This window comes from Hirundo rustica, chromosome 2 (assembly GCF_015227805.2).
Source record: "Hirundo rustica isolate bHirRus1 chromosome 2, bHirRus1.pri.v3, whole genome shotgun sequence".
In the NCBI taxonomy this organism is placed as follows: domain Eukaryota; kingdom Metazoa; phylum Chordata; class Aves; order Passeriformes; family Hirundinidae; genus Hirundo; species Hirundo rustica.
In genome coordinates this window covers 30,218,904-30,288,862 of record NC_053451.1, presented here as the reverse complement: position 1 = coordinate 30,288,862, position 69,959 = coordinate 30,218,904, and the positions used below count along the sequence as shown (strand labels likewise).

At 45.7% G+C, this 69,959-nt stretch overlaps 3 protein-coding genes across 12 annotated transcripts; 2 read left to right on the top strand and 1 right to left on the bottom strand.

Annotated features, from left to right (window-relative positions):
* The first annotated feature begins 18,573 nt into the window (after positions 1-18,573).
* Positions 18,574-49,736, top strand: FOXJ2 (forkhead box J2). Of its 8 annotated transcripts, none has more exons than XM_040055195.2 (12): positions 18,575-18,823; positions 23,621-23,745; positions 38,322-38,674; positions 39,195-39,269; positions 41,187-41,255; positions 41,604-41,744; positions 42,158-42,356; positions 44,221-44,541; positions 44,933-45,034; positions 45,505-45,705; positions 46,448-46,546; positions 47,119-49,736. In XM_040055195.2, exons 3-12 carry the CDS (start codon positions 38,342-38,344, stop codon positions 47,205-47,207), a joined length of 1,629 nt encoding a protein of 542 aa, XP_039911129.1. In that variant the 5' UTR covers positions 18,575-18,823; positions 23,621-23,745; positions 38,322-38,341; the 3' UTR covers positions 47,208-49,736. The 8 variants fall into 8 exon arrangements, with proteins under 8 accessions (XP_039911132.1, XP_039911129.1, XP_039911131.1 ...); XM_040055197.2 differs by lacking the exon at positions 18,575-18,823 and adding an exon at positions 22,413-22,431; XM_040055193.2 differs by lacking the exon at positions 18,575-18,823 and adding an exon at positions 22,561-22,932 and having other exon boundaries at positions 23,057-23,745.
* A 1,021-nt stretch (positions 49,737-50,757) lies between these two features.
* C3AR1 (complement C3a receptor 1) lies at positions 50,758-56,727 on the bottom strand. 3 transcript variants are annotated; one of them, XM_040056074.1, is made up of 2 exons: positions 56,672-56,727; positions 50,758-52,148 (listed from the first exon to the last, which is right to left on the bottom strand). In XM_040056074.1, the coding sequence occupies exon 2, from the start codon at positions 52,102-52,104 to the stop codon at positions 51,136-51,138; it is 969 nt and encodes a 322-aa protein (XP_039912008.1). In that variant the 5' UTR covers positions 52,105-52,148; positions 56,672-56,727; the 3' UTR covers positions 50,758-51,135. The 3 variants fall into 3 exon arrangements, with proteins under 3 accessions (XP_039912008.1, XP_039912007.1, XP_039912009.1); XM_040056073.1 differs by having other exon boundaries at positions 50,758-52,261; positions 56,672-56,719; XM_040056075.2 differs by lacking the exon at positions 56,672-56,727 and adding an exon at positions 53,179-53,336.
* Positions 56,728-59,445: 2,718 nt separating this feature from the next.
* Positions 59,446-66,209, top strand: NECAP1 (NECAP endocytosis associated 1). Its single transcript, XM_040056515.2, has 8 exons — positions 59,446-59,634; positions 60,970-61,070; positions 61,217-61,321; positions 61,714-61,795; positions 62,195-62,303; positions 62,396-62,582; positions 63,712-63,805; positions 63,924-66,209. The coding sequence occupies exons 1-8, from the start codon at positions 59,537-59,539 to the stop codon at positions 63,970-63,972; spliced, it is 825 nt and encodes a 274-aa protein (XP_039912449.1). The 5' UTR covers positions 59,446-59,536; the 3' UTR covers positions 63,973-66,209.
* The last annotated feature ends 3,750 nt before the right edge of the window (positions 66,210-69,959 follow it).

Sequence of the window (69,959 nt, the reverse complement as noted above, 5' to 3'; positions counted from 1 at the left end):
TTAGTCCCTTAAATGGAAACCAAGGGCCCAGAAGGAAGAAAACAAAAATACCCTGGGGAGCCATAATACAAAATGACACAGAAGAAGATAGTAAATCCCAGCACTCTCCAGGTTACACTGCAGTAGTCAGAACTGCTGAGAGGTGCCTTCCTTCAGAAGGGCAGCCTGCAGCCTCTGCTTTCCTGAACCTGCACTCACCCCTGTCTTTACTTCTAAAAAAAGATCAGATTCTTTAGTAGTTGTTTTTTCTCCACTGACAGGATAGCTCTATGGCTAGTGCAATACCCCAGAACAAGAGCTCAGAGTTCAGCTTCTCCACTAAGGGACCCATTTTCTACATTCCTGGACACCGTGTTCATGGATCCACAAGTTAATAGGGGAGGACAAACCCACTCACCACCCTGCTCTGAATGCCTGATTAAGTCTCAAAACCACCTGTTGTAGTCCTTAGAATACACATCTGCTCTGCCAAATAAATTTGAACATGCTCATGGTGAAAAAGGACTAGGAGCCAAGATCACCTGCTTTCTGTACCTGTGCCAGCTAAGGTAGGAATCAGGCTGCCTCATACCCAATGCATCCTTAATTGTCCTTTGTATGGGGATGTGTCCCACTGCCTGACCCAGAATCTGCAATCACAAGACTTCTTAGGGTCTCCACCATTCAGCTGCCTCCAGTGGTGAGACAGGCTTCTTCTGGAGGCTTTTTAAAATTAAAACACACTAATAATCACCACTGCATTTCATGTCCTGTCTGATCTCTAGCAGGGATGCAAACAGTATTTTCAGAAATAATGCAATGACAAAAATTTGCCTCCGGGACATGACAGTCACTGGATGTAGATTTTGGAACATGTTGTTTTAGGTGTAGTTTCCTAAACACTGCCTCTATCCCCCTTCAGATCCATAAGCCGCTGTACTGAAGTCTGCCTTAACTAACAAGCCCTGCAGTACCTGTCCAGAGAGCAAGCAGTGGTGGAATGCAGCCTGTTTACACTGAATTTTTACCTCCAGCCAGTGTCCTGGCACTACAGCCTCTGCTGCACGTCTTTCCTGCATCTGTAGCTCATCTGTTTTTCTAGACCTTGTGGCAGCACAGTGACTGAGACAATAAAACAGAAAAAGAGATTAAAAAGAATTGAAGCAAAAAAAGCGGAAGGAAATATCTGTCTTGCAGAAAATAGAAAAAGAAAGAGAAAACCGAGGTGCAGGTTAAGACAATGTAAGAAATAAATAGCTGGGAAAATAAATAAATTAGTGAAAGTACAAGGATGTAATAAAAAATTGAAAAAAAAGGAGAGACAGAAAAAACAAGCTGATATAGAAGCACATCTCTTTCTAGTAGGTGATAGATCTTCTAATTCTCAGAAAGTTGCATGACAGTGTAAGGGAAGTATGTTCTTGCAGCATTTTTGTGTCCAGTGAAGCAATTAGTGCAGCACTGGGTGACAGGGACAGAATGTGTGCAGGATTCCTCCACTGCCCACAGAAGGATTTTCTTTTTGGGTGGGGGACCGCTACTTTATCAAGTCGGTAGTTTTAAGGTCTTCAAAGAGTCTCTTGGTTAAGAAGTATCTCCTGCACTATCCCTGATGTTAAGGGCAGAATGTGCAGCTCTTCACGTCACAAAGGCACAAGGCACCACAGTCATTCAGCTGCCCTATGCCAAGAGTTCAGGTTTCCCTGGGAATTTGGGACCCTGAGCCAAACCACCTTTAACAGGTCCAAAGACTTATCAGATAACACATTCTTTAGCCTTTCAGAAGAACCACTGGATCAGACAGAGAAGACAATGTGCTAGTCACATGAGACCCTAAATCCTGAACTGACCTAAAAATGCAGTGAAGCTCAAAACTCTCTGAATAACATATTTATCTGCAACTGATTCCTGATCAAGCATTGATGCAAGATTTCTGGGAACACCTTAAACTGTGAAGTGAAATGTAGTAGCAAAATAAATGTCTGAGCGCTGTTGCCATTATCTGATGTTCATACAGCAAGCCACCCTGAATTCCATCCCATTCTGTGCCAGGCTCAGTGAAAGATCTGGAATTATTTTCCCATGGCAGCCACTCCTCTGATTCTTCCCGAGTTCACCCCACAGAGCTTAGAATATTGCAGAAACCAACAAATGAAACTACTGATGACACGATCTTCAGAGCTTGGAGCCAGCTAGAGATGCATTATTAATAGGATTAATTAGTCCTCCTAAAGGGTCCAACTTAAATCAGGATGACACTGTAGAAAGCACTGTATGTATAAAAGAGAGTAAGAGAGAGCTATATACTGAAGACTAATCTCAAGGTCTACACATATAAGGCAAAAGAAGTAGTATTAATTCTGTTTTGCTGGTGTGGAAACACGACATGTAGTGACTACATTGTTTGGCCCAAGAGAAGATCTGTGATGGAGACTTAAATCAAACCCCAATACCCAGAGACCCAGACCAGTGCTTCACCAGCTAGGCAATCCACAGTCTCCCTCTGGACTAAAAGCAGAGACCATGACACAGGCAGCTGCTAGGTCTGCTAAACAGAGCCACTACGAGTGCTGTACGTTCAGCGTTGTTTGTTTTCATTCTTGATTTCATGCTCCTTTACTTAGCTGAAGCCTCTGGCACCAACAAACAATTTTCTGGGATGTAAGAAAGTATAGTTATGGATCATAAACCCTCACTTGCCTGCTGGGAATGTGTACAGCTGATGCTATCGGGGGAACATACACATGTCAGATTCTGTCCATCTAGCCCAGACCAGAAACAAGAAAATGACCTTCAGAGTCATGCTCCAAATTTTTGTGGTTAGATGATTGAGAAGCTGATGTTGCAGCAGGACACTCTTCCTAAACTAGGAAGAAAAACAAAGCCACTCACTGGCTGGTGTTATACACCAAAAGAAGTTAGGATACAGCCCTTGGGAAATTGCTGCACAGAGCATGGAAGTATTGTTGAGACAGCCTATGTGAACCTAAGCGCATTCTTTCTTTTTACTGAGAGGAACAAGAGCTGCTGAGTCCTGTGACATTGTTCCTAAACAGATAGATTGCCTCCTCCCAAAAACTAAGAGAGGACCAAGCTAACACTGAAGAAATCTACTCTTGCAGCCCTGTGGCCTGTTCTCCCTCCTGTGATTTTCAAAAGGCTACACCAAGCCTCAGTGGCTTGAAGGGCAGTAAAAGACCTGCCAGTCACAGAGACACAACATGACATGCTTGAATACTGTACAACCTTTTCAGTCTCTAATTTTGGCTCCCTAATCACCTAATATCTAGTCCTGTTGCAAACTGCTGTGGCAAAGCAGGTTTATACGAGTTAAGTGTGCTCTGTGGAGATCAGCTGTATCCTCCTGCCAGGCAGCAGGTGTGGACATTAAACCTTCCCAGACCCTTCCATCCATCAGTTTCCAAGGTGCCCAGAAGACAGCAAGGAGGTCATTTTGGATCCTCTGTTTCCTTACAGAAAGGCTACAGAAATCCAGAGAGATGCAGAAGACTAACACACATGGCTCTCAGGCAATAACCGGTACCCACTAGCCCCAGCAGGTATCAACTTTTCTACTTCCACCCTGCTTTCCCTCTCATCACAGGCTCAGCTGCTGGGCAGTTTTATTTCAACTCCCCCAAAACCAATGAAGGTGTTGGAGATACCTCAGTGGGGTAACTCTACAGGCAGAGTCTCTGACAGGGAACACGAGGCTGATTTCCATTATGTAAGGCAGATAACTCATTCCCTATGCTTTACATAAAGAAAAAGCTTATCCTCCTCTTCTGTTGCCTCTGCACCCCTTTCTCTCATCCTTCAAGCAGGAAGGCACAATGAGAACACAGCAAGTGCTTACGTGCACCAGGCGTGGGGGGCACATTAAGCAGTGGGAGCGGGACACATGGAGCAGATGTGGATTTTATCCATGTCAGGAGGATCTTGCAATGGCCCTGACTTCACCCTGGCTCTTCCCCAGATGGAAAGGTGCTGCCACATCTGGCAGCAATGAAAGGCATTCAAGTAGTGTGTTCCATTCATTTTATGTTCCCTGTAGCCCCGTGTTGCCTGCAGGAGCCCTGCCAGAGCTGCCCCACTCGGTGACCCAACAGCGGGAACCTGCCAGCTTCCACCAGTGTGAAATAAAGGCAGACCCACAGCAGTTTAAGCCAACAATAAATTAAACTCCCTTTCGACAAGAAGAGATGTCACCTATCCCACCCAGTGCACAAATCCTGCAAACAAAAGTTACCACAACCTGAAAAATCGTCTGGAGACTAATCACAGACAGGTCTGCATCTGCTCACCCCGGATACCACTTTTGTCATTCCTACCTTACAACAGATCTCCCACAAGCCTCTTTCCCTTGGGGCCCCCTCTGCCTGCAGCATCCCTCTGTTATGCACTCAGGTAATCCTCATGGAAGAGCTCTGTTACCATTTGAAATCTTTGCCCTCACCACTTGCCCGAAGACATTTTCTTCCTCTGCCTTCCTAACTCCCTCACACACTACCCTCCCATTTTCTAAGCACTTTCCTCAGGGCAACACCTCCCGTTCTGCTCTGGAGACTGTGCTATCTCCCAGGCTTCCAGTCTCAGCTGACCTGGCTTGATCTCCAGCCTCCACACAGCCTGCCATCCTCATCACCTCGCTGAGGAAAAGGTGAAAGGCAGCACGGCAAAAGGGGGAGCTCCATCTGGATCAGCACATCAGCTGTGCCATCTCACCCTGTTTCCATTCTTCTCCCATTGTGAGGAACTGAGGGGCTGATTTCCTTATACCTGTCCCCTGAGAACGCTTCTGTCCCGAATTTGTTGAGGTGTAGGGCACAAACGGGCAGCTTTTGAGAAGGGTAAACAAATTCCTCTTGTAGTTTTTCATGTGAGTCACATCCTCTCAGATCTGTTAGAAAAATCTCTTATCAGCCTGTTTCACCGTGATTTTGATAGTTATATGATCTGGTTTTGGTGTGCGTGTTGTTTCAAAGTTCCAAAAATTTTTTCCAGACTAAAAATGGCTTTGAAAGCGTGTGCTTATTACAGATTGAGGTAGTTTTTATTTTGTATAGAAACGGATGTAAGGGTAATCATAGCAGAATAATTATCCCACTGATATATACACCAGTTTATTTTCCTTCATAACTTAGGTATGGCTAGGTTCAATGACAACAAGAGCCATTGTAGCCAACAAGGCCTTAGAACGAGGGGATCTTCTTGGGCATATTAATATCGCTCCAGATAAAGTCAGCCTTGATCTGTCATTAAGTCCTTTACTAAGAACACTGTGTTAAGGATTGAACAGAGAAACTTCCACAGCAGCAGCAACAAATATTCCCAACAAAGGTCAGAGTTATTTAATGCTCCTGCCATATGACATGGATCAGTCATGCCAGACCTGGAAATAGACTTGAAGCCTTCTAATTTTGTAATCCCATTATCCCCTGCTCCCCACTTCCTGGCACTTCTTCTGTTCTCTTGCACCTTAGCATCTTTGCAGAGAAAGTGCCAAGCTGTAAGGCGATGGAAATGTGCAACTGGATCCCCCAGCCTCCCCTTCTTACCTCATGCTCTCACATCTGCCGTGCACTCACTCTCCCGTCCCCTTTCACTCCAAACTTTTGTACTCTGCTCTGTACCCAGCATCGCCCATTACCCACACACGTTCCACATCTCCCTTGCCTCTGCAACAGCTACTTTATGCATCATCTCTTCTCCATCACCCTTCTTCTCTCCAGCCTCATTTCTCTGAATACCTACCTCCTCCTCTCTCTGAGTTAATCTAGACTGAGCTTAAGGTGTGATGTTAACCACAAAGGATAATGTGCTCGTTAACCAGCCTGATATGGACTCAGCGGACTGGCTTTAAGTCATATTAACAATCCTAATTGAGGCAAGAAATGAGGGAAACACTGATTTACCACTTTGCATATTTATTAGGTTTTAATCAGTTTCCGATATCCTTTCCAAGAGTCTCTCCTCGTTTTTGTTCTGGTCATTCTCTTTTGAAAATTATCTCTTTTTCCTCCCTTTCTGATCAAAAAAAGGCTGCATTTCACAACCTGACCATCACCCTAAACAGGATACAAGCTGCTTCCCCTTCACACATGTTCATGTTACCGTGCTTGCTTCTTATTCCACGCTTATTGCTCCTGCCTCAAAGTCAAAGATGATTTTTTTTTTTTTTTTTTTTTTTTTTTTTTTTTTTTTTTTTTTTTGAAGAACAAAGAACTTAGATATGGACAAGGTGAGGCCATGATCCAGGAAGGCTGTGGCTAATCATACAGGGAGGCAAAGAGTGAACAAAAGCCAGACTCAAAAATAAGGCTGAAGTGAAGGCATGAAGGCAAAAGGTTACAGATAGGGCTGAGTAAGAGCTAATATCAAGAACAAGGCGGAGGCCCAAGTCCACCACTGGTGCCTTTGGTACCCAGGAACAGGAAAGTGCTGGCAAAAACCGGACTGCGCAACAGGATCCAGCTCACTCCAGCACTCCCCTCTGCTGGCCAGTGTGCAGAGCCCCAGGCAGGGCACCCGGTGCAGGGGAAAGAGGGCTCTGGATTGCCCCACCTTGTCCTGGGGCAAAAACCGTGTGAGGGAGAGCACCTGAACTGCCTCTGTTTGCTGAACCGCAGCGTTCTTCAGCGACTGAGGATGGCTGAAATATTGGGGAAACTAGCTCAATTCTAGGTGGCTATTTTGTGTTCTCATTCAACTTTAAGGTCAATTAGCAGGCTTTTTATATCTTGAAATGCACACAAATCTACTGCAATACTCCTGCCTCCTTATGGCATCTAACAACTTCCTCCAGTGGTTTAGATTTTCTCACCTCACTGCTGTTGAAAGAGGGTAGAAGTTACAAGGAAATGATAAACAGGAAGCCCCAAAAGGCCAGATCATTTACAAAACAACACGTAGGCACGTGTATCCAGAATGTATTGTGGATAATGCTAAATAGCATGGAAAAGTTATTTGTGTTGCTGTATCCTTTCGTACTTCAATACCGATGTATGATCTTGGCTTAGCAGGCAGCAGGAGCTCCTTGGCCTGCTCCCCAGATGTGCACAGATCTGTAAAATTTCCTAGAGCTTTCCTGTTGACAGTGAAATACAGAAGGCACTATTTGGCGACAGCAGAGCCCTTGTTTTTTTGTTGCAGGGGTTCTGCAATGTATGTTATGTCTATTGTATGTGTATTGAAGAGAGTTTCTAGATTTCCTTCCTACGCTGTAAGAATGCAGGCTTACAGCCAAATATTTTTTTTTTCCTAAGGTTCCCATCTCTAGATCCTTTTGCAACTTCAAAATTCCTTTATCTTGTTTTTAGCTACAGGTTTCAGATGGTTTTTCTGGTGTACTTAAATCTTAATAAGCATTCATTTCAACACGTTCATTCCCCAAACCTCTGGCTGTGCCCCACCCTCTCCTCTCCGGTGCCCATTACAAAGCTTTCCAGCTGCCCTCCCAGCCAATCCACCCTGCTGCCTCTCCTCGCCCCAGTTCTTCCAGACACTCCCTTTTTCCCTGTTTCCCTCACTAGTCTCCCCTCTTTCCCCCTCCTCCTTCCTTCTTCCCTTTCTCTTCCTTTTCTCTTTCTCAGAATGGCTGTAGCGCTGCCAGGACTTGGCAGATGAGCCAGCCCCTGTCTTAGAATTAGCTAAATTAGCTCTATTAGCTCCTTTAGCTGTGTGCGTGACGGGGAAACCCCTCTTTCCTCTTTCGCAAGCTCAGCCCTGCGGATCCTGGACACGAGAGCGCCCTTTTTAGGGATTCTGTTCGCTGCAGCCACTCTTCTGTCTGACGCCGTTTGCTTGAGCCGACGCTCCGAGGTGTGCAGTGATGTACCCCGACAGCATCTATAGGATAAAAAAAAAAAAAAGCGCCTGGCGCCCCGGGAAAGCAGGGTTTGCTGAGCGCTGTGTGCTCCTGCCTGGGGGCAGGGGGAAGCAGAGCCGAGACCTGGCAGCGCTCCCCTCACCTGTTGCAGGGCAGGCAGGACCACCCTCCGCTCAGCGGCACAGGCACGGGGGGATGGATGGCCGACTCACCGTTGCGTTTGACGAGCATCGAGCTGCTTCTCGGAGACAGCGAGCGGAGGGGATGCAGGGAAGAGCAATCCGGTTCCCGTGGCAACCGCGCTCAAGTCATCTGAGGTCAAAAGGATGACCGAGGCTGCCGGAGAAAACCAATTTTGACGTGAGGGTAAATCCCACATCAGTGACCGCATGACTCAGGTGACTCAGTCTGCCAGCTCTGGGTGCCTGAGCAGCCCCGCACCCCCCCTTTATCCCCCCAAACTGTACTGCACTGCTCCTCACTATGATGCTTCTGGGGGCCCTCCCAAAGCCTGAACATCCCTCTCAATGCCTGCCCTGAATTCACCCCCGGCTATTTCTGTTTCTGGGTCACCGAGCTCGCATCTGCACAGGCACCAGAGGCCGACTGCAGCGTGGGCTGGCACATCCTCGCTCCTCTTGAGCCCTGAGCAGCGGCTGCCCACAGCTGTGAGGCTCAGGCCACCAGCCCAGCACCGGCCAGCAGAGCCTCAGCTCGACAGTCACCGCCCCCTCGCTGTCCTCAAGGGTCCGACTTCATCGAAAGCCACCGCGTACGCGCCTGGTGACGACAAAGGCACGTCAGCTTTCATCTTTTCTGGAAAGCAGCCGGAACTGAGCAGTCCCTGCAGGATGCTGCCGCGCCGAAACGGATTTCTGTTGCCATCTGGTGGCAATTGAAGAGGACTTGGAAGTAGAGACGAATTACCAAGATCCACGCCCCACGGTTCTCTGAGAGGGGCAGTTATTCTCCTCCATTGGATTGGGCTGCCCAGGGAGGTGGTGCAGTCACCATCCCTGAAGGTATTCAGGGAACGGCTGGGCTTGGCACTTAGTGCCACGGTCTAGCTGACAAGGTGGTGATCGGTAAAAGGTTGGACCAGATGGTTTTGGAGATCTTTTCCAACCTAAATAAGTCCGTGACTCTTTCTGTTCCACAGGTCTTTACTCGGGCCACATCAAAATTTCCACACTTTAAAAGGGAACAAGGGAGAATGTTAACACGATTAGATTAGATTAGATTAGATTTGATTTGATATCTAGATTCCAGATTATATCTGCCGTTGCAAGTGATCGCCACAGATTTAATTAAACACTGGCAATTTTCTTGACTACTCCACGTGCTGTAATCAAGACTCTCTCCTATCCCCTAAACCCTGCAGTTTAGCTCACCCTAAATCAGAAATCTTCCCTCTGCCTCTGAGAGTTGTTGAATGAATCATCCACAGTTGGTCAGTTAATGAATGTACAATTACCAACCCCATCTGGATGTTGCAGAAATCTCCTTAAAGGATTGCACCCCTGCTAATCGGGGAACATAGGAACCAGAAGCCAGCCTCAGACTCCCTCTCTGTCTAGCCCAGGGCCTCATCCCATCTCTGGCTTAGGGGCAGAGGACTCATGGAAGACAGAGTTCTCTCATCAGATGGTTTGCCCTGACACGTTTCTTTTGTGGGCACTATTGCAGCTTCTGCTGGAGCCTGGCTTACACTGCAGCACCAGCATTTCTGAAAGCAGCCACAGATTCACCCTCTTGTCAATTTGCTGTTTTCTGGTAGAGAATAATTCCCTTCCTGTCTAAGGAGGGCACCCAACCATTGGGCTGCGCTGCAGAAACAGGACATCCTAACGGAGGACTGTAGTCCTCCTTTGGTTTTTGCTCCCACTCATGCTTAGCCTTGCTTTTGTGCCTTCCCTCATGCCAGTCTTGCCCTTGCCCCTGTTCCCTGCTCCAGCCCAGCTGCATCTGCCTGCTGGAACCACCCAACCTCCTTCGTGACCGTGTTGCCTAAACTCCAACAAACCGCCTTTACCAGTCAGGCAGCGAGCCCACAGAGAGTTTCCCACTCTGATGTTCCCACAGGCACGGGTGACTCATGACATCTTGTCACTCCCAAGTAACTTCGCTGATGAAATCCCAGGAGCAGCCAGCCACACTCCAGCTCCATGCTGGTGCTCCAGCACCAGCTCCTGCTGTGTGTGAAATAATCCGAGGAAGTGCAGCAGCTCCTTCACGAGCCCCATCTCAGAGCTGAACCGTCCCTTGCCACACAAAAGTTATGATGGCCACTGGCGTTGTTTTGGTGCCGTTCATCTTTCTCATAGGTTGGTTTTGATCCAGTCTCCTGTGTGTGCTCTTGCTTGCCAGACACAGGATGTGGGTGAGGGCCCAAACAAGCCCTCCCTTGCAGAAGATGAGGCATTGCTTTTAATCATCTGTTTATATCCCAGGAGAGAGCAGTGAGCAGAAGCAGCACTCACAATATTAAACCAAAAGCAGAAGGACTCTTGTGGTATCTGGCAGTACTGTGACCCTCAGCATGGTCCCAGAAAGGAACTGTGCAACGAAGCCGCCCCAATTCCAAGAGGGGCCGGTTGGAAAAGCCCTGGTGCAGCTGTAAACATCCTTCTCTTTCGTTATTTTTTTATTCTCTACATCAGTTCTGACATCCATTTTCAAGACAGGAAGGCTGAGTGTTTGAAGGGCTTGTAACTGGCGGTGATTTTCTCATCCAGTTGTCTACAGCTTCATGTTTCATCTTCATGTTCAGTGCATTCACAACTGCTACCTCGGGCCACAGAGCAGAGGCAGGCACTAGGGAATCACACCACAGACGGAGGCAGCCCAACCGACTCGTCAGTCCACCACTCTGCTCCAAAATGAGGAAACCTCATCCCACCACCATATGGTGGCAGTGAATCACATGGGTCTGAAAGGCACATGAGCCTCTACAAACTTCATAGGCACAGGATTTTATTGAGAATGTGAATGGGTTTTTACAATCTAGACCAGGAACAGATCCTCAGTCACTGTATGCTATTTTGTGAGAGAGATCAGTTGGTTACACAACGGCACTAGTAAATTAAATGGTGGCTGGGAGTGTTCCCCACTAAAATTCGGTGATTAAAGTTAGTTAGCAACTCACTAGAAATTGTCCTTACAGTTCGGTACACAGTTTAGAAGTCAGCACATAGGAAGGAATGTTCCAGAAGGAAGTCTGCCTGCAGCCAGACTGTTACAGAGGGTATGAGTTTAACGCTATGGCCACCCCGTGCCCAGTAGCCTCAAAACCAAAGAAGTGTAATCTGCTGCCAGAGTGAGCCTTACCCTCTGAGTGGGCATTGAGTCAATTTTTTAACACTGTTCACTCTTCATGTGGCCCAATTACTTTAAGCCCTCTGCATGGTACCGAAATAATTTGGGTCAAGAGACTAAAGCAGTTTAGGTTCAAAGTCATCTTTCACTAACATGTCTCTACATGTAATGTTTGATTCACTATGATGACAGAGTCAAGTTTATTTATTCTTTTTTTTATTTTCCTTTAGAAAATTAGAGCTTGTTGCTAGTTTTGAGTTACTGGAAACACTGGTTAATAAATCAAGTGTATTGCTCTACCACATTTGTGCTCTTCCACACAACTCCCACTGCTTTGATCCCAGACATGAAGCCTTTCCTAAAAGAACCATAGCCAAAGCTGATTTGAAACAAAGCCAGGTTACTCTGAATGCTTAATACAGGGTTCCTTGTTGCCAGAGCTTCGTCAACAGATATCCGCATTCTTTCACAGCTGGAAAGGAGAGCTTCCTTAAATCTTGTGCTGCCTACCAAGAAGTGAAGAGGAAATACTGGGAAATAACTCTTGCATTGCATCCCTGACCTATTGGCTTGCATATGGTGAAAATCATTACAAAGCTGCAGTCAGGAAAGCACAGTTGTTCTAAATCCAGTAGGATACAAATAATAAAAAGTCTTCCAGGCCAAAACTGGTCATTTTGGGTATATGGCTACTCATTTTGTCGACAGTAACTTTTCCAGAAACTACAGACTAACTTACCTTTGAATATTTTGCATCGTCCCCAGCTGCATGCCACGAGCTCAGCAACGCCATTTTAAGCAACCCAGAGCAAAACTACGGGCTCATAACAATTTTTAAGAAGAACTAAGAATGATTCACATTAAAATGTCAAAGGAACACAGTTGTCCCAACTACTAATTTCTTGGACAGAAGGTCATCTGATCCTGGCTATTCCTATAAACCAACAACTTTAGAACATAATTAGTAATACTGTCAAAAAAACCTGCAACTAATTAGGATCATGTCTAGCTAGTGGTAAACACCACTTGAAGGAATATGTTATGCTTTCAAATGTGGACTGATCAGAAAGATGGAATAATTCAGACAAGAAACTGAATTAAGTTAGAGTTAAATGGCTGTTTCCTTTTCCTGCTTCCACCTCAGGCTGAGTGAAAGAACAGGACAGCAGATGACTGTCCATGAAAGGAAATATTTATCAGTCCCCTTCTTGAGCTCTGTATCTTCATTTTAAATTCAGTTATGTTTCAGTGTGACTCACACATCCTTGGGACATTCTTTGCTATCATCTCTCCTGGGCATCAGTCACCTAACAAATAATTCAGCAGCTGTAGCCAGGATTTTCCCCCTCAGAACCCCTCAACAGCTGGTGGAGACACAACCCTAACAAATACTCCTGCCCCAATTCTGTTGTCACCGAGATGACAGCACTAGACACTGTATAAATTTCCAGTCCTTTCTGAAAGCTAGTGAAGCATTTGGCTCAACAAATTCCTCCAGCTATGAATTCTCCAGTGTAATCTCATGATATGGAAAAGTGATCCCCAGTTTTCACTTCCCAATTTCACTGAATGGTCCTTTTGTTCTCATGTATAAGACACAGGCAGAACAGAAGCTTTATTTACTTTTCCTACTCTAGCAATTATTTTATAAACTAGCTGTCCAATTTTATATGTCTCCTTTTCAAAATAGCAATCTCAGTTTTTCCAATATCTCAGAGTTTTTACATGCCTTAGTTGCTCATGTCACCATTTGCTGAAGTCTCCTATTTGAGGGCAGACTTCTGCGTTGTCTCCAGAGCATTAATACAACATTGTCCTCAATGGTGATGAAATCTCATGCCTATAATTATTACAGAGCTAATTTAAACCCCACAAGGGTAACATCAGCCCTTGCAATTGCACTGTTGAGACTGAAGTTCAAATACTGTTGTGTTGTCCAGTTACCTTCCCTGTACAGGTAATTTTAGGGAAAGACATTTCAGAAACTCCTTCATTAACACTGGATTTATTCCCTACTGTTCACCCTCATTTTGGGATGTATTTGTTCTTAAATTTGTAGCATCCTCCCAATTAAAAGCTCCTTTCCCTATCTGTTGAGTACCATCAAGATTTCCATCTTGACGGAAAATCATCAGATCCTTTCCCAGCCTTCACTTTACTAGGCAAAGTTTTTAAGCCAAAGTTCTGGGGGTAGGATCTTCATTCTCCAGAAGATCCTAAAAGCCATTCTTACATCTCTTTTCATTTGCATGAATCTTTATTGGGAATAAATTATCAGAATTATTCACAATATTCCCTATGAGAACTTTTTACATAAAATATTCTCTTGATACTTTTCTGTATACCATTTACTTTTCAGCAGTTCATGGGGTGTGACCACCTAATACTCAAAGATCCTTTTTTCTCCTTCTCTTTCATTTCCAGTTGGTGAGTTGTCAGGAACAAAAGTTATTAGTCCCTATATCCATGGTAGTAAATTTTGCATACTCAAATCTCATCCAAAATTTAATTTCATCCATCTTTCAGTATTCATTTATAACATCCTGATCATTCTGTCCTTGTGCCATCAGCAAATTTCATCCAAATGCTCTTTATTTATGCCAAGGCCATGAATTCAAATATGAAACAAGATAAGGCCCCACAGTGACCTCCATTAGTAATCCCTTTTCCCTATCAAGATTCTGCCTTTGTGGAGCAGTCTCAAAGGCCTTTTAAAAATCTAAACATATCAGATTAAATATTTCTCTTTTATTAACTTCTTTGTTGACGCATCCCGAAAACTGAGCAGAGGATTTATGAGATACTCTTTACTTAAGGAATTAATCTCAGTTATCAGGATCTTCCAGGTGTTTTGACATATTTTTAATTACCATTCCAAACAGCTTTCAATAAACAGATAAAAGCTTCACTATTCTACTTCCCTGATTCATCCCCAGCACCTTTTTCAAAATTGTGGGTACAGTCTGTGTTGTGTTCCCTGAAGCTCTGGTACCATGGCAGCTTTCCGTGGCAGACCATATATTTTCCTAACCCAAGAAGCCCCACTATTGCTCACTTGAAGTTCTCCAGAAATCTTGGAGGTATACCATATTATGTTTTAAAATTATCAGTTTGGTCTAACATTTCTCATTATGAACTCTCAGTCTTTGAAAGCTGTTTCATTGTAAAAAACGGAATGCATGCAGGACGGGAATACAAAAGCCTCAAAACTGAAAGTGTATGTGAAAACGCAAGGTTTTTCTTGATTGTTCTTTTTAACCACCCTTGATCCAACGCATCCACTAATTGTTTCACAGGCTTCCCGGTTCTCACACCCAGGAAAATTCTCATTTATCCTTTTCATTCATTTCATTGTTTGCTCTACAACTCCCTGTTCTATCTTCCCTCCTAATTATCAAATGCTGCAAATTCAAGCTTCTCCCTACTATAAATTTTGAAGAACCTCTTGCATGACTCTGAAATTATAAGTTAAGTCACACAGGTATCCTATTTTCCTTTTGATCCATGGGAATGCTTGTCATCCAAGACTATTATTATTGCTGATATCATAGGTATCCGCCAGCACTTCTAAGGATTTTAATCTTTTACTATTAACTCTGATGTCTGCTTCTCAGTCAGAACGCAATGGCATGAGCTGCTCATTAGTTTGAGTTATTGCGATCAAACTTTATATCCTGTCTGCATTTTCACACCACCTGCTTTTGAAGTGGCAGATAGGCTGTTAATCAGACACACTGTGCTTCAGTGCCTGTGAAGTGTACTGGCTCTTTGAACAGTGACTTCAGGTGGGTCTTCATTCACTGTTTCAAGCAACTTCTGTCCACACTTACAGGCAGCCAGAGCTTTCCAAGCTGCCAGTCCTAGGAATGTGTCCACAGCTTTCCTTTCTGGGCAGCACTGCCCAATACGAAGACCCAAACTTTGAAGCACATACCAGGGTCTTCCTTTAAGGACCGCTGCCAATAGAGCTTTCAGTTTGTTCACTATACGCATCCGAAACTTAGAACACAATTTTGTCAATTCAAAAGGAAGGAGCAGTATCCAACTTCTTCTCTCAGAGCTATTTTTATTCTGTAGGGCTGACAAGCAAGAAACCCAGTAAAAATTATTTCAGCCTATCAAGTCGAATCAGCCAAAATGCACCTAAGCATCTTTACTGCTGTGTAAGAGGGTACCTTTTCATGCAGGCATCTCAGAAGAGAATCACTTTATAACTTTGCTGTACTTTGTATTCATTGAGCCTCTGGAAATACAACATATAACAGTACCTCTACGAGCTTTGGGGCCCTAGAATCTGACCTTCAATATCAATTTGTCTGTCCAACAACTGAAATGTTTCCCTTGTGAGCACTTCACAATCCTTATCAAAGTAACACCATGGAAAACTTTTGAGTCAGGAAAGTGCAATTATCATGGAAATATTTTCTTCATGGAAAACTCTTCAGATGTTCTATACTGAAGGAAAAACAGCATGACTTGAAAATGTATGCAAAACAAATTCATTCACTGACACTCCTTTATCTTCCTAAAAAAAGCGCCTTTGTCTCACCCAAGTCTTCTAGAATAGAGCACAGCAGACCTTAAGCTCCTGGAAACACTTGTGAAGAGCTCAACACCCGGGTGGGCCAGACCATGATGGCCAGGAGTCCCCTCCCCAGGGGTCCTCTGCTCTCTTGCCTTACAAGCACCGAGACCACACAGGAGTTTGCATTTAAGTTCTACTTAGAATTGTGCAGGCTCGTGCAGACTCTGACAATTCCAACTTCACCCTCCAGGTTTTTCAGCTTGAATAGAAGCTCCAGAACAAGACTTCTGCATATGACCTTCCTCCACCAACCTTCCCATATGACATTGTTCCCAGAGGTCCATTCACAGCACAACTCGGCCACAGGGAACCCATAGGAAGGGCTGGGGCAGACCAAGAACTTAATGGTTAAAATATTTTCCCCAGTTTGTGTTCGATCTCTATCCTGCCTCCTGCCTCACTGCCCTGCTTTCTGTCAGAGATATCACAATCTGAACACACAGTTAAGCACTGTGCAGCAAGTATTTGTCATTTTGTATCTCCCTGGTACCTCCCATGTACCTCCTGAATGTCCTAAAGATTAGGGTTTATAATCCAGCTATTTTTGTTTCCGTGAATATTTAATCAATCATTCACAGAAAGAGGATAAGCTTCAAGGGGGGGAAAAAAGGCACTAAAAAACAATTACCTCCAATCATCCAAAACCAAATAACAAGAGCATTTGCCTAGGATACTCTGGCAACATCTCTCTTTCAAACAGGGCATTTGACCTCGGGACACAGAAAGCGCAGACGCCCTCTGCTCATGATCCTTGGGAATGAGCCCTACTCTGTTCCCGTGCCTACCTACAGCCAACTGTGCCTGTCTGAAAGATCAAGGGAAAAGCGGGTGAGCCAGGTTTAAACCTCTGCTAAAAAGCCACGAGAAGAATGAAGGTCCCTTGCAGAGATCTAAAAAAACAAGAACTCATGTAGGGTTCATGAAAATAAGAGACCAAATACAGTAGACAAGACTTTATTTTTGTCCTTGCAGAGGGAAAGGTCACAGTACAAGCTAAAGATTTAAAAGGCTTAAGAGAACCAGAATGAAAAGAGACATTACAAATGCACCAATTAGGGGAAAAGCTTCAGTTAGAACTTGTGCCTTGTCACTCATCAAAGAATCCAATTACGAGACCAAAACCTGGCTTTGTTAGTTCTGCAATTCACAGAACTACCTGCTTCAAAGCACATTAAAGTGCTGCTGCAGCCTGAAAAGTGACTATCACAGCTACGTAGGATGGCATGGAGCCTGCACTGAGTCTTGGAGGAAAAAAAGACCCAACCCTCAGTCCCTAAGGAATGAACACAGGGACTTTCCTCGTTTCAACAAAGCCTCCCTGTATTGGAAGCACACCCAATGTCCCCGTCTTGGACTTCTGAGGATTTCAGGGAGAGTCTGTACTGTTGCAGGTCCTATTTGAAAGCAGAGGTGGGCCTGGAAGAGACAGGACAGTCCATGTGGAAACCATTTTTGTTTGGATAGCGGGAGACACAGAGGCTTCTGTCCACCCAAAATATTCCACTGCCTTTCCCAGTGACCAAACCTCTGGAGCATGGCTGGTTTGGGTTTGGCTGGCACTCCTCAGGCAGGGAATGTCTGAAAGACAACACGCCTCACCACTGGGAGCCCGAGTGCAGTGTGTGGGAAAGAGACACCCTTCACCCTGAGAATTCTGTCCTACCCGCTGTGCGAGTGCCTACATTAAATTTAAAGGCTTCCAGGACGAGAGGACATAGTCACAAGATGTGCCAGGGGAAGTTTAGGTTGGCGAATTCAGGCTGGAGGAATTATTTCACCAAAAGGGTGATTAAACATTAAAATGGGCATCCCTTGGTGGTGGTGGAGTCACCATGCCCGGAGGCGTGTAAAGAACACTGGACGCGGCACTCAGTGGTGTTCATTGCCACGGCGGTGTTCGGTCACAGGACGGACTCGGAGGTGTCGGAGGTCTTTTCCACCATCACTGACTCCGTGACTCCACCCGCAGCCAGAGAAGCGCGCAGGACGCTGCCGTCACACACAACAGGGACCCGGCGCGGGGCGCTGCCCCACACACACACAACATGGACCCCCCGCTGCCATTTTGCGGGCGCCGCTCCCCACGTGCCCCGGACACGGGGGGACGGCCCCGCCCGCGCCCTGACGTCACGCAGGGCGCATGCGCCGAGAGGCGGCGGTGGGGGGGGGCGCCACGGCCCGAGGCCGCGGGGCGGGTCAGCCGGAAGCCGCCGGGCCCCGCGCAGGAAGTGGCCCCGCGCGCACGCCGCCACCAGCGGCCCCCGGCTGCGACCGCCCGCGCGGCCCTTTGTGACTCATGTGACTGACGCGCGCTGCGATGACCAATGGCAGCGGCTCCTCCCTCGCCCTCCTGGCCCCGCCTCCTCTCGGGCCTCACGGCCAATCGGGAGAGCAAGTTCGCCTCCGTCGCCATCTCCTCCTTGATGGATAGGTGCGAAAGCCAGTGAGATTGCTAGCCCCGCCCCCGCCCCGCCAATGGGCGCCGCGCAATGCGGCGCTCGCGGGCCGGGGGCAGCCAGGGAGGGCCTGGCCGGACGCCCCCGCTCCGGCGCAGTCGGCGCCGCCGCCGGCCGCGCTCCTGCGCCGGGGGCAGCCTCCCGTCACTCCCCGCCCTCCCCGCCGCCACCGTGAGGGGCTCCGGCAGCCCCCGGCCCCGGGCGGCCCCGCCGCCCGCCACACGTTCCTTGGCTGGATGCGACACGGGGCGGGGAGGAGCCGCCCGGCCGCTGCGTGCGGGGGCTCTGCGCGCTCTTAAGGTGGCCCGAGAGCCCGACCGGAGCGGGACGGGGGTAGCCGGGGGTGTCCCCGGTGGGGCGGAGGAGGGGCGCGGCAGCGGCGGCGGGAGCTGCCTGGTGTGAGGGCGGCGTGTGGGGGCGGCTGCTGGAGAATTCCCGCTTGTCCGCCAGGGTGAGGGAGCCGGGTGGAGGTTTGTACCGGGAGATAAGAGCCTGTCACATGAGGATTCCTGCAGCAGAGACGGGGAGCGGCGGCTGGAGACAGCGTGTGCCTTCCCGTGTGTCCGAGGCTGGGCCAGCAAACACGTCCCTCGACGATTGTCCAACCTTTGAAACTTTGGAGCTCCCGGCAGGTGCGGTTGGCACTGGTGGAGATATCAGGTACACTGGCTTTCTTGTAGTTAGGATCCTAAACGTGTAATTGGAGCGCTGAGTTTTAAACCACCAGTTTTGGCTTCTTGATTGTGTAAGATGCATCATTACACGCATAGGTATGTAATTTACATAGATTATACCAAGAAATTATTCAAGATATACGACGTGAGTAACCAGTAAATTTTTACATACGTATCTACAGAATCACTGAATTGGCGAGGTGACAAAAGACCTCTGAGAATATCGAGTCGAACCTTTGACTGAACAGCACCATAGCAACTAGACCATGACACTGAGTGCCACATCCCGTCTTTCCTTAAACGCTTCCAGGGACATTGGCTGCACCACCTCCCTGGGCAGCCCATTCCAAATAATCACCTGTGAATCGCCAATTTTCTCTGAAGAAATTCCTCCTGAAGCCCAGCCTAAACCTCCTCTGACACAGCACGAGGCTATGTCCTCCTGTCCTGTCACTTGTTGCCTGGGAGAAGAGGCCGACCCCCACTTGGCTGCCCCCTCCTTTCAGGTGGTTGTAGATTGAGAGGGTTACCTCTGAGCCTCTTCTGCAGGCTAAACAACCTCTGCTCCCTCAGTAGTTCTTGTACTTGTGTGCAAGTACATAAAGATTTTCCTGGCTAAGAAAAGGTTTTTTAAAAAAACCCAAGCCAAACACCAAACACTGACCAGGGAGAAAAACATGTTAGGACAACTGCATGGTACACAGGATTGCTGAGATGCCTGTTTATTACTGGGAAATGGAAGGAACAGCCCTTCAGCCAGGATGTGGAAGAGAATTCCTTCCCAAATACTGAGACTCTCAGTGTCCCAACTGCCAAAAACCAAAGGCACCTCCTACACCTTCCTGGATGTGAGAAGCCCCAACTGCCCGCTATCCATCTGTCAAAATTTATAGATCTCCTTAGACAAATATTAACAATTCAGTCATGCACAAAGCCTGTGGCATATTGGAAAAAAAAATGGAAGAAGGATAAAATACATTGAATGTAATGTAAAAATAAGCTATGTGGTGACTAGTTTACTCTTTTTCCCCATGTCTCCATCTGCTCTCCTCTGTTTTCTACTTAGCTTTGAAAGGCTTTGGGATGTGTCTTTGTTCTCTGAATGCTCAATATGATGACGGATCACGATACATTTATCTTTATGCATTTCTGCCACACTGATCCTTTGCCCTGCCTCCCTAGGGCACTTTTTGTCTTGGATGGTAATTTTTGCATTTACATTCTTACAAGCAGTGGAGCAAGTTAGTTACATCATACCTTTTAACTGTCTATAAAAAGCAGGCAGTACTTCAGATATTCATTTGGGGAGAGGATCCTGAAAACCAAAAGGAAAAATAAGTAGGGAGCATACATCGGATGCCTGGCACACGTCGAGTCCAACCACAGCTTTTTAACACCTCTGCAGTTGGCTACAGATCAAACGACTTGCAGATACCACCCGTCTGCCTCCCAGCACAGTGATGCTCTTGCCTTGTCTCTCATTAAAGAGAAGTCTGAGTACTGTATGGACACAAATCCTAGCTAGAGGGAGACTGGGGAACTTGGACTGGGAGTAACAGACACACCCAAAGACCACCTAGCCCAAACAGAAGTCAAAAGAGAGGTGGAAGAATAAGGGAACTGAAGCACACAGGACTTGAATGAGACTGGGAGAGAAGACACAGTGGGCCCGAACTCTGCTGTGGAGGTGGGAGGGAAGGAGATGGTTATTGGCCCTTGGTAATGATCAAGAACATCATAATGGGAATCTGTTGTGAGATAATGCAAATAATATGGGGAAAAAGGCAGGAAACCCTTCTTGACAGAACAGGTAGTGGCATAGGGAGGAAAGCTGTGACTAGAGCTGCTGGCATAGGTGCAGAAGAAAGGGATAGTGTGGGAGAAGGAGGACCCAGAGAATCATGAGAGGATGGAGGATGATGACTTGACTTCCTTACATGAAGGTGTGGAACTATGGCACAGGTTTTGACCTGTTGAAGGAATGCAAGGAGTCATTGCAAGTGCAGTGATAAACTCAGCCCTTCAAAAGCAGCAAGTCTTAAAACACCCCCTCTACTATCTCGATTTCCATATTACAGTTTCCAGAAGGGGAAAAAAAAAAAAAATCTCAGAAAATGCCATTTCCTCCCAGTCTGTGTGCTGTCCTCTACTTCAAGCCTTACAGCAGTGCTACCATTTGGAAGAATGCAGATGTGAAACCACACACAAAAAGATGAGATGATCAAATATAGGGCGACTTTCAGCTAACTTGGATAGGGGCCCCAGGGGGGCTGTTTCGGTCGTGCTTTTCAGATTGACACATCGAAATGATCTGCCTACGACACTGGCTGCAGGTGTATGGGATGCCAGGCAGCGCCTGCTCCTCCTCACACACACATATTTTAGAGTATTCTTATTTAGCATGCTTTACCGCACAGTCCCCTTCAATGTTATAATGTACTACTGCCTTGGTCTGCATCCCTGAGACGCATCAACAGGAGACTCCTCGTTTTTGGCCAGCTGGGTGGAAGCAGGACAGCACTGTGAGAGTCACAGAATGAGTTAGGGTGGAAGAGACCACAGTGGGTCATCTGGTCCAGCCTCCTTTTTTAGCAGGGTCCTCCCAGAGCACATTGTGCAGGATTGTGTCCACATGGTTCTTGAGTATCTCCAGTGAGGGAGACTCCACAACCTCTCTGGGCAGCCTGTTCCAGTTGACAGTCTGTACAGTGCAGTTTACCTGCACAGTGAAGAAGTTCTATCCCGTGTTCAGGTGGAACTTCCTGTACATCCGTTTCTGCCTTTTCATCCTAGAGGTTGGCACCACTGAGAAAAGCCTTGTTGCATCTTCTCGGGACTCCCACTTTGGATATTTATACACATTAACGAGGTGAATTTAAACGGGGTTTCCTACATGGTTCCAGCTGCCTGTAACACACAGGAGAGATAGCAATGAGACTTTTAAGAGGGTTGTGGTAGAAACACCTTTTAAGATCTGGTGATGTCTCTGCATCTGCATTAAGTTGTGGACACACGCAAGGCTTGAGGGTAGATTACTAGGGACGGAGAGCTGCATTGTTTTGGGGTGGGAGTTGACTCGGAGCACTCAGGGCTGAAGCAGGGCACCACCGCTGCCTGGCCGGTGTGAGCAGGGCGGGTCAGCCAGGGCGCAGACCCCGACCCAGGGTGGCCACTTGTGAGCCCCCGTGCCGGGGCTGTGACCGGCAGTGGCAGGCCCCGCTACGAGCGACGAAAGGCAGCGGCCTGGGGGCGAGGGCCCCACGGCCACCTGGGCGGTGAACCGAGCCCCCGGGCAGCTCCTCCCCTCCGCTTGGCAGAGCGGGCGGGCAGCCGCAGCTCCCCCGGCCCGGCGCCTCCTTAACCCGGGGAGGCGGGGGCGGCCGCTGCCGGGGGGAGCCGGGGGAGGCGGAGCGGCGGCCGGGGAGGAGCCGCGGCCTGCAGTGGAGCCGCAGCCCGGAGCAGCAGCCGCGGGAGCGGCGGGGCCTGGAGAGAGTCAGCGCCGCCCGGGCCGGGTCCCCCGCACCGGAGCCCGGGGAGCCCCCCGGGGACGAAGCCGCGGCCCGGCGGAAGGCGGCGGAGGCGCCGCGCAGCCCCGTGAGCCGCCGCGGCCTCCCGTGGTAGCCGAGCCCGGGCAGGAGGAGCTGGGGCCTGGGGGGAAGCCAGAGACAGCGGCCGGGGTGGGGGGACACCCCCTTAGCCTGCCGGGGTGGGGGAGAGACCCTGCCCGCCCCCCCCCGCCCCGTCCGCAGCCCCTTTAGGCAGCCCCGCGACCGGTGTTGGGACACCCCGGCGGCCCCCTCTGCCAGGCCCCTTCCCCGCAGCTGGTGAGGGAGCTTAACACTTGCCCCCTTCCCCACTAACGAGCCAAGGGTGTGCCGTGGCCCCCGGTACCCGGCGCTAGTAACTATCTAGAAGCAGGGCTGCTCTTCCTCGCTGTGGAACAGAGCCTTCTGGAGCTCCTTCGATACTTGTTAAGGGGAGAGGTGTCCTCAGACCCCAGTTCCTGAGGATTGTGAGACTAACCTTTACTGCCTACTCCCTCCTGCTGCTGAGGAAAATCTCTCAAGGAGAGCAGACAGCCCTTCCCCAGACCAGGTAGTAGCGGGAGTCTTTACAGGAGAAATCCCGTATGCCCAGGAGAGGCAGTTCCCAAGACAGAAATAAGCAGGAGCTCCAGATACTTACCTAGTAATTTTAATTATTTACATCTACTCAGCAGGCTATAGAACAAAACAAGGGAGAGAAAGCAGAGAGAGATTTAGCTACTCTTTCCTTTTCCAGTTGCTGTTAACTGGAGATAAAGGTAATTTCCAGTTCCAGTACTGATCTCATCCTCTTTCATCCCAAGGAATCCCTCATCCCCTAATCCCAAGAGGGTTTTCTTCAAATACCCCGTGCAAGGAGAGAAGACACACCTCCTAGTTACAGGGAGAGGAAAAGGCAGATTTCACTGATAACATCCACAGAGATAGCAAGAATTGTTTTAGAGAAAGATTCCCGCCGCACCCCCCCCCCCCCCCCAGGCAAGGTGTACCTAGAGAAAAGAGATTTCTAGGTAGGCAGATTGGGGAGATTTGATTTCTGAAATAATCTGACCGTCGGTGAAAAACCTGTTTCCCAGGGGAACACCCCTTTAGTAGTTAGCTACCAAAAGAGAGAGAGGATCTCCATACTGGGATAAAACCAGCAGTTTTAGGGGACTGACAATTCCAAGCAGATTGTTTTAATACTCAAGATCCTGATTTCATCCACAATCCTTTCGCCCTTGAAATATTTTTTGAAGAAGCCATTGGAATAGCTGACAGCAACGGTCTGAGTATGGGTCTCAGAGAAGGAGTGTGAAGGGCAGCACCCCAGCAACCAGCACTGAAGATAATCCACCTCCCTCCAGAAAATCTTCCAGACAGAGTGAGTGACCACATTATATCACCCCTCTATTCCTAGCTGTCCTCTCTTGCCTTCTGTCCTTGTTTTCTGTGTCTCTTCTTCTCTCACTGTATCTGTTTGCTTTTAATCTTTTAGCTCTTTCTGTTTCTGAACCTCTCCCCACCTTATTTTTCTGTGTGCCTTTCTCAATCATTTAGCTCCCTTATATGCTATATGGAATTGACCTGATTCTTTCCCTCACTATTTTAGCTTATGTGAGACCTTAGCCCTATTTAATTGTAAGAATCCTCTCTGTCCTTTCCCTTCTACTTTCTTTCCCTGGTTTGTTCATCCTAGACTCAGCTTTAATCATCACTGGTGTAAAATAATTTCTGTCGTTTTCAGGGGTCATTGAGAATGATAATAGTGGCTAAAAAAAAAAAAAAAAAAAAAAAAGATTTGTGGGGACAGGAGCCGTGATTTGTAGTGCCAATGTCCAAGGATGCACCCGTGGGGTGGAGTGTCAGTTCTCCGTGTGGGTCCTACTATGCTTGTAACTGGGGGAATAAAATCATTGTGCGGTGCAGACCTCGCCGTGCTTGGGGTCTGAACCTACGGATCCCCATGCAGATACTCTGACATGTGTGTCCTAATGTACCTGAGGTACTGTGGGATGAATTCTCGAAAGAGTGCCCTTGAGACCGGGTCCTGTGGTGCTCTGGGGCCTGGGAATGAAAGCTGTGGCAGTGCTGGTGGAACCTGCTCTGAAAGCCAAAAGAAGCCATTCGGTTGCCACCAGTCTTCATCTGCGTTTTATGCTGTGTTCGGGGGCTAGGATTGTGAATCCTAGTGCTGGTGCTGCGTGAGCCAAGCTGCTGCTTTTTGTAAATGAGGCAGTTAATTCCCAGTCACAAATGAGTATTCTGACACCAACACAGTGATTTCCTGAGAAATCAAGTCTGAGGGAGACTTAATCTCAAATACAGCCAAAACAGATGCCAGCAGCAGAAGAATCTTGGATATCTCACCTGAGATATTACTGGTTTTAGTGAGATAGCAGTGAGGAAATCCAAGATCAGAGGGCCAGGACAGGGAGCCCTCTTGGAGAGCAATGGTTAAACAGGGAGTCCCTGAAGAAGGAACTCCTCAGTGTAATGTGCTTGCAAGATCAGACAAAAGATGCCAAAGTGATTCCCCATTTTGGTTGAGAATTTTGTTAGTTATGCATTGCTTCGGAAGGTGGCTCTTTCTGAGGGAAGGCTGAAACACCAAGCATACATATGTTCTGGGGGTACTGTTAGATGCCCTCCTACCTGTTGCCCTATAGTTATGCAATCAGCCTGTTTTGAGTAGAGCTGTGTTATCTAGCACCAGGGGAGAGATAACTGAGGGATTTTGGCCTTTGTACATTCAAGGGGATAAACTGACTTTTCATGCTCCTGAGGTTAATTTACCTCACGCTGCCCCCTTCCTCACAGTAATGACTTGACATTTTTCAAGTGTTTTTGCCTCTGATGGATGCCAGGGCACTTGACAAAATATGTATACCACCCTTAACAAAATTCTGCTCTTCCATAACAATTACCTTTCTGCGTATGAAACATTTTATTTTTCTTCCATTAATGATAAAGATTCTGTATTTGCTGCCTGAGCTTTAAATGTTTATTACAGACATAAAAGGCTGGAAGTGGTGTGCTACAGACTCATTGTTATTTATTTGTTAATTGCTGACAAGGCATTCAGTACCGACTTGGACACCAAATTAAGACAGTCTCTGCTCTAAAGATCTCATAATCTAAAACACAGCTGTATGAAAGCTGAGACATACTCATAAATTTTAGGGAATAATTTTTCGAGAGCACAGCTCTTCAGTGTGATCATGGTGTTCACATCAAATGTTTATCACAGGTGAAAATGCAGCTTCCTCTGAGGTGGAATACTGCAGCTGCTCTGCACCACTTATTTTATACAAAAGTATCTGTACCAGAAAAAGAATATTATTTATCTTCGTGAAAGTGCAGGTACTTTATAGACACATTTAAATGCAAGTGTTATGTCTATAAGAGTTTACATTAAGAATGTTAAACCTGACCACCTACAATTAGGCTTAAAAAACCACATTAATGTACCTAAGTAAATAGCCTAGTTCTTGTAAATGCCCAGGAACACAGAGTTGGCTTCAACAGAAGCAATGAAGTCTTCCACATTTGAGGAAAAAGACACTTAGTTGTGCATATATGGGTTTGTAAATTTAAATTTGGACATTCATGCTTCCAAAAGTTGACTTTTTAAGTTGAAGCAGTCTGATCCTGTCCTATGAGCACTCAGCTCCCATCTGAGAACTGCCAGTGTGGCATTTCTCAGGTCAAGCCCTTAAGCAAAATGAAATGAGACGGTCTAAAGAGTTATGGGAAAAAGATTATGTTGCTGAAAGATCATGAGGTTATAATACTGTTTAAGTATGTGTTCTCTAACTTCTTCAGTTTTATCTTGAAATGTGGTTTTGTAGGCAAGTTTCTAGGATAGAATAAGGAGTCCAAAAAGTTGGAATGAAGGAATGAAACAGTTTGAGGAGTTGGGATCTAAATTTTCAGTCCAAGAGAGGGTCATGACTACTGTAGTTCTGGTTTGGGATTTTTTGCTTTATTATTTTTTCCCCCTCTAAAATACAGCTGAATGTTGGTGTCTCTGAATAAGTTTATTCTTATCACAGGTACAGGATACAGGTCCTAACCCCAAACTTCAGCTGACCTTCATATAGTGGGAGATCCAATCTGCATCCCAGTTTGGATCTTTGGCTCTTTACTTCAAATGTCAGAAAGGGGGTGTGGTTAATGGCAACTGTGATATGGACAGCTGTCCCTCAAGAGCAGGACTGAGCTGATTATCTCATTTTACACAGCTGTCAGACAGGAATTGGATCTCACTCATTAGCAACCAAAAGATGAAAAATGCTTCTGGACTCATTTTTCCATTTGCTTCTCCCAACCTTGGGTAGAGTAGTAACCAGTGATTTTCATGCAGAACGTTCTGTGTGTTGTAGTACTCCATCTGCAGAATCTGTTTCTGAGTGATACTTCAAGACTGAAACTTTGAAGGATACTGGTTTTGGTCTGGGAGGTGGTTTTTGGTCTGATGAGTAGTCCCTAAATTAATGGGCAGCCTAATGTGATAGCTAACATGTTTGAACTCTCCAGTTGTGTTAACTTTGAAGCCTAAAGAAAAGCCTTTAATTTGCTGTATTGTTGGCAGTTGCGCATATTATTTTAGCAAGAATATCCAGTTGATGTGTTCAACCTCCAAATGCTTATTGTCTTTGTAGGAGGCAGGACTGCTATCTGCTATCCGTTCTTCTGGTTTTGTTTCCTTCTTCCTTCTAAGGGATAGATGATGAACATAAAAATATATAACGTATTTATGCCCTCTACTCATGTTTGTCGCTTCTAAAGGCCATCTGTGTATGTATATTACTGAGAGAGAGCAAGCATGCTGCAGTATGTTTTCACAATTAATTAATTGCAAAATATCATCTTAAGTTTGAAGTGCAAATGCAAAATACTGTGAATGTTTCAAAATTTGGAGATCTCAAAGCCAACTTTTAAAACCAATTTAATGTATTTTGTGGTGCTTTGTCAAGATTTGGACTAGATTGTTGTTTTATCCATCTGTCTTTGACCTGTCCAGTCTTCCTATTATAAACCTGATACTTACTTAGGTAGGCAGCGCAGATTTAAAGGGAGACAGCAGATATTTTGGTAGTACCTGACCTTTCCTGAATCCCTGGGCTCCATAGCATCATGTGGCACTCATGTTCCTCTCCTGCACCTTTAAGGCCCAACATATTTCCAGCCTGCCTACCTCTTGACTCGCATTTCCTCCTACACCCACTCCTCCTCTCAGTTGTTCATGCTCTTTGCACCTCTTTTCTCTTGTGGTCACCTTGGTGTTCTGTCCTGTGGTCCTAGAAGCCTAAAATGCTGTTTTTCTCTTCATAAAGCAAGCATCCCTGATCTCTTCACTAGAATTCTTCACTGGCAGGGGTCTTACTGCATCTCACAAGCTCTGGTCCTACTTCCACACCTGCATTTTGACCTGTTCCTGCTTTGCCTTTCATTAGATTATATGCCTGAGGACACACAGGATTTTTTATCTGAGGTTATTTCAAGAAACTTCTTTATCACTGAAAATATCCAGTGATAAAGTGATATCCCCAGTTCTGCTCAGCTGGGTAGTGGCACCTGGTCTCCATAGTTAACTCAGTTCATTCTCCCACTCTCCCTTCTCTTCTGGCCCCTCTACTTCGTCAGAAATAGCTAAATTTTAGTTAGAATGAAAAACCCTTCCATTACATTCTCTGGTTTCCTCTAGCAGTTGAGGATCTTGGTTTTCAGAACTGGGCTGAGCATTTTGTGCAAGGCCCAGTACCTTGTTCCTCATCTTTCTGAGCTGGACAGTTTATTTGATGTGAAATCAAGAACTAAGGGGATGTGTGTTCTTTTTTTGGCCTTTTTTATGTATAAGAGAGACTGAGTAATGAGGGGTAGGGTGAGATGATGAGTGAGAGCTTTTATACCTCGAGGAAAAAAATATTTGCTTTTTTGTTTTTTACCATTAGCAATTCAAATCTTGTTTATGCTCTCTGCTCTATAAAGGCTGTGGCTGATTATAGCAGAAATATGTAATTACTGTTAAAAGTTCAAATCTGAATAATTGGGAAAGAATCTGAACACTTTGTGGTCACAAATTAAAGGAGCAAAGTTTCTGAATTCTCAGTTTCTCCTAAAAAAACTATTGTTAAGTAAAACCAAGACAAATTCTGCCTCCCCATCAGGAACTTGCAGAGAAAAATAAACAAGCTGCTAAAATAATTGTATCTGAAATTCTTTTTATCTCTACCTGAACAAAGCAGACAAGGTTTAAATGTAGAGAACTGGTGTGGGTTTTGGGAGAGCAGTGTTCTCGGCATTTGGTTCTACTATTCCTTTGCTGGCTGACCTTGGGCTGCGTGCTTCTCCACGCATGGCTTCCCATTTATCCTGGAATAGGTTATTGATCCTTTATAAGGATTCCAAAGTATAAGTATGAAAACCACTTTTTAATGGCTGCCTGCTCTTGCTGCTGATTGCCTTAATTATAATGTGATATTGAATTCAAAGCCTCTGTATGCCAGTTTTTGTGGCATTAGGAAACAGTGAAAGCCCCAATACATTTTTGTGTCATTGGACCAGTCACTCCAAAAATGAAAGATTCTGTATGATTGTGTGCAATCTAGGGCTGTTTTGTGAGTTGACTTCAGTATGGATATTCTCGCTCCCTAGAAGCTTCTCCTGAGATCTCTAATGACCTTTTCTTGGCCAGGTCTCAGGGTCTCTATTCCATCTTCATCCTTCTTGGCTTCCCCGCTGTTTTTGACACTTGATCATGCCCACTCTTGAAATCGTGTCCTCCCTTGACTTTTGTGACAGTATTTTCCAGGTTTCCCTCCTAACCATTCGAGTCATTCATTCAGTAGCCTCACTAAGCTATTTACCTCCCTCTTCTTCTTTTTTTTTTTTTTTTTTTTTTTGATAAGTTAGACACAATGACCCACTTCTAGTATCCTCTCTTTGCTTTTCTTTACCTCCTTCACGCTAAAGATATTAAATTATGCAACTTTGCATACTACCTTCACATATTTTTGAAATTAATTGCTTCAAGTTTAAGACCCCTGAGGCCAATATGGAACTCGAGAAAGCTCCTTTGAGATTTGCTTTTGTTTCCTGCTTTCCTCTGCTCCAACTTCCATAGTTGGGCCTATAACATGTTCTTGCTCTAAACATTCAGCGTAGGACTTGTCTTCCTGTTCATGGCCTGAATCTTTTGCTGCTTCTCTCAGAGTCTCTTTGAGTAACCTTTATGCTTCCTCCTTCATTTACCATCTCTGTTACTGCGAGCTGTTGTTGCTGGCCTCTGACAACCGCGTTACCTTCTCTTGTTAGCAGCGCTGTTGCTGAAGCTGTCCTCCTGGCATGTTTTCTCAACACATTGCCATCTCCTCCTTGACAAGCCTGTGCTTTGGCTATCATCCACCACATAAGGTTCCAGCTTGTTGTGCTCACTCTAAGGGGCCTTCACATTTTTGTTTCTCCCCTATCTTTCTTTGTCCCTTACTGCATTGTCCTTTGCTCTGTCAGCAGCACAAGCACGACATTGTGCTTTTCCGTTTTTTGCATGAACATCTCTTCGCATTCTTCCTCAGCTGACTCATACCTTGATACACACAGGAATATTGCCAGCCAATAGAGGCCAGACATACTGGAAAGCACTTATTTCATAGAACCCTAGAGTCACTAAGGTTGGAAAAGGCCTCTAAGATCATTGTCCCACTGTTAATTGCGTATTTGCAGTTAGCTCTTTTCAAATATGCAAATAGCCATTATTTGCATTTTTGAAAATTATTCAAAGGTCTAACTGATACTCAAATGTAGTCATCTTACTGTATGTACTCCACTCTCCTTGGCTCCTTTTGTGAAGAAGGATGGTTGCAAAAGAAATAAAGATTGTCATAAGCAAAGACACAACATCTTAGAGTCTGGAATGTTCAAGGTTAGAGAAGAATAATATTTACTTGCAGATGCAAGGTGACAACTGTGGCGAGCATGTGTGTGCAACTTCTTTCAGTGCCTGTAAGGAGATAAACAGAAAATTTAGTTTCAGGATGATACACAAAATGGAGCATTTTGTGAGTAGGATGCAGAAAGCCAAGCAGCAGTACTAGTGTTTTAAGCAAGGAGAAACCATTAATGGGTGTGTGTTCTGTGTCAGTGTGGTTCTGAATCCTCTTTGACCTTCAAGCACGGTACAAATCTTTTCGAGTTGTGAGCCAGGCCAGGGTTTGTCAGGTGTTTTGTCTGCTGGAAGAGAGTTCTGTCAGTTTGAGAGCAGCTAACAGAATAGTAAAAAGGAATTATGTTAAAACAGTGGTTGAGACTTAATTTATGAGCCTCACGCAGTATTATTTGATTCTTCTGATCGTTCTCCAACCTCAATTTCAGCTGTGCATTGCTCTCAGACTCCTCTTGAACAGGCTTCTCTGCAGTGCTTTGGTAATCTCAACCCTGGGAGCATGTGCTCTATGTACATTTTGGACACGTGGTGTACAGCTAATCTGCACTTGATACTGATTTCCTTTTTTCCTATGAATTCAGTACAGAGTTCTTGCTACTGCTTGATACCTGTTTCCACAAATGGGTTGTGGTTTGTTTCAGCAACTATTGCAGAGTTCATATTGACTAATCTGTTTTCAGTGGTTCAGCCTTTGCTGAACAAGTTCTGGCCACTTGCAGTCAGATTTTCCCTGTATGTGGCTGACATTCCTTTCTCTACCATAGAAGCTTTTCATTGTTGCTGTTATTAAAATGCAAGGCTAACAGTAATTTTTCACCAAGAGACCCATTTTTTAATGTGAATAAGAATACAGTTTTCGTTTATAAGCACGTTAACCTGGTTTTCTCTGTGTGTCTTTGCAATGTTGTGTAGATCTTCTGAGCAAGATAGTTTGCATGCTGATCTACTTCTGATGTTGTCTCTAGTTTCAGAGACAATCTGGGTATTAAATCAGTGTTTGCATATCTTGTGCTGCAGGTTTATTACTGGATGTGACTCTGATAGGCAGGTAAAATTGAAATCCTTCAGCTTGGGGGCTCTCATAGGGTTAGGGGAAATACCTGCTCTTACATATTGTTTCTCTACCACAGACTTCCCAGTTTCCAAGGGAAAATTTCATTTCAGATATGTGCTCATAAATTTGACTTATTCCGAAGCCATTTCCCTATACCTTTCTCAGTGTAAGAGTAATTGTTCCGTTAATATTCTTAAAGCAAATGTCAAAGATTTCTCTCCTGCCTTGGCATATGCCTGGAATTACAGCTCCTACTTCCAACGGTGAAATATTGCGTAGTGGTAGTGAGTGTGGAGGGATGCTGCAGAGACACTTCTGCTGTGGTGATGTATTTTCATTGCATTTCTTCAAAGTGCTTGGTTTACTTTTTACTTCAGATCTGTTATTGGGAGGGTTGTCATGGGACATTTGGCTTATTATTAGAATAAATCTTTTCTAGTAGTCTTATTACAAAGGAAATAATTTCCAGCTCAAAAGTATTTTATGTATACCAGTACTCTCAGTATCATTTACTTTTTCTTTTGACAGATGTTACATATTCCCCACTTTACCTTACACAGCATCATAAATAAACAAACTGGTCCTAACTTTGAACACGTATTTTCAGACTGTCTAAGGGGTGTCTGCAATATGTGTGTAGTACTTCTCAATGCGTTTTGGTTTTTTTCCTGTATGTTTATATAGCAGACAACAAAAATATTTGATTAGTTGGTCTTATTAAAATCTGGCAAGGCCCTAGCTATGCTCAATCCTAGCCTGTTATGCCCATAAAGATACTGCCTCCCTTGACATGAGCATATTTCAGACTTTGGCTATAATGCCATCTGTTGATAAGTTTAAACAAGCAGGTCAGGTTTTGTAAACTGTACCATTTGTCAGTTTCAAACAAAGCTAGGATATAATTGCCTTTGGAATTGAATCCTGATGCACTTCCAACATGAGGGTTTGGGTGACTTTATAGTTCTCACAAGACTTCATGCTTCATTAGTACCAAAAATGCCTGCACAGTTGGTGCCATTCATTTACTAAATTCAAAAATACAAATTTATAGCCTGCTTGTGCACCTTTCACAAAATGGAGGGAATCTAAAGGTCCTATGATAAATGTGCTATCATGGTATTCAGTCTGTAATGACAGTGAAAACAAATTTGTTTTCTTTTTATTTTTCTTTGAGACCTAATACGAACCTTATTTTGTTGAGATTTCTATTTATTAAGGGAAAATCATATCCGTATAACAGTTTAATTATAACAAAACAATTAGTCCAGTGATATATATTAAGCTATACATGATCTAAAAGTTTCCGTCTTCCTCTGACTGGTAATTTTCAGCATCATCTCCATGTTCTGTGTAATTTTGAGCACATTACCATAATCAGAGTATTCCATGAAATTCCTGAAGCATTCAGAGCCATATTCACTCTGTTCCATGAAACAGCACTGAGCATTCAGAGCCATGCTGTCTTGCACACGCAGTAGTTTTGAGCTGGGCTGTGGAGTCAGACCCTGGCGTGTGGACAGGCGTGCACTGTGACAGTTCATACTCACACCGTGTGCTCTTAGGTGACAGTAGCTTCCTTTGCTTGGATCCTTTTTCTCTTCGTGGCTTGTGACTAGTGAGAACCATGTGCCTCCTGTTACCACATGTGCAAGCCTGTAGTTAATTGGGAAAACAATTTTTGGCTTGTTCTGCCGCTCCCTAAAAAGGGAAGCATGGTTCTAGGGTACGAGAATTTCTCTTCCTTCCTTGCCCCAGGGATGGGTTTTCTTCCTTTCGTATGGCACTGCAGACAGAAGGGTGCTGTCAAACTGCAGTGCCTTTCTTTTGTCACTAACATGACACCTATTATTCTTTCCAGGTTAAGTTTCTTTTATGAGCAATACCCAGCAGCCTCTCTTCCTTCTTCATTTGATTCCAGAAATACAAACATTTCCTAAAGGCTTCTCACTAGTAGTTACCAAAATGATGGATAGCAATTTCAGTCTGGGTAGATAATCAGTATCCTCTTATTTCTTAACATGAAACAAGTATTTTTGTGAGAATGTTTCCTTAGAGAAGTCAGATTTTTAAGTGTTTTATTCTTACCATCTTAGTTCACGCACCTTCTTTATGAGGAAAAGTACATACCTTAAAATGGCAAATTTCTCTTCCTTGTAGACTCAGAAAAATTGATTATTTTCCCCTTTTTGTATTGGATAAGGACAGAGGGGGTTTTGAGTGTGTAATTTATATGAGTACTTGAGAACTGCCTTTTTTTCACCAGAGTAGAGGCTCCATTTCTTCTTGCATGTGGTATTCTTGTTTTAATTTTACTCCTTACGTTGTGACACTATTTCAGAAAGGTTGCAGTCAAATAGTCCTTTTTTTGCCAGTTTTTTTATTTGCTAAATACCTTAGAGACTAGAGGTATCTCTGAGTATAATAGATGGATATTGTTAGAGCACTGGATCTGTGTTTCAGGCACCTAAATAGAAGTGGTTGTGTATATTCATAGGTGTTCTACAGCAATGTCTGTCATTGTTTGGTCGTCTGTTTTGTGTTTTCTCTCAAAGTTCATGTTGAGAAACTTGAGTCTCCTTTAAATCTTTTTGTCATGGCGTTTCGTTGGATCAGAATACTAGCAAATAAAGCCACATTGAGAGTAAACACAGAAGAATGTCAATGTAGAGGTTTATTCTAGAATAGACATCTTCTGTAGGCAGTGCACAGCACGGTGCCATTCGTATGGCTTCCTACTTCAGTCCTGACTGATTCTGCCTGACCAGCCTTTGAATCCAGCCTTATAGAACGCTTCAGGCTGTAAATGTTTATTAACTGTGCTCAGTGTGACACTTGGAGTGTTGTTCCCCACAATTCATATGTTTTGCTGTCCTGATAGGCAAGTAGCAGTGATCCCGGATAAGATCTGACTGTCTTAGAGTGAGCATTTGCAAAGCAGCAAAGCACAGATTTCTTCAGTGCCGCTGAGGGATGGCTCTTTACTCTCCCATCCACAGAAGCCAGGCTTGCATTTGCAGCAGGAGCTTCCATTTGCTAGTTGCAAAGATTCAGAGTAAGGCAGTAGTTTTCCTGGAAAGCTGTAGGGAAGTATTACTAGTCCCAAGCGAATAAGTGGTTATTAAAAGATATTCAATGCAGGGATTTTCTTGAATAAATTTTTTTAGGAATTGGACAGATTCTTGTCTATTTAACTGGAGTTCGGGATCAGTGCTTGGCTGGACTTTTTGCATCTCTCTGACCTGTCTGACTTGGGATTGTACTGTAACTATTTAGTGCTTGAGAAATGAAGACTCTGCGGTCACCTGCCAGCTGTTGATGGTGGTTTTGACATTGGGTACCCTACCCCTGCTTTTTAAATTCAGCCAAATACATAAACAAATAGCATTTACCTTGTAAAGTGGGAGATTATGACTCCTGGTCTTGGACTTTCTTTTTACTTCTTGAAAATTAATTCTGACTTGCTAACATAGGATTTTTAAAGCACCCTTGATTTCAGTTCAGTGTGTTTATTAGTTATTACTGTTTTTTTCTTTGTTTGAGTTCTCCTAAGAGAAGAGTTCAAAAGATTTGCTAGGCAATAAGCTGGGAAAGGAAAGTTGGAAGAATTATCAGTTGCTCTGGTTTGGCTGCAGTCTTGTTTTATCATACCATTAAGTAGTGTCAAGCTGATGCACCGAACACTTGGGTCAGGTGAATGAGAAATGCGACATAAATTAACAGTAATATTTGCTGCATAGCAAGTATTCTTTTAAATAATTTAGTAGCCAATTACGCTGAATTATTGTTGCCCTGAAAGTGTTCTGGAATTGCCACCTTATCTAATGTTTGACTATGCCTGATTATTACAGATCCCATATTGCCAGCAAACCCAGGAACATGATCAAGTGCAAACTTGGAAACAAAGGTCTTACTCCACTGCTTTGAAATTTCCCACGTGATTGCTGTTTGGTCTGAGTCTTCGCTTTCTGTCCTAAATTACTGTCTTACATAGCGTATATGTTCTTAAAAAGCTGCTGTGTTTTACTGAAAAGTGGCTGTTTCCCTACTGGATGACAAGTGCATATATAGACACAGGGCTTAGTTTGGGTTTTTTAAAAGATTCTTGGATTTTGTTTACTTGTCAAAGATTTTTATAAGCCAAGGAATGAAAATATTAAATTTCTTAGTGTGGGTGTAATCTGACCCAATTCTAATTTTGCTTGTCTCCGTGACAAGTGCATTTTATACAAATGCACAAAAGCTTGTGTATTTGATGATGGGGATGCTGCATATCAGCCTTACGTTTCACTGCATAGCCAATCATCCCAGATGCTCCACTGACATAACCTGGGCAAATGTGAAGCTCTGTGAAAACAAAAGTGCTTTCTTCTGCTTCTTGCATTTCTGCTGTTTCAGATAGGTATCTTAGTCTGCCATAGGCTTTTATAGCCTAATTTCTTGATTTCTGTGCTTATCTTAAAAAAAAAAAAAAAAAAAAAAAAAAAGGAGGGAAAGGAACAGTGAGATTTTTATTTATTTTACTTTTGAGTTGTATTGTTAGTGCAACTGGTATTTCATAATGGTTTAACAAGAAGCAGTAATTTTTTTTTTCTGCTTGCACCATAAAAATTAACATTTATATGAGACACACTTACAAAGTGAAGCATTCAACTTAACATTTAGTTCATGTTTGTTTTCTTCCAGGTGGAATACAACTTTTAATGAGGGCTTTACCTGTGAAGTTACCACGTAAACGTAGCTGTGTTTTGATTATGAGGTGGTCCGTCCACCCCACTGAATAAAATTATACTGTTGGTTTTCCCTTGTATTATTCACGAAGGAATAGTCTAGCTATTTTTTTTTTTTTTTAATTTGTGTAAATTTCAGATGTTTGATACTAGATTGAATCAATCAAAACGGGTTATTCAATAAAGCACAACTTGAGGGGGCTGGATAATGGAAAGCCTTCTGCAGCTTGGAACAATTAGCTGCGCAGCAGGGAGTCCTGCTAAGTGATGGTGTGGCAGATGAGTAGATAGGTGGGTTAGTAGCTGATGGGCTTTTCCTTTGCTCCACAGACATTAAAAATGTTCCCACTTGCCATAGGGGCTGTGGCGCTGCAATTGTACTTCTGACTGTGGGTGCCTAAGAGTGAGTGACTAGGTTTGCTGTGCAATTAGGACGTGTTTCTTGAGGCCAGGACTGTGAAACCACTGCCTGTGGGGGCTGAGGGATGGATTTAGTTGGGGTATTGTGTAGGTGTTTGAGCCCTGAGAGGTGTGGTGAGCACATGCATGGAAATGAAAGGTTTAATGCATATGAATGCGTTGGAGTATGGACTTCATTGCTTTAGTGCTGTGAGAGCCCCGGAGTGCAGAAGTGAAAGGTATAATGCGTATGGGTGTGGGGGAAGAACGGGTGGCTTCGGTGTCAGAATGCTGGGTGCATCTGTCTCTGGATCTGTGCATCCACACTGTGTTATTGTCAAATAGCTATTTTTAGAACAAGTATCTAATTGGTATTCATGCAGATGGGTGTCTCCCTGTCTCATCTGATCCACTCATCTGAGTGATGCACTCAGTGGGAGGTGTCTGCTGACGAATCTTTCCTAAGCAGAGTGTGTTCGTGTCAGTCTCTTCTCTCTTACATGTATGCGAGTGTTTAATTTGCTATACATGCATAAGTGTGTTTGTGTGTTTGGTTTGTATATGCTCCAGCATGCTCAAAGACAGTACCATTTAATCTTCTGAAAGACTAATTTCAGAAATGAAATGTGTAGAGCTTGCATGCCTTCAAGACATGATTCTTCTGTCTATGCAAAGAGCAGTGCAAGTCGTGGCCTTGGAAATTTAGCTACCTCAGTCCAGACTTCAAGGGATTGCTCCCAGTATAGTTATGCGGCCAGCTGTGAGTAGGAATGATGAGCTTTCTGCTGCCTTGTCTACTGCAACAGACTTCAGAAAAGTTAGTGTGCTAAGTGTGCAAGTTCATACCAGTCAATGCTGCTAAATGTTTTCTTCTTATAATTGTTACGTAGAAATCCCTGTATACAGTTGCTAGCCAGGTGTGTTTTATTTTTATGAGGGGAGGTATATAACACTTACGAGATAAAAGATCCTGAGTCTCTTCCTGCAGCAAACTTGTGTGATTTCAGACAAGTGTCTCACAATCGGAGAAAATATTTGCCTGCTATATTGTGAATTAAGCAGAATTTAAATCTCTCTATCTATCTATATATATTTAGGAAAAAACTGGTTATGGTAGGCAAAGCTTTAACTATTATAAGCTTAATATAGTCTGTTCCAACTCGACATGGTAGATGTAATTATCTATATATAGTATTATGCATGATCTTGGTGTTTTAAAATGAGATATGTAATCCTAGCTCTAAGGAATAGGATTCATTATAATGTCACCTAATGCAAAAAGAGAGGCTAAGCCTCAGAGAGAAATTAATTTCCCCTCAAATTAAGATAGTCCTGACTTTGCAGATGATCTAATTAAATTGTGGTGTGTGTATGGCATGAATGAATATTCCTTTTTAGCTATGATTTTCCTCTTGCCTGACACCGTAAACTTACTGGATTACAGGTAATCTTGGTGAAGAGTACCAAAGTTATATAGATTATGTAGTAAAGGAATGAATGTGATATACCTGCTGAAAGGGCTCCTCTTCCCTTAAACAGATCTTGGTTTTTACCTGGGAACAGTGCCCTGGGTAAGACTGCCTTAGCAATGTTACCATCAGTGTTAAAAAGCACTGTCTCAGCTGCCCTCTGTAGGGATGGTCCTCCCTGAGGCGCAGTCATAGGCCCTTTAGAATGGTTCTGGCTAGTTGTGAATAAGAGGAAGTAGGATGATCTTCATACAGGTATTTGTGATAGCAGCAGAAGAATGCAAATGGATGTTTCTGTTCTTAGGCCTTACCTTGTTTATGTCTTAAGGGTTTCCTTTCCTCTCCTCTCCTTTCTCCTCACAGATATTCCTGCTTCCAGCACCATGGCCTCTGACCTGGAAAGCAGCCTTACTTCCATAGACTGGCTCCCACAGCTTACTTTAAGGGCTACTATTGAAAAATTAGGGGGTTCCTCACAAGCAGGACCTCCAGGGTCTGCCCGAAAGTGTCCCCCAGGCTCACCAACAGATCCCAATGCCACGCTGAGTAAGGATGAGGCAGCAGTGCACCAAGATGGGAAGCCACGTTACAGCTATGCCACTTTGATCACATATGCCATCAACTCATCACCTGCCAAGAAGATGACGCTTAGTGAGATCTACCGTTGGATCTGTGACAACTTTCCCTACTACAAAAATGCTGGTATTGGTTGGAAGGTGAGGGCTTGCATCACTGAAGTACCCTTTTTTTGCCTAATTATAAGGCTTACTTTCTTAATTCCATGTAAAATAGCCTCACTGATTGAAATAAGACTGATGTAAAAAACTAAGTTGACCGACTGGAGAAACTGCAGAGCCAGAAGTCCCATTTTCTCTGAGGATTTTGCTGTATGTATGTGGCGGTCCATTAAGAAGGAGTGTGCACAAAACCCACCACCAACAACCAAGAAGAACAACCCAAAAAAAACCCCACAAAACACACATCACTGCCATCCTCTGCATCACACTGATGCTATTTTCATTGCACCTTCTATAGCTGTAGAGGTGGTTCAGCCCTATATCACCATCTTAATCCATCCCTTCCCACAGCTTCTGGTCTGCCCCATTTCAGCAATATGTAGTGAGCTTTGGCTTTTAAGTATGTACCATCCTATTTTCTCTGCCTGCTCCAGGGCATACTCAGAAGACTGTATGTTTTTGTTGTAGCACTTACCTGTATCTCTTACTCTCTCATCAGAACTCTATTCGTCATAACCTCTCTCTGAATAAATGTTTTCGAAAGGTGCCTCGACCAAGAGATGATCCTGGGAAGGTAAGAAATCTGTGTGCTCCCTGGGCAAGCAATTTAAAACTGCAGGGAAATAAGCTGGGGTTGCCCTTTCTAACTCATGGATGGAATTTGAAACCTAAAGTGTAGGCAAAAATGGAAGCAGTAGTAAGATTTACTGCAGTCCTTTGGCTACAGAAGCATATATTTAAAGGGAACTTGTAAAGGAACTTTAAGGGTTTTAGTAATTATTTTTCTTATCTGTGATCTTCAGTTGACTTTAAAGATACTGGCATAAGTCAAAAGTGTGACTGAATGTACTTTATTAGTTTTGTTTCTTTTTTCTTCTTCATCTTTGTGTGTAAAATGTGGGTATAGTCCAACGTGTTCTGTTATGAGAGAGCATAGTGGCTGCTGGTGAACAGTAGGACTATGAGGTGACATCATGGATTTTATGGAGCCAAGATCCATGGAAATGAGAGCAGAATTGCCACCTATATAGATTGCAAGGTATTTGGTGTTGGAAAAAAATGTCATCATCACTTAGTTTAAATCTGTAGAAATTATTTACGAGTAAAACTCAAGAATTTAGGAATATGTTGGCTAACTAGGGACTGGTAAAGCTCTGATAGTACATACAGATTGTAAAGGGGAATTGCTAGCAAGACCAAGACTTGGCATCTTGGCATGCAGATACTGTCTAAAAAAATCACAACCAAACAAGCAGAAGGACATGGTAGGGGCAAGAAGCTATGTATTTAGACAGAAAGATTGTCTCCTCCCCCTCATCCTAAAGTTACAAGAAAGGACCATTTGCTCAGGCCTTTATTTCAGGTTATATTTAAATGACTGCATGGTGCTCAGTTGGCATCTCTAAATGGAAATAGTATATCTTTGACGATCACAGCTCAAAAATGTCATTAATTATGTGGCTTATACCAGGAAATACTAACTGGCTTAAGGGTATATGTTTGCAGGTGCTCATTGGCATGTTGGGCTGGGTTTGTAATGAAAACCTGTGCTTGTTACTTATTCAGATTATTCAGATCTCAATGGGAGGTTAAAACAAGCTAAATCCACTTTAGAGTTCTTTTTATATTTAGTCAGAAGGCAACACACATAATTATAGGCTATTTTACGTTGGAAGGGAGCTCGGGGCGTCAGCATGTACCCCTATCCCCTCCCAGACAGGAACAATCACATTACGCTGATGACATCTGTCAAATTTTAAGTATCTCCTGAGACAGAGATAGCAAAACTGGGCACTTGTTCTAGTGCTGCACCACCATCATTGTGAAGAAATTTTTTTTCATATCTGACTGTACTTTCCCTTGTTGTAACTTGTATTTGTTGCGTCTTCTTGTGCTGTACATTTTTGAGAAGGATTTGATTCTATCATCTTTTATAATATCCTTATGCAGTTGAAGACAGTGGTTTTTTCCTCTTAGCTTTTTCTTGTCCGAGCTAAACAGACCTCTCTGAACATCATTTGTTTTAATTCTTAGCCATGGTTTATTTCTTAGCCGTCATGAGCCCTCTGTGAATTCCTGGAGTCTCACAACCATGAAAAAAGAGCAATCCTTCTGTCTCTGCCAAATACCAACATTGAGTTGCTTCTCATCAGTTAATAATAAATTCAGGTTGTGGGGGAGCCACTGAAAGGAGTATGCAGGCCCAAAAGAGTTCACTTAGCTTGGATCAAACTATCCTTTTGTGTCCTCTGTCAAGAGTGATGGAAAGGAGAGGATTCTGCCTTCCACCAGTAGCATTGTGTGTGTCAATGCAGCCCAGTGCAAGAGAGGAATCTCTTGGCAACACCCGAGTCTCTGTCGTCTGGGGCTCTAGAGGATGGTCCTTGTGGTCCTGATGTTTAGTTGGTGCCGCATTCCTTGAGTCAGCAGCCCCCTACTTGAGGAAGCTCTGAGATTTCATCATTTATTCACCAATGGGTCTTCTTTCCAGGGCTCTTATTGGACAATAGATACATGTCCAGATATATCTCGCAAGAGGCGGCATCCTCCAGATGATGACGTGAGTGTTTTTCTTTCCACACAGCATGGAGTGGGCTGGGAATTCCCTTACAGCACCAGACCATGAGAATGTTTTGGGGTCAGGCCATATAGATGGGCAGAAAAGGCCAGGACTGAACAAACTAGTGTGTGTGTCCTGCTGATTGCCTGTTGTCACTGCTGCTCAGTAGCAAAGTTAATCTTGTTTGAAGTCCTTTATCCTGACTTTTCCGTGACTAAGGCCCAGTCCTCCTCTTTTTTAAGCCATGAACTTCTACAGCGGGGGAGCTGGCTTCCCATCTGTAGTTTCACTTCTCCATCTGTTTTTGATTTCTGCTCCTTTCCTTTTCTCTTTCTTCCCCATCCACAGATACCACAAGACTCCCCAGAGCAAGAGGCAAATAAAAGCCCCCGAGGGGCTGTTCCAGTCAGCACAGAAGCCTCTTTGCCACCTGAGGCCACCCCTCAGATGTCGATCCAGAGCACCACCCCCATTGCTAACTACAGTCAGGTGAGCCAAAGGGAAAGGGATAGAAGTGGGAGGAAGAGGAGAGTGGGAGGAGTGCATGAATGGAAAAGCGAAGTGGTGAGGAGAGGGAATTGTGAAAATTGTGATACGGAGGCAAAAATAAAAAGAGGGGAAGGAGCTGAAGTTGCAGAGATAGAAAATAAGGAGGAAGTGATTTTATCAAAGGGTTGGATGGGGATAAGGATAAAGGCATAATGGTATTAGCTGAAGAAAAGACTGGAGCCATTGTGCTGTGGTTGATTCTCCTCAAGAAAAACAGCATTTGGGAGGATTTGTTGGAAGATGAGCTAAATGATAGAGGATATCAGTGCATGTTCTATCTGTATCTAGTCTGATCTCTGTCTCAAGCTGCAAATCCTAGTACAGGCTAAAGGCCTCATTTCTCCCTCCCCTAGCAGGGTGCAGGGCCTGTGGATGTTGCCTCTACTGTAGCAGGGGGGCAGGGCCGTGAAGGGGCCGATGTGCCACCCCCGCTGTACAGTGCCAACCATGACTTCAAGTTCTCCTACTCCGAGATCAACTTCCAGGATCTTAGCTGGTCCTTCCGAAATCTCTACAAATCCATGCTGGAGAAATCATCTTCCTCTCAGCACGGTGAGTAACTACATGCGTCATGTGGGGTGGGCAGGTATCTGCCCACACAGTCTTGTCCATTTGGCATCTCTCAGATCTTTCCTCATTTAGGAGCCTGTGCAAACAGACTTTCCTTCTTTGGCATGCTGTAATTACTTTCTGCCAGGAGCTGATAAGAAATCTGTACATCCTTTATGCATTGCTCCCCCTAGTTCTCTCAGAATAAAAAAGCACAATGATTTAAAAATGCCTTGTTTTGATACAAATGCAAATACTAAAATGGCAGAAGCTGAGAAAAATGAAGTCCTGAAGAAAAGCATATCAGAGAAACATTCACAGTCTGTCAGGCTAGGAACCATAAGAGGGAGGGGATTGTTGCATCTGGAATTTCTCAGAAGGAGAGTGGAAAATCATCGTTGCTCAGATCTGTTAAAAGTAGGATTGTACAAGGCCTTGGAGAATTGAGCTTTGTGGGTTGAGAGCAGAGAAGAGAGGGCCTCCAACTCCATTCATATCTTGCATTTCTGGGATTGAATAAGCAGCCAGAAGAGGGCAGAATCACTCCAGGGATGAGATGTCCATGGAAAATACTTCAGAAAAACTTAAAGCTCTTTCTGCCTTTAAACACTCTTCTAAAAATTAATCTGGTGTGAAAAGGAATGTGGTGTTATATGAGCTTCTCACCTGTGCTATCAGCTGTCACAGAGTGCAGGCAAGTTTTGCTACTCCAGAAAGGGCTTCCTGAACTTGAAGATTCAGTGAATTAAAAATGCATATACTTTTACTGCCTTCATCATGCTGGCACTCTTAATAGGAGTCCATTGTGTGAGGTGTAGTAGGAGCAAGCTAGAAAAATGTAGAGAAGAACGTTGACTTGGTGTGTTCCTCTGATTTTTACAAACTTAGCAGCTATCTGGGTTTTTTTCCCTCCAAGATGTAGGCTGCAAGGCAGTGTAGGAAGACCTGCAGTTTTTAAAAGAGATTTTGTTGGCAAATTTTGAGTCAGGATGCCAGTATTCATCTTTTTGCCTCAGGACAGCAGTAGGATACTCGAAGGGTTGAATCTAATGAAAATGTGAGGCTTGCTTGCAGGTGGTCAAGTAAGGGTACTCAAAGGAAGAAGTGAATTGCTCGGGTTAGTAGCATGCAGCGGCCCTGACTGTGGTTTTCCACAGGGTTTCCCCAGTGTTTGGGGAGAATGAACAGGAAAAGCAGACATCAGCAATATGCCGAGCTCCTGGTGTTGGGGAAGTATGGGAAATACCTGATGCTCTCACATGTAGGGGTTGCCTGAAATACAGGAGGATAGAAATGACACACCCAGTGACTCAGGAGGAATGAAAGTGGTAAAGGAGCCCTGATGTGTGCAGTGTGCTCTTTGTACAAAAGCAGAGTCTTTCATGACCTCTTATGATCAGTGTGAGAAAAACTCTGAAGATTCCCGACCAAGCTGCTTGTAAGAAGGGAACTGAAAGGAGTCTTTGGAAACAGCAAGTCAGATGTATTAAGTTATCCATTTTCTAAATGTTCTGCTCTTTAAGTATGCTTAATGGTCATTTATAGGAAGACAACACGTGCTTGACATTTCAGGAGAGGTTGTGTTACTTTGGTAAATCTAGGTAAAATCAAGGGAGAAACTTAAGTGCCTAACGCTGTACTAAAATCCTTCTGGGTCTTTGTTGTAGAGCCTTTTGTTTTGAACAGTCTGGAGCACAGCAAGGGTATAACTGTTATGCACAGGTGATGGTTGTTGGCAGCCTGCAGAGGGCACTCCAAAAACTTCATAAATAGCGGGATGAGCAGTGTGAAATTAGAGCTGGATAATGTGAGCAGAGGTCTGATCCAGGCTCCCTTAAAGCTCCCTCCTCTTTCATTTATTTGGCAGGTTTCTCTTCACTCCTTGGTGACATGCAGCCCTCCAACCACAATTACTACATGTACCAGCAGCAGCAGCAGCAAGGCCCCTCCTCAGTGGGTGCTGCTCCCCCGCTCCACACTCCAACCCCAGAGGGTTGCCCATCCCAAGGAGGAAAGCAGCAGGGTGGGGAAGGCTATGGCCCTCCACCAGTGATGTCCATGCACCCGCCCCCGATGCAGCATGGAGGTTACCACCAGCATCAACAACATCACCCGCACTCCCACCCGCAGCAGCAGCCACACCAGCAGCAGCAGCAGTCACAGGCTTCAATCAACAGTGCTGGCTTTGGTGAGTCAGGGCCGATGGAAAGCACGCGTGGGGAGCAGAGAGGAGCCCCCAGACAGAAATCCTGCAAGTGAGCTTTCCCAAAGTAGTGCCTACTTGTGTGCAGAAAATGGGGAAAGCCAGATACGGTTGAAATCTGAGAAGGAAATTGCTTTCTGCTGGAGAATGTAGGATATATTATCCACCCTGGGTTTGGGATTCTGTTAAGGGATGCAGTATAAAGTCAGGGCCTTAGTGAAAAAGGAGATAACCCCCCTGGTTTTCCAAGGGAGAAAAGATTTCTAGCTGCTGTAGTATAGGGCTCTTTGGTGAAGAGGGGCCGATCTTTTTATATTAAGGGTTGGAGGGAAAGGGTCATCTGTATTGTATTCATTTTGTCCCTATTTCTTTCCAGCGTTTCCCCCCGATTGGTGCTCCAACATTGATTCCCTGAAGGAAAGCTTCAAGATGGTAAACCGGCTGAACTGGTCTAGCATTGAGCACTCCCAATTCTCAGGTCAGTGTTGTCCTAGTGATTAAGGCTACTGACTCAGTGACTAGGGCTGTAGTCTGGAGCATGTGAGTGCTGTGCAGGGATCTTTTTTTCAGTGGAACCGTGGCAAGTGCCTGGATTTCTCAGTGATTTCAGCTCATTTTTAAAATAAGAGGTGTCCTACTTCATGGGTTCTGTTAAAGGTCCTGAAACACTTGAATGAGCACTGCAGGATTTGGGGCAGGGAGATTTAAGTCATAAAAGTATGTGAGAAAGCCAACGGAGATTTTTCCTTCCAACCCTTCCTTGCCCTACCTGAGTTAGTGTGACAGTATCCTAGATGTGGAGCCCTTCAGGAATCTGGTGACAGATTTGAAATTATAAAGTCTGGTTTGTGAGGAGGTGGTAGGATTTGGGAACAGAAGACAGAAACTCTTTGCAGCGAAGATCACAGTGTGACTACTGTCTTTGACGCTCTTCTCTGTCCCCTGCAGAGCTCATGGAGAGTTTGCGCCAGGCTGAGCGGAAGAACTGGACGCTGGATCAACACCATATTGCCAACCTCTGTGACTCCCTTAATCACTTCCTTACCCAGACTGGTCAGCTCCCTCATCTGGTTGGCCCACAGCAGCCCCCTCGAATCTCTGATTCTTGTGCCCTGAACAGTGGCAAACAGGAGCAATCCATGAACCAAGGTAATTAGGAGGAGACTAAAATGATGTGTAAATGAAGGCCCAATTCTGTGAGTATCCTAAATTACTTGCAGCCTTACCAGGCAATGCAGCACTGAGCAACTCAGAGCTAGGCTGTCAGAGCTGTTCATAGCAACTCAGCTTTTTCTGGTTTTAAAGAGCTGGGATGTCCTGTACCTGTCGTCTGGCCAGACTGCTGTTATGTGATGCATACTATTGATAAACAACCTCCAGGCAGCAACATATTTAAAAGGCAAACCTGGAAGAGGAGAAGGGGGATGGTGTTTTTTAGGTGACCAAGAGAGAGGAATGGCAAGGTAGAGAGATTGCTATTCCAGAGGGCAGGAGCAGTAAAGGAGAAAGCTCTTGGACCCTTGTTGGAGAAATACTGTACAAGGAGTAGGAGATGCATTCTGAGGAGGGGATATGGTGGTCTTGATAGAACTGTAATGGCGTGTGTCATCCAGTACTGAACTAAGTGGATGATACTGAGCCAGCTTGTGGTGTTTCTGGATGAAAATTTTCTTCTTTTACAATAATAGAGAAACTCCTGCTGGTTTCAAGAACAAGATCCCTGACCAAGCTATAGCTTGGAGTTAGGACTCAACAGCTGAACATCTCCTCAGTATCCTGTGGGTCTGAGTGAGTTGCTCTGTGGCTGAGCTGCCACACAGTCAGGGGCAAGAGTTTTGACCTGAACATTAACAGTTGTTTTTTTGTTTTCTTAATTCATTTCCTTTCACAGTGAACTCCTATGGTCAGCCCCAGCCTCCCCATCTCTTCTCCGGGCCATCTCCTATGTACCAGATTTCCACCCAGGACTCTCCGGGATATAATCGCCCAGGTAAGGGGTGATGTTAAGGTGTATTGCACCAATAAGCATTAAAGAACTGGTTCCCAGCCCCTTTGTGCATTTCTCCCCAAGCACTTAGTAATCAAATGGAGCACTGTGTGTAGAGAGGGAGAATGGACTGCAAGGGACCCTCCATTTAGGGCTCTGTTACAGCTCTGGGAAGGTTTAGGATTTCAAAGGCCTGATTTCTTTCATTTCACATAAACAGTCTACTAGCTTAGCCTCCCCCTCAGTTAGTTGTTTGAAGACAGCTGCACATGAGAAGCTTCTGCTGATGAAGTCGCTTGTGCTCTATCAGCAGTCAGCTATGAGCTAAGTAAAGGAGGCTGAAACTTCTGTAGAAGCTGCTGTGGAGAATTTCACAGCAGAACATTCCCAGACACTGGTAAATGCTGACAGAGATTAATGCCAGTAGTGTTCTTGCTTGTTAGAGTGTTGGAAAGGCAGAAGGTCCAATTCACTTTTGGTTTCTTTTGCCCAAGGACTCACTGTGAAAAAGCATGTAGTTTTAGATTCTAACTGTTCTCTTTCCTTTTTCTTATTTTTTCTTGTTTTTGGCTCAGCTCATCATCTGGTCCCTCGGCCTCCAGGGCCTCCTCCAGGCGCCAATGAGGAAATCCCCGATGATTTCGACTGGGACTTGATCACCTAGCGAGTTACAGACTTGATAGCCCGTCCTTTATGAAGGACGTGGGAGGGTAGGGGGACGTGGGGTCAATGGTGTCAGCACCACCCTCCCCAGCCCCCCTGCCTTGCCTGTATATAGATATATATTCTCTATCTCCGCCAGAGAAGCCACCGCAAGATGCTGCCGAAGATAATCCTTCCTTGCGTCCTGTTTTATCTTCTTTTCTTCTTTTGTTTATTATTATTATTATTGTTATTATTATTATTATTACCAATAATTGAGCACAGCCCTCCCCCTCCTCCGGTGGCCTCGGACGCATCGGATCGGCTCTTTCGTGTTGCGCAGTGCCCTGTGGAGGGCGGGAAGATGGGTCCTTGGTGCCACGAAAAGACCTTGGAAGGCTGAATCCTCGAGTGCATCTTTCTCTGCCTCCGTTATTTTGCGTTTAACAATCCCTCTTTCCCTTCAAGGTGGCCGGTGAATCTGTCGTATTGGCTACTGGAGTGAGAGAGCCTAGTGGACCCTGGGAGCCTGTAGTTATGTTGTTTCGTAAATGTTGTAAAGGTCAGGGGGCTGAAGGGACACTGGAGGGGTGATCTTAGCTCTGTGAACTTTGTCGCGCCAGCAGGAACAGCAAGAAGAGAAGTGGTGTTCCCAAGTACAAAGAGAGGGTAATCCCTGAGGTAGGGAGAGCTGAGCTGAGCTGGGAGGGCAGACTTGAGTTTGGAGAAAGGAGAGTGTAACAGAGATGGTATTTCAGCAGAGAGGTTTGGTTTCAGAATGTGGTGCCATCTGTGAAGACTGAGAGATTTTGAGGGAATCCTGACCCATTTCCTACACTGCCTTTTGCAGTCTCTAGGTGAAGCCTACATACCCGTCACGTAAAAGAAGCAGTCAGGGGTGTCACATGTGATTCAGCAAATTCTGTTCCCCAGAGCTTTTCATTTCACCCCGCACCCCTTCAGGCCCTTTTTCAAAATATGTAGTGAGGCTCTCCCATTTATATGCAAATTTGGAAGTTTTTTCCCATCAGCATTTGTCCAATTGTTACTTGGTCCTCCACCCCTCATATTTCTTTGGAGGCTGTCCTTGCCTGTGGTTGAGAGTGGCAGTAACAGGAGTCTGGCCGTGTAGGTGCACGTCCTCCGTCAGCGGTTCCCACTTGGTGAATGGGCTCATGGTGGGCAGAGGAAGCTGCTGTGCAGAGCAGGGCTGAACTGGGGGGCTGCTGGTCAAGGGCTGGACCCTCTGGTCAGGGACCGGGAGGCCCTGGCAAGCAGCTTTTGTAAGAGAGGCGTTAGGGGAGAGAGGGTGAAGCGGGGCAGGGTTTTGAACTGACCAGCCAAAGAGTGTAGTACAAAAGGGAGGAGGGTGTCTCAGACCCCTTGCAGTGTAGCTGGGGAGGTGATGTAATCTAGTGTGAATCCTGAAGGATGAGTTTTGTCAGCATGTGCAAATCAGGAAGGTGGAAAAGGTGCCGGAACAGGAGTGAGCATTGAGATGCTTCCTTCCCAAAGTTGTGTCCTGCGTTCCCTTTTTTTCTTTTGGCTCCGTTCTGTCAAACCTCATTTCCTCTTAATATTTTGTAAGGCCTCCCCCCAGCCCTTATTCGCTATTTACCAGTGAAGGGAACAAATGTGGAAATAGATTATCATGGCTGCTTGACAGACCTGGAGCACAGGAGTAAAGTAATAGGTCTCTATTCTGACTGCAGGAAGGTGGGGAACTAGCACTGCTTTTTAAATTTGCTGTAGGGATAAACCAGTTGGAAATTGGATTGTTGTCAGGGAAGTGGACAGAGTCTCATTGCATTGGAAGGGGGCAACAGCACTTTTTTTTCTCTCTCTTTTTTTTTTTTTTTTTTTCCTTTTTTTTTCCGATTTTGTTTTGTTTTAAGTGTGTGTTTGGGGGGGAGTTCATCATTGAGCATTTCCAAGAGAAATGAGGAATCCCAGACAGCTTCAACATGGAGTCAGCTGTTATCTCTGCTGCCTCAGGATGGGAATGATACAGCTTGGAAGTATGTGTGATAGGTTTCTGTGGAAAGTGGCACTGGAGACAACGAGAGACAATTTATGGCAGGTGCCAGTTAGTGTTTCACAGTGGACTTTACTGAGAGCTGGCCCTGTGGAAGTCTGAAAACACCACCAGAAGAAAAACAAACCAATATGGCTCCTTCTGCGTATCCAAGTGCTCCTCATTTGCATATTTGCCTCATTTGCGTATTAAGTTGTGCCTCATTTGCATATGTAAATACATGCCGGTCAGTGTGCAAATTAGCCTCGTTCCTCTGCCCCTGAAATCAATGTGTGTTGTTAGTGCGTGGTAAGACATCGATGGGTGGGCGTGGAGCTCTGCAGGTGCGCTGGCACCGGCCTGCAGGGAGGGCAGGGGGGCCAGCCTGGCCCGCAGAGGGGTCTCGCAGGCCCCACCAGCCCGCTGTGGCCCCCAATGCTTCGTGTCAGTGTTCAGGGAGAGAGGGGCGTGGTCTCACGAGTTTATTTTTGTGCATGCTTTCTTAATAAAAAGAAAAAGTGAATGTTTATGGTTTAACTGTTTTGGTGCCAGTATTGATTTTTTTCTTTCAGCGGCGCCTGTCAGGATGGCTTGGTTCCCACCGCAGAACTTGGGTGTGGACATGTCTAAATGGACAGCCCAGACCAGGATGTTCTTTAGATGGAGACTTTTTAGGATAAGAGCTGAAGGTTCTCCCAGCTGGCTATTCTCAGGGCAATGAGATCTGACAGTCTTTCAGTTCACGCTCACCAGAAAGGCAGAGTGAAAACTGTACCAATGCTTAGTGTCTATTTGTCATACTATTTGCTGGCCTTTCTCTCTTAAGGAATAACTAACCCAAAGAGCAGCTCTTAAACTGCTTCCATAGAGTACCTAGTAAATACATTTCTGCTTTCCAGGAGCAGGGAACATTCAACCTTGGGAACACCCCAAATAGCCTGACTGGATGAAGCTTTTTCTCCACTGGAAAGACGTAAGAAGCACATCTCTTGTAAAGGGAGCCTGATGTGACAGAGCCACAGCATGGTCATTCCCCACCTTCTTGGGATCAGATTGGAGGTTATCCCTTCTCAGTTCCAGGGTTTTGCCAAATGGTTGATAGTCCAGCAATCACCCAATCTGGGTCATCAGTGACTGCAGCTGCTCAAATTCTGCTCATGTGCCATCTCAAAATGCAGTAGGTACATTTGGATAATCTCAAGATGCTTCCCTAAAAGGGAGTTTTTGGACTCTGGTGGTGGAGGGAGTGTTGGGGAGACAGCGAGTGTGCACATGCTGATGAACACAGGTACAGCGTGTGCATTGACCAGTTACTACCATACAGTCATGGATTTGCCAGGACGAAGGAATAGATTGGGCATTTACCAGGGCACAAAAAGTTCAGTGCAGCTGACTGGGGTAAGTGCTGTTCTAGTGCATGGCTGTAAGGAAATGTAGCAGTACCCTCTAGGGAAATCTTCAGATATTCCTACACATAACCTCAGAGCCCTAGTAGAGTCAGAGGAAAGATGGGATTACCTTCCAAGGAGCAATATCCAAGTTAGTTTTATCTGCACTTTATCAGAGACAGATGTAGAATACAGACATATGCAAATAACATGACATTCTTATATCAGTTGAGAGGTTCAGCTACATGATTCCCACCACAAATCTGTAGCCAGCCCTGCTTTCTTAAAATAGTCTGTGTAGGTTAAAATACTGTGTCTTCTGCTTCACCAGTCGTCCCTCAAATTATTACTCTTGGTGCTTCCACTTAACATCTCTCTAGTGTAGGATATAAAGGGGGTTATCTGTCCTGAGCTGAATGATTGCAGTGTCCTGCATTGGAGCTGCAGATTAATCAAACATTGGAGCAAAACCACCTGCTAAGTGGAGAGTGATTGATGGTGCAGCGCTGCAGCTTGGCCTTTCTACACTGGTGGTAGGAAGTGCTGCATTACAAGATGCTGCTAAGGTTCTTCTCTGCTGAAGTCTGGCTTCTGTGAAGGGTTGAAGGTGTGTGTTCCTCGCTAAAGGCACCTTCCAAGATTCTTTGCGCTGACAGCCGTACCTTTGCTCTGAAGTTCTGTCCCACAAAAACATAAAGCGGAGGGTTGATGCAGCTGTTGGCATATGCAAGTGCTATAGAGAGGTGATCCCACAGGATCAGTGACTCCTTCACTCCTGTTCCAAGACTAGGTACAATGTGGAGAATCCCAACTACGTGGTATGGAGCCCAGCAGATGAAGAATGCGGCTACCACGAACACAACTGTTCGCAGTGTCCTGTTGTGTGGCTTGCTAAACTGACTTGCATGTGTTCTGAAAGCAATGAGGGCGTAGCAAACTGCCATTATGCCAAAGGGGAGCACAAAGCCAAAGACAGCCCTAGTGGTGTTTATTACCATCGAGGCAAGGGGTACAGAATAATTACCCTCATTGGTATCTCCCCACAAGTCACTACCATTGTAGGTTGAGTACTCTTCCCATAACTCATTTACAGACACGTTTACAAATGCATCTGCAGAATCATCTGTGTAATCATCAACTCCAAAATTGTAGTTGCACTCTGTTATGCCATCGTAAGTGCTTGTCTCACGGTAGTAGAGGACAGGGCAGCAGAAAATGAAGGCCAGCATCCAAATGCCACTGCATATTAGTGATATAAATTTTACTGTTCGGTGGTTCTGACACCAGACAGGTTTCATCACCAGGAGGCACCGATCAATGCTGATGGCCACGAGTAGGAATACACTAGCAAACATGGTGAAGATCATGACTGATGGAATGACTTTGCAGAGGAACCAGCCGTAGGGCCAGTGTTCATGAAGGGCCAGGTGAACAATGGAGAATGGCAAGGACAAGCAGCACATTACGTCAGCCACAGCAAGGTTTAGGAACCAGATAGTGTTCACAGACCTTTTCATTTTCAGACCAGCTATCCAGATCACCAACCCATTGCCAGGGATACCTATGATGAAAACAAGGGTGAAGACAGCCATGGAGACAATTGATTCTGATGCATAATACACAGCAGCCTGTTCCAGTGAACTGCTATTGCCTAGGTCTTGAGGCATTCTGCAGCTACAAAACAGAAAACAAATTAATGTGTGGCAATTTGCATCCTTGGTTCTTGTGAGCCACGCAGGGCAGGGGGGTGATTAAAAGAGGGGAAGGGTGATTAAAAGAGGGCTCTAGAGAGTGCGGCAAACAGGAGCGGGCAAAAAGGGATGTGGCACGGCAGTTTGCACAGGCAGGGCAAGCAGCAAGGGTAAGCAGGCAGGGTTGCAGGGTTCCTCCTGCTAGTGGGGTTTTTAGTTTATTGTTTGTTGTGTTTTGGTTGGTTGGTTGGTTTGGGGGTTGGTGTGGGGTTTTTTGGTTTTGTTGGGTTTTTTTTTGTTTTTGTTTGTTTGTTTGTTTTTGTTTGGTTTTTTTTGTAATGGTTTTTACACTATCAAAAACTGTAGTTAGTAAAAGTGTATGTAGCTAAATAGAACCCTCCAAAAAGGACGCATCTGTCCAGACACCTTCCTGTGCGGAATGTTTGGGCTTATCAGTGGTACCAGGGGCATTGCAGAAGAAGCCTGCCTGTGGTGTGAACAGGTGAACGATCTCTTTTCCCTAGTGGCCGACTTTAGGGAGGAAGATGAAAGACTAAGGAGTATTAGGGAAAGTGAAAGGGAGATAGACTGGTGGAATTCCGCCCTTCCATTCTTGAGGGAGGCCCGCCAGCAGTCACAGGACTCCCATGCCTCCTACTGTTAAATAAGAGGAGGATGGGCAAGGAGGTTTTGGAGGAACTAAGGAAAAAAAAGAGGAAGTATCATCTTTGGAAGGAGGATTAGGCCTCTCGGGAAGTATGTAAAGGGATTGCTGGGGCATGTAGGAAAAAAATTAGAGAGGCCAAAGCTCAATTCAAACTTAAAATGGCAACTTTTGTAAAGGATAATAAAAAATGTTTTTATAAATATTTTAACAGCAAAAAGAAGGGTAAGACCAACCTTTGTTCTCTACTGGATGAGGCAGTGAATTTACTAACTGCAGATGAAAAGGCAGAGGTGCTTAACGCCTTAGTCTTTAGTGGGAAGATGGCTTGTCCTCAGGACAACTGTCCTCCTGGGTTGGTAGATGGTGTCAGGGAGCAGAATGATCCCCCTGTTATCCCAGAGGAGGTAGTCAGAGAACTGCTAAACTGCTTGGATGTTCATAAATCTATGGGACCAGATGGGATCCATCCCAGGGTGATGAGGGAGCTGGCAGACGAGCTTGCGAAGCTGCTCTCCATCATTTACCAACTGTCCTGGCTCACTGGTGAGGTTCCAGATGACTGGAAACTGGCCAATGTGACACTCCCTCACAAAACGGGTGGGAAGGAGGATCCTGGTAATTATGGGCCAGTCAGCCTGACCTCAGTACCCGGTAAGGTCATGGAGCAGTTTATACTGGGTGTCATCACACAGCACTTTACAGGACGGCCAGGCTATCAGACCCAGCCAGCACAGGTTTAGGAGAGGTAGGTCATGTTTGACCAACCTGGTCTCCTTTTGTGACCAGGTGACCCATCTGGTGGATGCAGGAAGGGCTGTGGATGTTGTCCATTTGGATTTCAGCAAGGCCTTTGACACTGTCTCCCACAGCACACTCCAGGATAAGCTGGCAGCCCGTGGCTCGGACAGGAGCTCTCTTTGCTGGGTTAGGAACTGGCTGGATGGCCGGGCCCAGAGAGTGGCGGTGAACGGTGCTGCATCCAGCTGGCAGCCAGTCACTAGTGGTGTCCCTCAGGGGTCTGTGCTGGGGCCAGCTCTGTTCAATATTTTTATTGACGACAAGGATGAGAGTACTGAGTCTTTCATTAGTAAATTTGCGGTTGACACTAAGCTGGGAGCGTGTGTCGATCTGTTGGAAGGTAGGATGACTCTGCAGAGAGATCTGGAATGGTTGGATGGATGGGCAGAGTCTAACAAGATGAAGTTTGGTAAGTCCAAGTGCCGAGTCCCGCACTTTGGCCACAATAACTCCCTGCAGCATTACAGGCTGGGGACGGTGTGGCTGGACAGTGCCCAGGAGGAAAGGGACCTGGGGGTACTGGTGACAGCAGCTGAACATGATCCAGCAGTGTGCCCGGGTGGCCAAGAAGGCCAATAGAATCCTGGCCTGTATCAGGAATGGTGTGGGCAGCAGGAGCAGGGAGGTCATTCTGCCCCTGTACTCCACACTGGTGAGGCTACACCTTGAGTGCTGTGTCCAGTTCTGGGCCCCTCAGTTTAGGAAGGACGTTGAGATGCTTGAGCACATCCAGAGGAGGCAACGAGGCTGGTGAGGGGCTTGGAGCACAAGCCATATGGAGAACAACTGAGGGAGCTGGGGTTGTTCAGCCTGGAGAAAAGGACACTCAGAGGTGACCTTATCACTCTCTACAGCTTCCTGAAGGGTGGTTGTAGTCAGGTGAGGTTTGGTCTCTTTCTGCAGGCAGCAACTGACAGAACAAGAGGACGCAGTCTTAGGCTGCATCAAGGGAAATATAGGTTGGATGTTAGGAAAAAAATTTTTATGGGAAGAGTGACAAAGTACTGGAATAGTCTTCCCAGGGAGGTGATGGATTAATCATCCCTGGATGTGTTTAAAAAAAGATTGGATGTGGCACTTGGAGCCAGGGTCTAGCTGAGGTGTTAGGGCATGGGTTGGACTCGATCTTGAAGGTCTCTTCCAACCTTGTGATTCTGTGATCCTCCTCTCCAAATTCTTCTCTTAATCTTTACTGAAGCATTCCTGAGTCAGGTGACAGTACAGAGCTGTCAGGGTCCAAAAGGCATTGGCCTACACAAATTTGTTACTAGTGTGCCCATTGTACACCTTCATCATTCTCGTGATGGCTGTTACATAAGCCTGCTATTCAAACAGGGAGCTCTATAGAGTTACGTTCTCCTATCTACATCATCCCTTTGATTTCCATCTGGTTCTTCTTAGTCTCCAAAGTGGAGATCTCTATTCATGTGGCCGTGCTGTCCCCAGGTGTTTCCTGATTGACTTCCTGCTTCAGAAAAGCAAATCAGCATTTTTAGTTCCAGTTTCTTTTAAATGAGTGATTTCTTCTGGCATAACTGGTGAAGTACATTTAAATTAAGAAAGCAACGCCTGTCTTTTTAAAATAACCCTGCTTCACTTTCTGAACTTTACAAATAGAATAGGACATCAACTCTTTTGGCTAAGGGATATTTTAGGGAAGTGCCAACGACCACTTCCTTTTCCTTTGCATGTGTTCTGAGCTGTCTGCTGGTTCCTTGGAAGGCTTATCTTGACTAGGAGAAATGCAAGACAATAACAGTTTAAGATTCTATGAAAGACAAAAAATGAATGTTTAAGAACAGACAGGTATTTACCTGTAGAAATAAAAATGGATATCCAGAGTAATGTTCTTGAGCCATTTTAGATATGTGGTGTTTTACTGTAAGACAATGAAGCTGACCTACAGCACACTTAAGTGATATTTTAAAACTATGACCGTAGTAGAGGAACAATGTTAATTGCTCAATTATTCTTGGAATTAGTAAATTTAGAAAGGAAAAGAAAACCAGCAAAGCCAAGACAGCACTGAGAAAAAAAGCCCCTGATCTTCATCCTTTAGGCATTAATAGAATTGTCTATAAAATTCCTGTTAACTAAACCCTTGCTGAATTGATGAAGGCAGTTGTATTACTGAAAGGTCTCAAATATTACCAAAATGCAAGGAAACTGAATAGGGAAGAGCTGAATACACCCTGCAGAAGCAACTGGGAAGGCATAAATAAGACAACTGACCCTTTTTTAACCTCTATTATGCTAGTACTTAAATACCAGCCTGAGACTGTTGTATGCAGGACTAAATATAAATACTGTTTTAAAAAAAATTCAAATAATCAATCTCATTCTTGCATAACATACAGTCTGAAAGTGGAGCGATGCCTAAGTGTTCAAACTGTTTCACAATGAAGAAAGTTAGATAAACAATTTTAACAAACATTGCGATTTACCGGTTTTTGGTAATATCTGCTAAGAGACTTGTAAGTGAGGGTGACCTGCAAGGAATGCTATGAAAGAAGTTACTGGAATGCTTAACTTAAAGCTGGAGGCTTAATTTAAAATTCTCCCAAGTTTGTTCCATTTTCTGTGGTCTTGCTGATCCATGTAGAAGCAACTTTTAGAGGAACAACTGGCAAAAAGTGCTGCAATGGTTGAACCCTGCTGCCTCCCTATAGCTACAGAAAATGGTATGAAGAGGATGGGGAAACAAGGAATGCTGTAAAATAGTAATGCAAGTCCTACTCCAAAGTAAACTGAGGGATGAATCAATTAGAAGATACTGCCCACAATATGTTTTCCAGGGTGCTAAAAAGGCTGCAATGTGGTTTGAAAATGGAAGAGGGAACTGGAGGAGGGAGAGAGGTTTTCAGGAGCGAAGAATAATAAATGGCAAGTAGACAAGGAAAGCAAAATTCTCAAGTTTATGATACCTACCCGAGTGAAGCAGTTATTTCAGTGTGTTGGAGCAAGTACCATCAATCCTGTCTCTGGAGTGACTGAAAAAACTCTCACATGACATTTTAGGAACTGCATTTTTTTTCCCCTGCATGCGCATGTGTGAGCCAAGTGTGTTCTTTCAGCCTGATAAAATGACTCATTTGAATATCATTTCAAGATTTAGATATCATCTGCTCATAAAATAGAGCGTCAAACCTCAGGAAGTTTCTCAAAACTATCAAAATAAAATAGTGTTCTAAATAAAATATTAATAGGAAGCACAGGAATGATAATCACAGACATATACTTTACTATATTCTGTAAGACAACTGAATGACATCTTGCCCGTTGACACAGTGTGACCTTTGCTGGAAGTAATTCCTAAGTCCTAAATCCAAACCCTGCCATGTCACTGTGAATGTCTGATCTGTTACTGTCTTTTAACCACTTCTATGTCTTACCAGGTCAGCAGGTTCACCTAGCTAATCCCATTTCTAGGATTCTTACCAATCCGGGTCAGCTTCGGTCCCAGCTTGAGACAGTTTACGTCATCGAATACAGAACACTGTACTCAGCAAACCATGACTGGTCATGACAAAAGGATTTTAATCTGCCTTTTACTTTCCAGGGCATTAAAAGTCTAATTTTTAAAAACGAACTCGACTGACGAAAAGTTAGAAGTGGTTAACTGAAATGCTGATTTGCACAAAATGTGGCAAGACAATAAAAATGGAAGACTTTCAGGGCAAGGCATTGCTAATGTTTAACAAGGGGGTTCCCCCTCGCCCCTCACAAGTTGGGAAATCAAGACTGCTAGCAGAAATGACAAAGCCTAGACATACAAGAACCAGCTTCAGTATTTTGGTTTTGGTTTGAAAAATGAACCGTGACAGAGCAGACTTCTGCTCCTGAGTGTGTCTGTGAAAGACACAGATGCTGCCTCCAACACAAAACCAGAAAAAGGAAGACAGGCCAGGGCTGAGCTGTACCCACAAAGATAGACAGGCTGTCAGCAGCCTGCCAGGAAAGTTCCTGTAGCTTCATCTTATTCTCAGCTGCCATCCTGCCAGGGGGACTCCTCGGGCCCAGACAGGCAGTGCAAATAGGAGCTTACTCCTATGGCTCCTCTTGGCTGAGGGATGCATGGCCTGGTCACCACCACGGGACCTGTCAGTCAAGCCCTACTTTGCATGAAGGTCCTTAACCTGCTCTATCCTCCAGGTTAAATATTTTCTATTTCAAGATTTCAACCTCTCTGCTGAATCCTTAAAAAAAAAAAAAAATAAAAAAATCAGTGATTATTGGCAGTGCTTTTTATTTTTTGTGGTCCAGAGATGCTTCTTTGAACCAAGCAGAAGAATGTTACCTTCTCTGTTGGTTACGTCTCAATGGAATTGAATGGGAAATGTATTCCAGCATTCTGGTGCTGCTTGTGAGTCTTTCCTCACATGCCTTATAATAGTTGGCCCTTTGCCACTCCCTCATCCGAGATGGTCTCCTTCTAGAGGGACTGTAGGAGGACTGTGGCACGCTGAATGACAGCACTGTAAAGAGGGATGTGAAATTTAATACTGCTAATTGTGAATCATTGAACTCGGAAAAGCAACCATAACTACGCTCATGGAGGGGTGTACTCCTGGTTAAGTTATTAGTGCTCAATAGAAAACCTTAGCAGTCACTGCAGGAAGTTCTACTGAAAAATTAGGTCAACGAGCAACTCTATCCAAAAGGTAAATGTAAGTTTCTTCTTGAATTCCGAATGCTGTACTGGCCCTTGATCTTAAAAAGTTATAGAACAAGAAAAAATATAGAGAATGATGACTACACAGCCATGGCTGGGAATGGCTCTGTCTGCATTAACTAATGCTACTCCCTACTGGGAAAACAAGCAAACAAAACAAAACAAAAACAATGCTGCAAACAAACGAAGAAAACTCCACCATCACCACAACAAACCTAAAAAACCCAAACCCTCAAACTTAGTTATGTTTCGGTGATTATTTTGATTATTTTTGCCTCAACACCTCCAGGGATGGGGACTCCGCCACCCCCCCCTAGGCAGCCCATTCCAATGTTTGACATGGAATGCTCAGACATGGTTCTACGTGATTTTTAAACTTTTCTTATGCCTTTTCTTCCACTTTTTAGAGTAAATACTGGTACTTTTTGAGACTCAGTCACAGGACTCAATCACAGGACGCTGCACAGGACTAAACTTAAACACCAGTCTCCACTGAGAAGCCACCATTAAAAGAATGGTTTAAATGCCGCCAGCCTTATCATTATTGATAAATAAACTAGTATCTACACCCCTACTTTGGCCACATTTTCAGGGAAGACCCACTCCTGAAACTCAGCTTTGCATAGCTGGCATTTCCATCACTTCCAGCAGCAAAACCTGTGGCGCTTTGTGCCGCATTTCCTTTTTAGCTTGCTAATCCCCGCAGCACAGAAGGAACACTAACACTTAGCCCCCAGGGCGGCAGGGGAGCAGCCCCCGGCGGATCCAGACGAGCGGCTCCATACCTTGCGGCGGCACAACGAGCCCCGCTCCTCCCGCCACGGGCAAGGCGCCCCAAACAAAGATGGCCGCGCCAGCCCCGCCGCGGCACCTGCCAGGCCCCAAGATGGCGCCGGCCGCCGCTGCTGTGTCAGGGGCGGCTCCAAGATGGCGCCCTCCCACCCCCGCTCCCCGCTGCCAGCATCCAAGATGGCTCCATGCGCTTCCGCGACGTGGCCGGCGTGTAGCTCGGCCGCGCCGGCGCCCGCAGGCGGTGTCTGCCCTCATCAAAGATGGCGGTGGGCAGCGCCGCTGGTCGCTAAGCTCCCGCCGCTCGCTCCTCGCCGGGCTTCGGAGGCGACATGGCGGCGGCCGAGTTGGAGTACGAGTCCGTTCTCTGCGTGAAGCCCGATGTCAACGTCTACCGCATCCCGCCGCGCACCTCCAACCGCGGGTACAGGTGAGGGAGCGTGCGGCGCCCGCCATCGCCCCTGGGCGGCCCGTTCTGCCTCAGCCCCTGCCCGCAGGGCAGCCGGCGGCTGGGCCGTACCATGCCGTGGCCCGGCCTCGCCCCTCGGCAAAGCCGCGTCCTGCGGTCGCGGGCAGGTCTGGCCGTCCCCTGAGCCCTTCCAGCCGAGCTCTGGAGGAGCTGGAGTTGCCTCTCGTGGGCAGGTGGTCAGCGCCTGGAGGTAGAGGAGCCTCCGCTCCGTGCTGGGGAGGAGCAGGGGCTGCTCTGTTAATCAGGGGCAGGAGGTGAGGGCGCAGCCGGCTCTCCCAGGCAGAGCTGACGTCTGCTCCCGCTTTGCTGGGCTCCCTGGGATGTGACGCTAATGTGCTATATCGGCACGTTGGATTTGGCCCGGTGGCTCTCGCAGTGGCGGGGAGGAAAGCAGGAGGAATTCGGGGTGATTTTTAAGACGAGGCTGCAGGACCAGCAGTTAGAAATGTCGTCTCTGGTCAGCCAAAAGCAGCCGAGTGTGACTTTGTAAGATGTGCCCACAGGCCTGCCGGAGAAGCGGGTTTGTGGACTCCCTGAACCTGGCAGACTGTAGGCGGATGTTGTGCCTGGCCAGGGATGTTTGTTTCCAGTGATAAAATCCGGTAGATTTTACAGCACCAAGCCTGCCAGAGTTCAGAAAGCATTTGGACAATGCTCTCAGGCACAGAGTGTCATTTTTGAGGTGTCCTGTGCAGGGCCAGGAGTTGGATTCAGTGATCCTTGTGAGTCCCTTCCAGCTCAGAATATTGTGTGATGCTTAGGTTGTTTTTTTCTCTTTCCTTTTTTTTTTTTTTCCTTCACAAGAATATGCAGCATAGAATGTGATGGGTCAGTCAAAATATCTGTGTGTGTATGTTGCCTGGTGTAAGTCAGCTGCCTCTGGGCTCAGAAGTACTCTGTTATTTTACAGCAATCGGGTAGAATAGTGGAGTGTCTTTTCAGCATGTTACTAATTAATTTTTGGGGTCTTCCCAATGCTCACAAGTCTCTTTTGTGGATTTCCTGTTCAAGTGAGTTTCTGGGCTTCTATCTCCCCTCTTTTGCAAGCTTATAGAGGTGAGGAGTTGATGCTCTCTGGACTGTGTCTCTTTCCCTTTGCCCAGATGTGCCAGTCAGAGTCGTGTGTCCATTGGTAGCAACAAGAGAGGAGCTGAGACCCCCTGTCTTATTTGGGGAGGGAAATGGAATGACACAGCTGCAGGGGTTGAGGGTTTGGGAGCAGAGACTTCTGCTGAGGTGGCTGGGCAGAATTGGCGAGGTTGACCATGGTCAGCCATCAGCTGCTCTTCCTTTCAGGGCATCTGACTGGAAACTGGACCATCCAGACTGGACAGGGCGGCTTCGTGTCACCTCCAAAGGCAAAATTGCTTACATCAAACTGGAGGACAAGGTTTCAGGTAAGGGAAAGGCTGTGCCTTGGCAAGGCTGCGACTGTGATTGCTGCCCCTGAGCTGTTTCTAAGCCTGCCCAGAGCTGTGTGTGGCAGCCCTGGCCACCTTTAGGAAGGGGTCGCTCTTCTTCACACCTGATTCTTTGTCTGCAGGAGAACTTTTTGCCCAGGCTCCTATAGATCAATACCCTGGTATTGCAGTGGAGACTGTGGCAGATTCCAGCCGCTACTTTGTCATTCGAATTCAAGATGGGACTGGTGAGTTGGGGGCCAATGTACGTGCCAAGTGCTGGGGGTGGAAGAGAACAGGTGGAGCTGGGAGTGTGCCAGGAGGATGAAAATGGTGTTGGGAATGCTGAAAAGACGGTGTGTGTGTGCTTGGAGTGTTCTGAGGGCAAGGTAGACAGAGGAGGTTCTCTGCATTGCACAGGGTCCAGGGGCTGGGCTGGGAAGGAACATTTGGTTTCCAAGCATGCCCTGTGGGAAGAAGGGTGCATCCTGAAGGCTAGGGACAGTGAACTGCTGTGAGGTGCTGGCATCCAGCTGCAGGTGTGTCAGAGAGAGGTAGCACAGAGTAGATTAGGACAAGCAGAGGGATTTGTGGCCCAGTTGCAGGGCACCTCCAGTAACTCCCCCTGTCTCCTTGCTAGGACGAAGTGCTTTTATAGGCATTGGCTTCACGGATCGGGGTGATGCCTTTGACTTCAACGTCTCTTTGCAGGATCACTTCAAGTGAGTTTTGCTTTTCTGGAATGCTGTTTTTCCTCTGGCCTGTAGAACATTGTGGGTGGTGGTGCATGTTCATTCAGCACAGGTTTCCTTGGGGTGGCTCTGAAGCCCTGTGCTGGCAAGGGACACTGGTGTGTGCTGCCAGCTGTCATGCAGGCTGAGAGCCCCTGTAGGGTCAGATCTGTAAGTCTTAAGCTTAGGTCCTGTGATGCTCCAGGTGCAGTGTTAAACAGCCTCTTGGGTTTGTGGTGGTCTCAGCCATGTGCTGTGTCACACCAGGAGTAGGGATGTAGCTGGTTTGACAAGGCAAAGTAGTATGGTGGGATGGAGAGAGAAACCACACATTTTTCTAAAACACTGTTCCTTTTTGCCACATGGTCTTATGTTTTCCTCTCTTTTTAGGTGGGTGAAGCAAGAGACTGAAATCTCCAAGGAGTCCCAGGAAGCTGACACACGTCCCAAATTAGACTTAGGGTTTAAGGAAGGGCAGACCATCAAACTAAACATTGGGGTAAGCAGACCAGTTTGCCCTCCTTTTTTCTCTGGATGTGCCGATGGAGACTCTTCTTTACACTTCCTTTTTTTGTTTGTTTTTAAATACAGAACATGACGTCAAAGAAAGGAGGAACAGCCAAGCCCCGTGTGTCTGGATCAGGGGGCCTAAGCCTGCTGCCACCCCCACCAGGAGGCAAAACTGCAGTCCCTCCTATACCTCCCCCTTCTTCCACAGCCATTGCCAACCATGTCACACCACCACCTGTGCAGAAATCCAGTAATGCCAGCAATGCAGGTAAACCTTAGCCCTGAGCCAACAGTTTGTAAGACACTGGCAGGGTGCCGCTGCAGCAAACCTGCGTTCAGCCTAGTGCCAGCAGTGCCCTCTGAGACATGGTGTGTCCCAAGGGCTTGGGCTCTTTGGCAGCTCCGGTGTCCCCAGTGCAAGAAAGATCTGGACCTGTTGTACCGAGTCCACAGGAGGGCCATGGGAGTGGTCAGAAGGCTGGAAAACCTCTCCTGTGAAGAAAGACTGGGAGGGTTGGGGTTGTTTAGCCTGGAGAAGACGAGGCTCTGGGGAGATCATTCACTATGTAAAGAGAGCCTGTAAGAAAGACAGAGAAAGACTTTTTACCAGGGCAAAGGGTAAAGGCTTAAACTGAAAGAGCATAGATTTAGATTGGATATAAAGAAGGAATTTTTACCATGAGGGTGGTGAAACCCTGGAACAGGTTGCCCAGAGAAGCAGTGGATACCCCTTCACTGGAAGTGTTCAAGACCAGATTGGATGGGGCTTTGAGTAACCTGATTTAGTGCAAGATGTCCCTGCTAATAGCATGGCACTGGGATTATATGAGAAGATCTTTGGAGATCCCCTCCAACTTAAACCATCTTTTGATTCTGTAACAAAGAGGTTGCTGCAGTCTTCTAGATATTGTGCTAAAAGTGTGGCCATGCAGGGGTCTCTGGAGAGCTGACGATCCCTTTGTGAAGGCAGACTTCATCAGTGCTGTCCACAGGTTTGAGTGAGAAGAAGCCACAAGCCTCTGAGTAGGGCTCATGTGGTCCCAGTGCATGGTTTGTACTGTTAAGGTGGTGCCTGTTGGCAGCTGTTACGATTGCTGAGCTTCGGCTGAGTCTGAGCCTTATGTCTGCTGGGGGAGGTAATAGGTGACAAATGTGCCAAGTGGTGTGATGAGTGAAGACCCTTGCAGTGTTAGCTGGAGGTGTGCACATTCAGCAAAAGGAGATGTTGTTATAACAAATCCCTCAAAAAGTCTGACTTCTGCAGGGAAGGCTGGAGTCCCTTCAAAGATTTTCTGCCCCTGCATCCAGTAGTTTATTTAAGGTGACAGTTAAAATGCCTGCAGAGTATTCTGGATAAGCTGATGTATTTTTTTCTCCCTCTCTCTTTTCTGCCTTAGATGTTCTTTTAGACTTAGATGCTCCTGCAGCTGCATCCAAGGCACCAGTATCAGCTACCACAGACCTCTGGGGAGACTTCAGCACTGCATCCAGGTAAACTGTGATGAATGGAACACAAGAAGGGTAGTATCCTGATGGGTGTGGGAGGAACCAGAAGTTAAGAAGTCTTACTGGATCTGCTCATTTGATTTTCCTTTATTTTTTGTTTCAGTGCTGTTCCCAATCAGGCTCCTCAGCAGTCCAACTGGGTCCAGTTCTGAATGATCAAAGCAGTGGAATGGGACAAATTAATGACCTAGAGGCACCAAATGGGATCAGAGGGGGTACAAACCTCTCTAGTCTTCAATCACATTGGGACAATCCTTCATTTTTAGATCAGGCCTTCACTTAAACTTACTATTTTTGATCCCACTGAACCTAAAAGAGAACATACTGACTCCTCCCAAGATGGACAAGGAGGAAAGATGTAGCCTTACCTCCTCCATCCACTTGGCCATTATGTGGTATATCCTAGCTCTTTTTCCCTGTCTTTCCATACAGGAAAAGCAAGAAAGTGGGTACAGGAGGAGGCTGGGTAGGTGCCTCTGAGTTCCTTGTCCTTCAGATTTTCTCTGGCTAGGCTGTTGCTTTTTGTGGCTGCTTTCAGTAGTGACTGCAGCCCCTACAGCTTGCGGCGCTGAGGACAGCTGCATTTGGCTACACCTGCTAAATGGAACCTCTAAGGATATAGATCTTGTCCCGACACAAAGTCCTCTCGGATTAATGACATCTGTGGTGAGGAGTGACCCTCCCCATGCACACGCCACTCTTCTGTCTTTGGTGCAATTCTTGGTAGTGCTGCATGTCCTCATGCTCCTGTGGGAGGAGTCATGCAAGTCCTTGAGTAGACCTGCTGCTGCCGTTGCGCTGTAGTTCCAGGTGGGCACCCCATCTCGAGGCTCCTGATTTGGCTTTGCAGGTTCACTGGAGGAACTTCATTCATTTTAACTCCTTTCTCCCCAGGCAGAGGCCTCACTGTCACTGAGCTGTTTTAACTGGAAAATAGCTTTAAGAAAAAAAAAGCCCTGTTTTTACAATTTGGTAGTTAGTTGCACTAGATGACAACCAGGTGATTCCCACCACTCAGCATTTCATGTTCCTGCATCACTATCCTGAGCCCTGGCCTTGTATTGTAACTTGACACTGTGTTACAAGTATTGCATATCTACAGTAAGAATTATGGTGGGACAATACATTATTCTGTGATGAAGGGACAGTCTCCTTCTCCTTTTCAACTCACTCATTTGAGCAAGAAATGTATAATAGACTCAATCCTGAGATCTGTGGGAGCAAAATTCTCTCACCTGTGTTCCTTATTATGATTTTTCTTCTGAGTCCAACTTCCAGGGATGTGAGCTGGTTATTGGAACTTAGATTTTTATTATTGTTTTTTTTAATATGTCCAAGCCCCCTCTATTTCCTGTGTGGTTAAGGGAGTTAGAAAAAGGTAAAAAGCCACGACTTTCTACTTATTTCCTTTGGGAGAGTTTCCTGAGGCCCTTCATTGTGGACGCTACATCTTCAACAGCTGTGGATGTGATCTGGGGTGTAAGTCTGTTGATCGCTCTGGGCAAACTCACAGGGCAGGCTGGAAACCTCACAATGCTGCATTGCTACCCTTCGTGCTGGCGCAGAAGCCAAAACACTACCTGGGAAGGTGGTCTCAGTGACTCTGGGTACAGCTGTACCCAGTTACTGGAACACTAGGGCTTTGGTGCTTTGCTGGAAAGCTTCCTCCTGTTTTGAACACTCAACACAGCAACACTTTTGTGTCTCCGGCACACCTTCACAAGGAAATGTTTCCCTTGGGGCAAAAATTTTCTGGTGAGGTTTTTAAAAGAGTAGTTAGACATATGCACCTTGTATTGGCAAAGGTATTTTGTCATTTTTGTCTGGCTACAGTTGGGCATTTTGGAGACAGTTTCACTTAGATCATCCCTCTGGGGAGCAACATTCTTGAAATAGCTCTAAAGCTGCTGCAGTTCCACTTGTGGAAGTGGGGACCAGACTGCTCTTGGATGTATTTTAAGTATAGTCATTTAACCCTGATTCCCTGGCTCTCTTGATGTTTCCCCCTGCCAGCCCTCCTCTACCTTCATAGTCACTCCTGCAGTCTCGCTGTACTTCAACTCCCTGCCTCTTGAACCCGTGGGTGGCTGTCGTCTGCAAGCAACATCACAGATTCTGCTGGGTTGGCAGTTTGTTTTGTCTTCTTTTTGTTAACTCACATCCTAGTGAGGTCCTGTCATTTCAACTATGTATCAATTCCCCAACCAAGGAAGTTCATGGCACCAATTAACAACTGAATAGGAGCCTCTTCTGTATCGTCTTAGTATTCTGGAGATAATATATTATGTATTTGAAAAGCTGAAGAAGCAAAAATTAAAGATATATGTATATAAAGCATAAGATGTACTGGTGCAAATGGTAATTAAAGAAGTAATACTGGGGAAAAGAATCTCATGAGTCTTCTAAGTTGTCAAATTGTTTTTGCTTTGGAAGCCTCTAGGCTGAAGGTCTTCATGTCTCCAGCAAGATCCTCACAGCCTACTTATCCTTCTGCATATCTGTTGTGGCCTGCAGACTGGACAAGAGCAACTTCAGGAGTGATGGGTTCAGGTTCTGTCTGGGCAGAGAGGTAGAAGGAGGACACAAAAATGACGTGGCTGTTCCAAATGGGGTAAAAAACTCACACAATACCAAACACGAATCAGCGTAGAAACACGCCTGAGTGTACGTTCCTGTGGGACTTGGTAAGAGTGTGGATAAAACGAGCAAGTGAGGAAACTTGGTTGTCCTGATGTTTAGCATCTCAGATATTTTCAGAAATTATTCTTTCTGTGCTGGTAGATGGGAAACAGCCTCTGCCTACTAGAGAGAGGGGCAAGGTGAGCCAAGTGGGCCCTTTGTTAGGGGCAGCAAGGGCAGGCTGCCTGGAAAGAGAGGAAGCAGGAAGATGAGTCACAGCAGGGCAGGCAGGCGCAGTGGCCTCGCCAGCAGAGGAGCAGCCCTGAAGTACCTAAGCACAAAGATCAGAGCAGGTCAGGATAAGGATTTAGATAACGGGGTACATGGCCAGACAGGGACATGGCCAGGCATGGCTGCGCTAGCTCAGGCAGGGACCCAGGCTGAGACCTTAGCTATGATAAGGCCAATGTTGCTGAGGTTTCTCAACGCCAAACACCTCCATTACTTAAGCTGGACCAGAGTCCAGCCAATCCCCCAGGAGGTGAAGAATATATTCAGGACCTTGACTTTGTTCTGTCAAGCCTGCTTGCTGTCATCCTGCACAGCATGCTTGCTCCATGTTCTTCTGCCAGACAGCAAAGCCATGTATATAGCTGTTGAAAGAACAGCACAAGTCTTGTGGCCTGGGTAAAGATAAGAAGTCTTAACCTTTTTAGTCAGCTATTTGAATTGTCAAACATTCTAGTATGTGTAGTGGCTGGGGAAAAAGAAAAAAAGACATTCTTTCAGCTCTAGGACTAAAGCTTTTGACCTCTTTTGGTAGATAGGATGGGTATGTTGTATAGGTCCTAGCAGGGAGAAGATGAAGCATTTTACCCATAAGCTATGCTGGGTAAAATCAGGCTTTTCAATAGGTTCTTTCAGCAGAAGGAGTTAAAAAGCCTAAAAGGGTCTCTCTCCAGGGCAGGAGAATTTTCAGATGAAGTTCGCCGAAGAGGACTGCTGGGATGATATACTCCTGTTAGTGCATAAAGAAGCACAGAAGACTGGGAAGCAGTACATGAGGGAGAGCTTAGCCCTGTGTGGAGATCTTCCCAGGCCCCATGTGTTTCCTCACAGCAAGATCTGCTAGAATGCACAGCTTGGTGAGTCCTGTGCAAGTTTTCCATTTCTTCCAACTGGGAGACAAACTGTAGCACATAGAAAGAATCAGGAAACAAGTGTCAAAGGGAAGATCCCAATTTTGTCTGGTTTTTTGTTGTCAGTTCTGTGGGAGCTTGTAGTTGAGGTGAGATAGGAGTATTTCCCTGCCTCTTCTTCCATTAATTCTATTCTATGTTCTGTGACTTTGTGTCAGAGCCATGCAGCAACTATTCTTACTACAGCCACACAATACGGATTGCAGACGCAAACCTTCCAGATTTCACTAAGCTTTGGTTCAAACACTAAGCCGTGTTTGAGCTCCTGAAGAAATGGAGAAGGGCAGCTGTACATTGGAGGAAATCAAACAAAAACCAAACAGGAAACCAAAACCCCCAAAGTCTTCCTGAGCTTTGATAATGAGGTAAAAGGATCTGAATCTGAACTCGTCCTGCTAAATCAGCATAAACCTACAAGGTTCTAGGAGGAAGAAGAACGGGGCTGTTAATGTATGCAAGCAGAGCACTGTGGCCCAAATGATTAACACACACTGTAATGCCTCCAGGTCTAGGTAGTCTGATGAGTGCTCATTACGTTATGTGAACAATAGACTCTCACTCTGGAGGCTGTTACTGGTCTCTTTCTTCCAAGACAATAGCTCTGCCCACGCCAACAGTCAGGGAAAGCACTTTGCAGGATGACAACTTGATTTTGCCACCTGCCATTACCTATAGCTGTATGTCTCCGTGAGGAACTCTGATGGACATTCCTTGGAGCTGAGCATAGGAAGATCAGCCAGCAACAGCTGGACCGTGGAGTGGCTCCCGACCAGAGCTATGTTTTCCAGCCACTGCTGGGATCCTGCGGTGGACTTCTTGCATCACTTGTGTTTGGGGCAGGCCAGGCTGGTAACTTGCAATGAATGGCCTGCTCTCCCTTTTCTTTCCCAGGCATTGTAGGATGGCAGCTCCCCGGTGGTGAGGCAGAGGCAGCTACCCTGCTTAGTTGACTGGCTTTTCAAGCCTGGAAGCAGTCTGAAGAGACATTCCCTAAAGGAGGGAGCTGCCTGTAACTTGCAGCCTTTGCGTTGAGCCTTGCGTGTTAGGCATGGACAGAGGTGCGGCGCTCCCTGCCCTCCCGTGCCTGGTCTGCGAGCCTGGCTGCGCTGGAGACACCCGCGACCAGGCATTGAGATCAGTCTGACCCGTGACCGTGTGCTGCCATCTGCTGCCGAATCCCTTTGTTGCGGACTTTCCTGCGATCTCTGGGTTCAACCACCGTCTCCAGGGACTGGCTGGGCGGGCGCCCAGCAATCGAGAAGGGTGGTGGGTGGGATGCAAGACATCACCTGAGACCTGGCTAGCACTGGTGGGGTGCTCTCTGAAAAGAAATCGCAGCTGGTGATTTGTGGTTTGGTAGTTTAGCAATGATGGAACCGGTGCTTCCAAATGCAGCCGTGTTCTACCTATTCTTCTGCCCTCTGTGCTTCAGTGCCCTCCTGCACAAACACTGTAATGTAGGGCTTGGAGCCGGGCTGTCCCAGGGCAGACACACATCCCCTCTTGTGGTCGGTGTGCATACAGGTATGGATGTCTGTTGTCTTTAAAGTTTGGTCCAAAGGAATGGAACTCCTCCTAGTCTTTTTTAAAGTGGTGGCTGAGCACTTGTTTATGAACCCATGTTTATGGTGTTAAGCAAACTGTTCAAAGATGTGTGAGATGCTGTGTTGGTAGTGCTACACAAACCTTCCTTTTGGTTAGCTGGCAGAGACAAGGAGCTGGATTTCAGTGAGAGGTAAGGGGTAGGAGAGCATTTTCTTTGGAGAATATATGCTAAATGGCTATAGATACAGGTGTATGTTTGGCTCAGAGTTAGGGTCTATAAAGCTGAAGTCAGTACCATGGGTACATTTACAAAGTGTGCTTGGAAATCACTTTTTTGGGTAGAAAACCAGGAAAAGCCCTTAAGCAATACATCCCATACAGAAACAGGGTTACTGTAAGCAGATAACCTGCCCTGGGGTAGCCTGGTCTAGCTCTAAAAGTAGTCCTGCTTTGAGCAAGGTTTGAACAAGATACGCCCAGTCTGAAGTATTTCCTAGCACAACTTTTGTGCTCAGCTGTGCTGAGGTGGGTCCCGCGCTGGGCCAGCAGTGTGGTGAGATGTCTGACGGGGGGGTTGGTCAGTGAAGAGGAACGCTGAGATCGGACAGTCATCCTTCACCTCAGAAAGGGCAGAGGCTCTGCGAAGACCAGGATGGTGTGCTGAGCTCGTCCTGTCCAGCCTTAAAATGCTAAGTATACAAATAACTGTGATCTGGAGGCAGAGTCTAAGAGACGTGGGCCATGGTGCTGCAGGCCAGCGTGAGTCATGGAGGAGC

Coding starts and splice junctions, on each gene's coding strand:
- FOXJ2 (XM_040055198.2), top strand. CDS start 38,342: ATGGCCTCTGACCTGGAAAGCAGCCTTACTTCCATAGACTGGCTCCCA. Junction 39,270..41,186: donor CAAGAGATGATCCTGGGAAG/GTAAGAAATCTG, acceptor TCTTCTTTCCAG/GGCTCTTATTGGACAATAGA. Junction 46,547..47,118: donor TCCGGGATATAATCGCCCAG/GTAAGGGGTGAT, acceptor TTTTTGGCTCAG/CTCATCATCTGGTCCCTCGG.
- C3AR1 (XM_040056073.1), bottom strand. CDS start 52,254: ATGCCTCAAGACCTAGGCAATAGCAGTTCACTGGAACAGGCTGCTGTG.
- NECAP1 (XM_040056515.2), top strand. CDS start 59,537: ATGGCGGCGGCCGAGTTGGAGTACGAGTCCGTTCTCTGCGTGAAGCCC. Junction 61,796..62,194: donor TCTTTGCAGGATCACTTCAA/GTGAGTTTTGCT, acceptor CTCTCTTTTTAG/GTGGGTGAAGCAAGAGACTG. Junction 62,304..62,395: donor CCATCAAACTAAACATTGGG/GTAAGCAGACCA, acceptor TTTTAAATACAG/AACATGACGTCAAAGAAAGG.